The sequence below is a fragment of the Diadema setosum genome, chromosome 7, assembly GCF_964275005.1.
Source record: "Diadema setosum chromosome 7, eeDiaSeto1, whole genome shotgun sequence".
In the NCBI taxonomy this organism is placed as follows: Eukaryota; Metazoa; Echinodermata; class Echinoidea; order Diadematoida; family Diadematidae; genus Diadema; species Diadema setosum.
Window position 1 is genome coordinate 977472 of NC_092691.1, and position 65173 is coordinate 1042644.

At 37.1% G+C, this 65173-nt stretch overlaps 2 protein-coding genes across 2 annotated transcripts in view; both read left to right on the forward strand.

Moving 5' to 3' along the window:
• Positions 1-15585, forward strand: part of LOC140230541 (calcium-activated chloride channel regulator 1-like) — a 16388-nt gene extending 803 nt beyond the window's left edge. Inside the window, exons 2-13 of the mRNA XM_072310685.1 lie at positions 2006-2279; positions 4298-4581; positions 5960-6184; positions 7900-8130; positions 9705-9995; positions 11706-11933; positions 12382-12507; positions 13216-13360; positions 13872-14003; positions 14227-14442; positions 15235-15449; positions 15505-15585. Of these exons, the coding sequence (XP_072166786.1) occupies positions 2006-2279; positions 4298-4581; positions 5960-6184; positions 7900-8130; positions 9705-9995; positions 11706-11933; positions 12382-12507; positions 13216-13360; positions 13872-14003; positions 14227-14442; positions 15235-15449; positions 15505-15585 (2448 nt within the window). The remainder of the gene's footprint in view (positions 1-2005; positions 2280-4297; positions 4582-5959; positions 6185-7899; positions 8131-9704; positions 9996-11705; positions 11934-12381; positions 12508-13215; positions 13361-13871; positions 14004-14226; positions 14443-15234; positions 15450-15504) is intronic.
• A 9759-nt stretch (positions 15586-25344) lies between these two features.
• Positions 25345-38890, forward strand: LOC140230544 (calcium-activated chloride channel regulator 1-like). The gene is made up of 3 exons (XM_072310687.1): positions 25345-25512; positions 28609-28882; positions 38586-38890. The coding sequence occupies exons 1-3, from the start codon at positions 25345-25347 to the stop codon at positions 38888-38890; spliced, it is 747 nt and encodes a 248-aa protein (XP_072166788.1).
• Positions 38891-65173: the final 26283 nt, after the last annotated feature.

The window sequence follows — 65173 nt, forward strand, 5'->3', positions numbered from 1 at the left end:
GGGGGGGTTGAGAATATTACCCTTGGCATATACCATTGTATACGTCAGCAACATTTTAATGAAATGTATATACCTGTCACGAAAAATGTGATATCTTATAATAATCCATGTATTTTCAAAAAAAAAAAAAATCTTCTATAATGACGTCATAAACAACAATGAAAGCACCGAAATTTCAGAAATTCATAATTACTTTGAATCAAGTTTCCCCAAACTTTCACTGATGTTTTCTCCTAATACAGTTGTTTTCACTCAGTCCACATTTACCTTGAACTTAAAACATTCCATAAAACTGTCATTTAAGCCACTCTCAAATCTGATTCCGGCGTAGACAATTTAAATTTGGTGTGTAACAAGCATGACAAGGGGATCGAGATATAATTCAATGGCCATGTTTGATCGTCGCGTTGTATATTTGTGTATGTGATTATATTTCGATGCAATAAATTGTTACATAATTTGGGTAAGTGGCTGCAGGTACAATTTAACATGATTATGGCCTAGTTGAAAAAGATCCAAATCTGTTATTTCTACGTAATAAATTGTTCGTTCAGAAAATGAAGCACCAGTGTGTGAGCGGAATGAAGGTTTAAAACAATTCTTAGCGCCTTCTTTGGCAATATAAAGATTTTCTAGTGATGGTAATATGGATTGCTCCATGATTCCATCACCTTAATTCGGTAATATTCATATTGAGGGAAGTGTCATTAATGAAGATGAGGGCAAACAATATTTCAGTCTGTTAGCCTAGCCTACTCATTACACCTGTATTAAAGTAATCGTGCTATTATCATTGCTCGGGTATGGTACTTAATGCCATGAAAGTCTTACAAATTCAAACACTTAACGCATTTACATAAATAAACTTTAGCATATTATGTTGTGTCATTTCAATTTATAATGATTTTTTTTGCATGCATCTATTGTATAACATTTTAAACGTACGAAAAACATATAAATATGTTTAAAACATATATGCATAATTATTCAGCTCAGATCAATTTAGTTTATATTTTGACAAAAAAATAATATACACTTCTCTCGTTTTGATTAGATATGAATGATTGAAAAGATACATTGTGAAATGAACAAATTCTTAAAGCGAAGCAATTAAATAGCTTTAGGCCTATATAGATGTTCAATTCAATATTCAATACCATTCTGTTTTACTGTCCACTTTGGAAAGTTCTTATGTCTGCGTACATACACATTACATAAGTACAAATATAAAATGATTACATACACAATAATTATGACTGTAATGTACGAAAATGGACTGCTTCTATGAACGGCGACAAACGAGGTATGCCATCTCTTTAGAGTTCTTGATGCTTGAGCTTTATAGAGCAAGGGTAGCATAATTATCTTGATGAAGTGTCCGCTTCTTATCTCGTTCCCTTTCATGTTATCAAGGAAAAAGCAGTGAAAATGTTCACTCTTGAAGGAGTGGATAACAGAAAAGAGTGAGTTCAGAGTGAAATTGGAGTGGATTTTTTGAGCGAAAATATTCATTTCACTAATTTTTGGTTGACCTCAGGGATCACTAAAAAAAGCTTTGAGTGGTCCCAGAGGTTACTCCAAAATTATTAAAGATAAGCATTTTAATTCAAAATTCACTCCAAGTTTACTCTAAACTCACTACTTTCTGTTACTCACTCCTTCAAGAACGAATATTTTCAATCGTTTTAAAAAGTATTCTACAGTCTCATGATCCTATCTCCCAATACGGTTCCCCCATCCCTTCCCTGTGTTGCTGCTGTTGTTGTTGTTGTTGTTGTTGTTGTTATTGTTGTTTTTCGGGCCGTGGGGGAGGGGGGGGGGGGGCTCGGAGGACGAATTAGATGTTCTTTCTACGTTTGTGTATATATATACTAAAGACGAGAAATCGTTACCATGTTTAGAATGACTGCAAAAAATTCAACTTTGTGCCTGTTGAAGTAAGGAAGTTCCGTGCCGACAGATCCGTTCAATTCTTCTTCTTCTTCTTTTTTTTTTTTTTCATCAGGACACCTTCAAGACAGGCTCGGGGATTCTATTCAATGCGACCCACAACAGACTGTACTGGGGTGAGATTCAAATTCTCGTTCCCATCACATGGAGTGGAAAACCCAACGTCTACGAGACGGCCACCTACCAATCGTTTGGGAGCGCCAACATCAGGGTCGTAGATGGAGCTGCCATGGATCCTTCGGTAATAAACCACGCCGGGTGCGGGGAGCCAGGGCTGGATATGACGCTAACATCCGGATACCTCCTGCAGAACGTTGACACATGCAGGGGTAGGACATGCATTTCGACCATTTATGAATTCAACAGCCATTTATAATTGTTATCACCGCATAAATCTTGCAATTTATTTGTTAAAATTTTGTCAAGACATATAAATGAAAATTAGTACAGAACCAATAGTAACGTAATTAGAAATTGAAGCGATTTCCTACAGGTAGATGTTTTCATAAACGTTGAATTGTAAACATGATAAAGTGAAAATGAACCACAAAGGCTTGTAGTCGCCATCAATGACATCAATCAATAGAGGGCGTGAGTGAGTGTAGGTTAAGATGAGAGAACGAGAAGGAGAGAAAGCGAGTCCTCATCATGGCACATTTTTTTTTTTTTTTTTTTTTGTGATGTACCCTTTTTTTTTGTCGATCCTTCAGACATATTTTAGACTTCAATAATTAAACACTTTTTGGTTTGGGGCGTATGGAGAGGATGGATAGATTTTACTTCAATCTCTATAGATCAGATATATACTTCGGTGACCCGCACCTCGTCATTGTTAATGTTTGTGCATATTTGAATCACATTTCGTCACTGAAATTCTATGAAATCCCACTCACATACAGGAAAAATGCTGATAATTCCAATGGAATCACAAGTTCACTGATCGATATCGAAAATTTGCAGCTATCGTCGTCAAACGCGAACGATGCGGAATAGTTGCTCGCTAAAGCCCCTTTTACACTTTCACGGATTGCTGCACAGATGACCAAGGATCGTCATCCGTGGTGTTCCGGCATGTAAAATATCAATTTTCCTCTCAAAGCCGGTGTGAATACGATCCCAAGTGGGTGTCTACACGGACAAGTACGGAGGCTACACAGACAAGTACGGTGCCTACACGGACAAACAAGGAATGAACGCGGATCACAGCGGAAACGATACGGAGCTTACACGGATATCAAAGAAGAACACGGATGCAACTGGGTCCCTTCGCGGTCCTTACACGAATATCCCCAAAATGTTGACAGATGATTTTTGCTTTTGATTTTAATACTTTATCATTCTCATTCCTCCAGAGCTAAGTATACTGAGAGCACCAGAAAATATGCAGCAGCCTACACACTTCTCTGCTTGTGGACACCATAAAGTCAAACCTGTTTGTTGCAAACTGTCATGATTTTTGTGGAAAATCATGACATAAACAAAGCAAAACTAAATAAACAAAGCAAGGAGGTGTGTGTGGGTCACTTTAGCTTCTCAGACGACTACTATACGAACAGTATGAGGGGTTGATTGCTGTACTGATAGGGGAAGATCTGAGCAAATTTCATGGACTTTATGAGCTTGTATTGGCAAAACACCCTAATTTAGAGCCGATGCTAATACGGACGTCCCGATGTCTTCACGAATTGTCCCAGAATGAGTACGGAGGCAACACGGGGTAGCCGATGCCTACAAGGAAGGAATACGGAGGCAACACGGAGTAGACGGTGAAAACAAGGAAGAGTTCGTATTGATTTTCATCCGTGATGTCCGCGAAGAAAAATTAAGCAAGCTTAATTTTTTCCGCAGACATGCCGGAAGATCAAGGATAATGACGGAAAACTTCACGGAGTCAATACGGTTATGCCGGAAACAGTACGGGTAATCCAGGATCGACGATCCGTGGTCATCCGTGATGCGATCCGTGGAAGTGTAAAAGGGGCTTTAGGAAGGGGCCCGCAACTCGCCACCCGCGCTCCTATAGACAAAGCACGTAAAAGGCGTGTGCGGGTGACCGAGGTGTTCCAATAGACACATACGTAAAAGAGGCGTGCGGGTGACCGTGATGATACTTATAACAAGTATTCCTAATATAAATTTTAGATTTTCGCGAAAAACTGTTCCGTTTTCACTACAATTTGCTTGGTTTCAAGCGTACTGAACACATTCACGGGCATAAATTGTTTAGTGCGCTTGTAACAATTATAAGCGGGGTGACGGTATTCGGGCCCCTGACGAGGTGCGGGCACCTCACTATGCATCTTCTAGATCAATAAAGCGTCACTGATTTCTGCTTGTCTTGTCTAAGGAAAAGCGATGGTACGGGAATGGGGCCGCCTGAGATGGAGTCTTTTCCCCGAACACTTCACGGGATCAGGTTACGGGGAGGCAAACCAGTACCAGAGTTGGACCACACATCGCTATGAACCAACAAGGTGTTCGCGTGATATAACCGGCGACATGAGAGACGGGAACGACATACGGTGTCGGGAGGATCCTATTGGGGAAGTGGCCAAGGAATGTGTCTTCATTCCTGACAATGAGCAAACGACGAGCACTTCTCTTCTCTTTGGCTCGCACTGCGTAGACTCTGTGAGTTAACAAAATCAATACCACTTTGGTTATATCTACTATAGTCTTACATAGCACATAGAAACCTGCAGATGAGTACACCGCTGGTCGCATAGTAGGCGGTTCACCTAAAATTTTTGATGGTTCAATTTCAAAATTTTGCAGCTTAATACCTCCCTGAAAACTTATCATATTTAGGCAGATAATACTTGGGCCACTGGAATCAAAATAAACTGTATGATCGACTGGAGACATGTATAAAATAGTTGGTGGAACTGTCGCAACCTCTTAAAAACGACATAACATTTTGGTTATTTACCAGTAAAAATCAAATACACGGATATCCGAAGAATGTCAAAAACTTATTTCAAATTATTGTAATCATAATTCTCCAGATTGATTTGTTTGTTATAGAAAGTACGAATTCTATGCTTATGATACTGACATAATTCTATAATACTAAGGGTCGTAAAAAGCATGATAATGTCATTACACCACACATTCATGATAAGCAAAATGATTATAAAAATATGCTACATAGGGGTATATCTAGTTTTGTCATTGCAGAGGTAATATTTGACCAATTACAGCTGTGAAAGAGACTGAATTTTGCCAAGAAGTTTAGCGGCGATCTTGCAACCCTGGTCGCGTACCGTAATAGTCAATAAAACTGTCGACATTGGTCCAAAAACGGCATTACAATAACCTAAACAATCTGTAAAACAATGCGGAAAATCCTGTATAGATTAGATTTCATCAATTACAGAAATGCAAGCCGTTGATAAAAATGCGGAAGCGAACGGCCACGCCAACCCCCTTGATTGTCTTCAAACGGAGATAGCTTGCATGTATGCACGCGTACACGTAGCTACAGCAAAATGTTCCTAGATATATGCAATCTTGCAACGGCAATACAGACATACACTAGATACTGCAATGAGTTAGTACGGCTGATTTCAGAATAGCCTCGTTCACAATGATTTACATCTTAATAATGAACGAGAATCAAAGGTAATTTGCTGGCGTTACTTGCGTTTGACGTGAGTTTGCGTTTAATCGCAAGTCGAGTTTCTAACAACTGCTAATGTCGAGCCTTTATATATATATATATATATATATATATTTATGTATATGTATATAAATATACATATATATATATATATACATATGTATACCTTTAAAATGTTCATCATGTAATTTTGCACGTGTTGAACTTCGAATGTAATTATAAGAAGAAGAAGAAGGAGTTTCGTGCACGCCATTTGTAGTTCAAACATGGTTTTTATCCACAAATAAAATCTTGTAAAACTGCAAATGGTGTACTCGAGACTCATTCTTCTTCTTATAATTACACACATACATATTTGGAGAGCAATTCTCATGTCTTGTCGTACCACAGATCTACCAATTTTGCGACACATCAAACCACAATTATGAGGCAGATAATCTACAAAAACACCACTGTAGAAGGAGTGCCTGGGAAGTAATGAGAGGAACCAAAGACTTTACTAGTGAGGATAACTTTCCCGACCCAAACCAAGAGGACACTGAACCTTCGTTCACCATCCTTCAACAGCCTGTCCGACGAGTGGTACTTGTCCTAGACATCAGTGGCAGTATGTCAGTGAGTAGAACTTCCAAACGAAGAAAAATCTGGTCAGTTTAGGAGTTAGTGTGACAAGCAAGGGTGGAAATCAACAAGCACAACAGTTAAAATTTTGCTCAGAATTCGATGAAAAAGTAGGAAAGTTGTGAAATTGTAAAATTTGTTGATTTTGCAAAATAGCTCTGGAATAGGCGATATGAGTAAACAAATGAGTGAGCTGATGATTTCATCACCACACAGTTTTCCATTGATGGTGTACAGAGACTGACGATCATTTACTTCTTCTGCTAATGAAACAAAGATTAAAAGAGCAAAACATATGTGACCCTGCATCACAAAACCCACAAAAAGTCGACAGACATACATTTTTGAGAGTAGACTCTAAGTTTTAAAATGATGTAAAACTCAATTCAAATTAACCCAATCTGCTAAACTATCTAAATATGGAAATGAAAGCTCACACTCTGGAAAAGAGGCTCTCAAGTATACAGAGTTTATTCGCGCGCTTAATCTTACACAGCCGTGCTCTGTGCAAAGAATGAGACAAAAAGACTGGATGTAAAACTCCATGGCAGCAACGATGTATGGATTTTCCAATTATTGAAGCTGAAATTAGGCATGCTCTATTAACACATTCTATCCATAACTAACAACAACTTCAAAGCAGTGACATCATATTTTAGAGTTGAAAGTGAACAGTGTGTACAGGGTTTTTGATAAATGAAAAGACATACTTAATCACAATTTTCTACAAAAAGTGTTTTACAAAAAACAGCTGAAAACACAATTTTACATTAGTTGTATCATTTCAAACCTTAGAATAATAGTAGAAGAAAAATTGCTCTTTCAGAAAATATGAAAAACTCAAGACGGACTACGTTGGCCACTTTCACGTGTTTTGATTGCTCACGTAAAATCGGAATGTGCGACTTTTTGTTGATTTTGTGATGCATGGTCGCATAGTATTGTTCCTGGCTGGATAGCTTCAGGTAATGATAGCTCAGACATAATCAGGACTTGATACTCGGCTACGAATGCATTGAAAAAAAAAAGAAAATTGTGTTTGTGGTAACTAAATGCTAATTTTTAACGTTTGTGCTCATAATAGTTCACTCTTTCTTTTCAGACTAACGTTTAACTGGTCCGAATATCTTCTGGAATAGTCACTTACACACATTTGCACCAGAGGAATAGTTATTGATATTCTCTAGTCGAGAACTAAAGACATGATATAAAAAGTAGTTAAATGACTGGTTGTATAGTATTATTAGCTAAATAATTATGAAATGATGATTTTGATTGAAAATAAAAGATTGTGATTATAGATTATTTTGCATCATTTCCCATAAACATTGCCATCATGGTACTAAATGCAAATTAATGCAGTTATTGCTTTACTTCAATTGATACAAATAACTGCTTGCATAGAACTGGATTTAACCCTATGCTGTAATTTCGTAAAACTTCATTAATGCTCATATCAGATTGGCAAGAAAACTAGCAACTAACAGACAACAAACAAAGAACGTTTACTCCAGCAATACAAATTTTATGAATAATTTCGGGGAAAAACCCCAAGGCATATTTTCTTTCCAGCGTTGAATATATTTTGAATGTCTTGTCCCCAACCCTAACCCCGTCCTCGGATTGAAAAGGGGACTGCGACTAGTGAAATCAAACATGAATGCAATTTTATATATTTTTCTCTGATTTGGTATGTCGTCTACCGCAAGACATCAAACAGAATCGACAAGCTGATTCAGTCTGCAGCCATCTTTATTCGACACTACATCCCCGCTGGAAGCCACCTTAGCATCATCGTATTTCACACGTATGCCACAGTCAACGTTCATCTTACATTAGTTCAGAACGACGACAGCTCTCGAGACGACCTGCTCAATGCCCTGCCCACGGTGACTACAGGGGCTACATGCATCGGATGTGGCATAGAGGCCGCTCTGAACGTGAGCCTCTCTCCACCTATTGAATTCATATTTTTGTTGCAATTTGAGTTGAGGAAAATTAAACGTAACGACGAGAGAAACTGATGGACTTTCATTTCACGAAACGGGCAAAGACTTAATATGTATAGTAAATTCTTGGATTCTTGCATGGGTTGGGGATAGGCCTTGGATACCAGTGTTGGACTGCTGCCACTAAATCTTTAAATTCAAGTTTCAAGTTTCAAGTTTCAAGTTTATTTCATATTTCCACTTTCTCAGTGATGGGATTACAAAGTGATTGACAATAAAACAAAAGTACAAAACATACACAACCATATCTTGTGTTTGAGGAAAAAAAACAAACAAACAAACATTACACACAAATATAAATGGTCGTTTTCATCTGAGGCTATTACAAATAAATGTCAGAAATATGATGGGGCCTACATAAAAGCAATGATGCTTGTAAAAACTGTAGGTTCCCGAATTTATAGGCGTGAAATTATACCGAGAACGGACATGTTTATCTCGACCAACTTAAATTGTACCAGTGCAAAATCAGTATCAAAAACGAACTATCGAACCACATGAATACTTTAGTATCGCTTAAACGAGATTGTACATATTTCGCCGTGTTTACACACACATACACACACAAAAGTGCTATAACGGTATCGTCAAATAACTTGGAGCTGCAGACAAAGACAAAAGACTGGGGGTATTAAAAAAAAAAAAATGTTGCTAAGAGCCGGGTAGTATGTATCCACTAAGTAATAGCCGTTTTAGTTTGCGTTTGAAGGTGAATAAGGATAAGGAAGAAGTAATATCTTGAGGGAGGTCATTCCAGTATCTGGGACCAGTAAACATAATTGTTTTCTTTGCAAAAATAGTGCGAGTACGGGGAAGGTGATAAGCGTCACTCTGACGAGTGGGGTAGCAATGAAAAGAGCGATTTCTTTTGAACATGTGAATAAAAACGGATGGTAATTCATTAGTTGTTAGTTTATACATGAAAATTCCAAGATTATAATAAAATAGGTCTGGAATTTTCAGAATTCTGTTTAGATGAAAAAAAAAAACAGTTGGTATGAGCAAAATATCCGGCGTGGTTTATAATTCTTATTGCACGCTTTTGAATACGAAGAAGGGAATCTAATAGTAAATTGATTGCATTTCCCCACGCCAAAATTCCATAATTAAAGTGTGGAGATATTAAAGAAGAATATATACTCTGCAAAATATAAACAGGGAACAAATGTTTAAGCTTGTTTAAAATTCCAATATTTCTGGACAAAATTTTACTTACAAAATTGATATGAGTTTTCCAGGATAATTCTCGGTCAATCCAAAGCCCTAAAAACTTTGCGTTATTGACCTGCGTTAAACATATATCATTTATTTTGATCTCATGTGGGACAACATTCAAAGAATTACTGAATACCATATAATAAGTTTTTTCTATATTCAGGGATAATTTGTTGGCATAAATCCAGGATTAATATTAATATATATAACAACAATATTAATATATATAACAAGAATTCGTAATCATTATTATGTCCTTCATAAAGATTTCCTTTTTCTTTTTCACGCAGGTACTTGGGGATACTACAAATGGAAGCTATGTACTTCTGCTAAGTGATGGTGGAGAAAACCGATCCCCGTATATTACGGACACCATCCCCGCAATTAGTGCGTCAGGTGTTGTGATGGACACCATTGCCGTCACCGACGCGGCCGATGAACAGATGGAGGATCTTTCATCCATGACAGCTGGAAAACCTTATTTCTGTATTGATGGAGGTAGCAGTGCTTGTCTTACAGAAGCCTTCCTAGCAACGGTGTCTGAACGTCCAGAATTGAACTTCGTTCCCATTCCAATTCAGGTGAGTATAAGAAAGATGTGCTCCTATAGCTTTTCTTTGTTTTGTTTTGTTCATAGTGCAATTATCCTCTTCTCGAACAGTCGAATGGCACAATGTGCCTGGTTGATACCTTTAGTTGACTTAGTCTAGTCACCTTGACGAACCGCGAAGGGACTTCATCATGAGCTCGAACTAATGCTTTTTCATACACCGGAGCACTCGAATGGAACAGTCTACCAATAAACTTAAGGCATGCCCCATCTAAACATTCGTTCTCAGCCCAATTTTGGAGGGCACTCCACTGTGCCCAAGTATAGTTCTGTTTTTTTCTCCTGTTTTTTTTTTATTTTATTTTTTTTTAGTAGGAGAAATTCAAGAATATGATGATGTAATGCGTTACATAATATTTGTTAAATTTTGAGTTTAATATATATATATTTATAGTGTATAGTATGTTAAGATATATACAGATTTGATACTGCAAACTTGAATTTGATGTTGGTATTGTATAATTATCATGTGTCTATTTGTATGTATGTGTTTATGCAGGGCCTCCAAGAACAACAGTGTTTAACCCAGTGATGAAGTCACCCTGTGAAAATAAAACATATAAATAAATAAATAAGGCTTGTTTTTCGTGTGTGGGCATTTAGGTACATAGAGCAACTTACCAGCAGGTTAGTATCTAGCTGCTCTTTGCGATAAATGAATGAAGTGGGTTCTTTTGTGTGTGTAAGTCGTGAGTAACTCACACAAGGAATCTCCATTCCATGTCCTATCAGAAGGACAAAGTGTTTTGCCTCATATTATAGAGAAGACGATAAGATTACACACAACATTGCTACACTCGGCTACACTCGAGAATCGAACCCGAGTCCTTCGGATCTGGAGGCAGGCGCGCTAGGGACTGAGCCAAATCACCGCCCCATACTTTTAATGAAAAGATAGAAACATAGGCCCTACCATGTATTCTCACACATAAATACATGAAGCTTATTCCGACTTTATGAGGTGTACTTTGCTTTATGCTAACTTTGTTTTATGTCAAGTTCATAATATTGTTTCTTATACATTCTGTTGAAGAAAGAAAGTGAAAATAAAGTTTGAATTTGAAAGTTTGAAGATGTTGTCGACCTTGTTACGGCGCAATTTTTAAAATGACAAGTCGTTGACTAATTTCTTACTGTGACTAATTTGTTACAAGGTGACTAATTTGTTACTGTCTTTGAACATCATCTTGGTGTTAATAAATGAATGAATATACAGTTAGCTTTCTAAGGTTCCTTTTATGATCAAAATGTCACTTTGGGTGGACCACACAACATCCGTTATAAAGATTAAAGACTGACTTATCGGTAACGAATGACTGACAGCGTGAAAAGATGTAACCAACAAATTCCTAAATAATTAATTGATCAGATAATTGCATATTGGCAGTGACAGCATGTTTTCTTCGTGTATTTGAATATCATGGTATACAGCTGGATGTGGATCTGGATTTGGATCAATACACTGCCGGACCGGGTGGTATAGTGCAGCGGGGAGAGAGGGCGCGAACTAAATTGATCGTAACGAAGGTGGCTTTTTTTTTTCTATCTTGCTTCTGAAGCTCAGTTATCAGAGTTCGACGATTCCAATATTGTGTCCCCAACATATTATTGAACAACGTGTTTGGTATTATTTCTGTAGTCAGAAACGTGTACGACGGCAAATTTCACTGTTCCTTTCCAGTTGCGAATGGACGATGTAAAGATAGATGCATATGGACAGCAAGTTCGCTCTTTTTTCATCGGTGAAGGAGAGGGCAACGACACGGTGATAGCAGTAACTCGGTTCGTGTATTACGTCGTCGAAGTCATTGTCGAAGGACCAAACGGAGAATATTTCGATGAAAACTCGCTAGAATACGAATCAGACACCCAGAGAAGGATTCAATATATCACTATCCCCATTGCAGAAGTGAGTATGTCAATGGTATTTTATTTTTCGTTAGATTTACCCAACACTTCTAACAAGGACACCACAACTTCCGTAATACCAGAGTAATCAAAGGATCCAACACTATTCACATGAAACTCAATTTATCCCAGCTGATGAAAAAAAAAAATTCATTTCTTTTTTTCTGGTATACAGTCTCGCTCCTGGTTATGAACATTCCTTTTTCTTTTCTAATCTTTCGTTACTGTGATCACCTTTGTGCAATAAATTGTTTGCCATATCAAATAAGCCTGTGAGCTTGCAACAGCTCCTTCACGCACTGTCATTACTACTCCGATTGTATTTTGAGTTTTATGTGAAATTATCTTCGAATTATTGACATGAAAATCATATCACTTAAAGCGTTTCAAGGCATGCCAGTAATAATTACTAAAACGTCAACCAAATCTACTTTACTTCTGTTCAACAGGCAGGTAATTGGACAGTCACCCTCGTTAATACTCAGCACTACGACCAAACAGTGGGTTTGATGATCACAACCAAACAACGGAGCGGGACTGGGGTGGTGAGCGTTGACGTCATTCTAGGATCACGAGTAGGTTTATGCCCATTTCATGTTTTCATGTTCGCAGCCGGTGATTTGAAGAAGACTTATAGATCGTCACGGAAACAAGATGTGTTATAAAAATTACACAATTTGTGACTTCTCCAGTTTACGCCTTTTTCAAGAATAAAACAAATAAATCAGTAAATACATGTACATTCAATTTTGTTTATCTTGTCTTACGGAGGATTATCGCCAATCGAGGAACCTCTATTTCCTAAAAGCATACATCGCATAGATAACTGAAAATCTCCGTTTGTATGCCTCACAGTAAGACTCTATCATTAAGAATCCGAGCATAAACTCCCCCAACACTGTTTGTTTAAGAAGACTCGTGCTAACTAAAATTAAGACTTCTTTACGATTGTATCCAAGAAAGAGTACACGATGTCAGCACTCTGTGTATATCTTATATCAATGTTTGCATAATTTTATATTCATTGTCCCTCGCCATGCAGTCAAGGAAAAGCTCGCCTAGATGAGCTGGCAGTCAGCTGAAGGAAGTCCGAAATCATACGGATATACATTTCTTTTCTCATTTGCACAGAAACTATGATAAAGACACACGCACAAACAGACAACAAAATAAATCACTGCACAAACTGTGATGGTAGGTGATAAATCAAGAGACATGTTCATGATCTGTACATGTTTTTTCTTAATCATTTTGAAATGCCTAACTTCATGTTAATATTATAGAATATCAATCATGGCTCCACTCCCATGCTGGCGGTGTACGCTTTGGTGCAAAAAAATTACCAACCCGTTTTAGGGGCCAGCGCTGAAGCGATAGTCCAGAATGCTGGTAATACGTGGCATCTACCACTGTCTGATTCGGGAACAGGTAAGCTTTCATCACCGTCGTCAGCAATTCACTTGTTTAGAGTGTACGATACAATTGTAATTACATAACCACCTAAGAAATATGTACAGTTTACCATATTAACACTCTTCATCAGCATATCAGCTAAGCTGCGTGTGTAGCATGAAATATTTTGTACAACATGAAGAATAATATGACAACGCATATGATATCAGTATATGGCATAGCTCCTTGAGATGGCAATTCAACGTATGCCGGAAATTATGGAAAATTGACTTTGGCTACACATTTCATTGTGTTTTCATGTAATCTAACGTCGTCATAACAAATCTTGAAATCAAAACGCACATGCTCCTACCTAAAGGAAATGTTGACAAGGGTTCGAAGAATAAGCATTAAAATATCGATAAGTCGTATTATGTCTTCCTTCAAGTATGTTTTGACAGGATTAATGCTGCAGTCTGAGCTAAAAATTCTGACGTGAAATTCCGAGTTCACAGTGCTCTAGACTTGCTTCTCAATTTGTCTAAAGGTTTTGATAAGGTCAAAGACGACGGGGTGTACTCAGGAGTTTTTCTTGAATTCAACGGAGATGGTCGGTATAGCGTGGTGGTCACAGTTGAAGGTTTAACGACTGAGCCACGGATTGAAAACGGTCGGCGACGTGAGTAGAATCAAAATCCTACTTTCCGCTTACTTTATTGTCTTTTTTATGGCATGATTATGTTTGATTTGACAGCTTTACCTAAATGAATTGGTGTATACTTTGTTAGTTTTCTGATACTAGAAGTGTTAAATAAAATGGAGAAATTACCTATTGTACTCAACCACCCTCGCTTGTTATACTCATCTCAGTTTGGGCGATTGTTTGATAAAATGCACTTCAGGTCGCCGATCTGTTGGAACAACTGCAGCGCCCTCCCAGACGGGATTCATGCGATCTGCCTCGGGCGGAGCGTTCATTGTTCAGAACTACTCGGCCAATGCACCTGACATTTTGGCGCCATCTACCATCACGGACCTTAGGCATACAGCGTTATACAACATTAGTGCGGTGAGGCTGGTCTGGACAGCCGTTGGAGACGACCTGGATCACGGCCGAGGTATTATGTTAATTATTTAACACATTCCTGCCTCTCTTTCTATATTTACTACAATGAACATAAATTCACATTACAGAAAAGAATTCCAAAGTGGCTGTCATCCTGGCTGGAAAGCCTTAACCAACTGTCTTTTATGGTCGCGGTTTTTGTTCTTTTCTTATTGTTGTTGTTTTGAGGTGCCTGGAACGAAATGTAGCCGTCTTGTAGAAAAGAATTTGAAATAAGAAATACTAAAAGAAGGTATGAATATATTTACAGCGAATGTTCAACAAGATATAAGATAACCCAAGAAGGATAAGAATTTGATTTATTCTAATCAATCTTTCAAAACAAAAGGGATTAGTAGGCATTGAAACACACTTCCGTAATTATTGATTTTGTAGAATTATTAAGTGCAGCTCTCAAATTGATTCATTATTCATGATTTCATTTTTTTTTTCTTTATCAAATGCAATTGAAATAAATTTGAGACTTATGTGAAATTTAGCTGAAAGCATCCCTGGGTATTCTAGTCAAAGGCATTCATTGCAATATTGTGTCTTACACATTGCAAATACCGAAGAGGTATGGAAGATTTGCCTAAAAAAAAAAAAAAAAAATATATATATATATATATATATTCACTAATACGATATGACTATCGTGAATAGTCTCACGTCAATTGCCAAAGTAATTGATAATATAAAGTACATGAGTTGAATGTTTGACCATCGGAATTCCCTCGTTTACGAGCATTTAGAAAAAGCTGATGATACATTTGTTTGTTTGTTTGTTTGTTTTCCATTTGTCCAGCTTCATTGTATGAATTGAGATATTGTACTGACTTCACCACACTGAGGACCAACTTCACAGAGTGTACTCTGGTAGACAACGATCAGTTGGTCGAGGGCAACCTATCCGATATCGCAATCGCCGGCATGGAGGAGAGCGTCACAGTACAGCTCCCAGAAGGATCCCTGAATGTCTCTCATCACTTTTCCCTGCGAGCATCTGACGAGGCTGGCAACGTGGGTTCGACGTCCAACATAGTATCAACAACCGTTATCATTGCCGCTCTGGCAGACACTACCCAAGCTCCAACTTCCGGACAACCAACAGATATGTCGTCTGCCACAACAACAGATGACACAACGTCCTTATTGACTACCTCTGCTTACTTCTTCAGTTCTTCTGCCAGCAGAGCAGGGAGCACAGCATCGTCATCGGTTACCCCTACTGGCTCGCTAATATCTTCTGCTACGAGTGATGGTACGATACCCGCATTCGTTACCTCCATGGCCATCAGTAGTTCTTCAGCTACTAAAACTGATAGTAGTTCTTTCTCGTCGGTTGTCCCTACAACCTTCGGTAGTTCCTCTACTGGAACAGATAGTAGTACTTCCTCATCAGGTACCTCTACGGCCTTCAGTAGTTCCCCTGCAACCAGAACAGACGGAACTATGCCCCCATTGGTTACCTCTACGGCCATCAGTAGTTCTGCAGCTACTAGAACTGATAGTAGTTCTTTCTCATCGGTTATCCCTACAACCTTCAGTAGTTCCCTTGCTGGAACTGATGACAGTACCTCCACACTGGTTACCTCTACGGCCATCAGTAGTTCTGCAGCTACTAAAACTGATAGTAGTTCCTTCTCATCGGTTGTCCCTACAACCTTCAGTAGTTCCCCTACTGAAACAGATAGTAGTACTTCCTCATCGGGTACCTCTACGGCCGTCAGTAGTTCCACTGCAAGCAGAACAGATGGAACTATGCCCCCATTGGTTACCTCTACGGCCATCAGTAGTTCTGCAGCTACTAGAACTGATAGTAGTTCTTTCTCATCGGTTATCCCTACAACCTTCAGTAGTTCCCTTGCTGGAACCGATGACAGTACCTCCACATTGGTTACCTCTACGGCCATCAGTAGTTCTGCAGCTACTAAAACTGATAGTAGTTCCTTCTCATCGGTTGTCCCTACAACCTCCAGTAGTTCCCCTACTGAAACAGATAGTAGTACTTCCTCATCGGGTACCTCTACGGCCTTCAGTAGTTCCCCTGCAACCAGAACAGATGGAACTATGCCTCCATTGGTTACCTCTACGGCCATCATTAGTTCTCCTGCTACTAGAACAGATGGTAGTATGTCCTCATCCGTCGCAGTTATCACCACAACATTTAGTAGTTCCGCTACTGCCATGACTGAAACTGAGAGTAGTACATCTTCATCAGTTACTTCTGTGGCTGCAAGTGGTTCTGCTACTAGGACAGGTGGTAGTATGCCCTCATCGGTTACCCCCAACCAATTTTCCAATCTTTCTACCGAGCTGTCTGCAACTGAAAAGACCCCTTCACCCCCTGGTGTACCATTAACTACTGCAGAAGAAGGCATCAACGAGCCAACAGTCACCGAGGGAAGCTATCCTATGACAACGGACACACCCACTGAGGAACCATCTGGCCACAACCAAACCCTCATGATAGCCATATCGGTCGTCCTATCCATCACAGTCCTTGGTGGTGGCATCGGTCTCTTTCTTTACATCCATTCTTCTCCAGTGTTCGGGGGAAAGGTGCACCCTTCTGCACAGTGCGATACAGAGAAAAATGTGATGGGTACCAAGGAAGATGAGTGTTACGTAGAGGAGTACTCCGACCCCGTCTTTGATAAATCTTAAACCTATAGCAGGTGTATAGTACTTCTACTTTACAACAGAAATTTGAAAGCCATTAACTTTCAAAAGTATGAAAACTCACCGGCGACAACAATAAATCAAAGCAACAGTTTTTTTTTTTGTTTTAGTTTTTTTTTTTTTTTTTTTTTTTAAATCCAGATTGAGTCCAGCAGTGTTGATGTTGATCTCAAATGATAACATGGATAATAACACTGTGTTTTGCTGGGTAAATATCGCATAAATGTTTGCTTCAATCTAATACATCATACTTTCTTCCTATATAACTAGAAGTAAATACTATATTCAGAACAAGGATAAATCACCCGGAATGTCACGCCGTTTCGTTCTCACGGAAGTTTCATAGTCCAAGGTTGATGATCCAAATAAGGAAGGTCCAGGACTTGAGATCTGCTCTTAGAGATGAATCATGTAACAGACACTTAAAAAGAATTAATTTCGTCAGTTCTTTTCTACGCAATCAGTGGACAATTTTGAGGTGATGGCATCATCACCTCACTCCTTTGCATATCTATACTGACTGTTCGGGAACTACATCTATTCAGGTGGAATAGCCATGATTTTTTTTTTAATCATGGCATTTACAATGTACTCTGACAGTGAATAATTGCTGTTTATTCACGTCTATGAAGTATAATTGTTCAACCAGTAGCACTAAAAATATTTCTCGCAAAACTTAATGTTTGGTAAAACCTAGCAAACCTTAACAATTTCATAACTTCCCTCATTTTTAACCACGACGCGCAGTGGTCAAAAGTTGTACTCAAATTCTTACCGCAGCGGAGCCAATAATTTGAGTACGACTTTTGACCACGGCGCGCCGTGGCTAAAAGTTATTCTCTCTTCTTCTTTTTTTTTTTTTTTTTGTTCAGAATAACTTTAAGTAGTCCGGCAATGCCTTTTGAATTATATTGAGTGACATTTCATAAGGAATTACCACTTCATTTGAATTTTTTGATATATTGCAATCCATTATATGAAGAGCTTACAACCAAAAGGCGCTAAATCCATTGAAAAATGATGGATTTAGCGCCTTTTGGAAGAAACCTCTTCATATATATATATATATATATATATATATATACTTATATATATTTGTATATATATTTATATATATATATATATATATATATATATACTTGTATACATACGTTTGCTTCAGAAACGGATTTAATTTTACATCTTTTTCCGCACCCTGTCCGCTGACGAAGAGTGCGACTACCTGCTTGTACAATTGTGACTTGCGAGCTTCTCCGGCAGGAAGGAGTTTCCTGAATTTGCCGTTTTGGTTTTCCATATACTTGTATACATATGAAGAGTTTGTTTGCAAAAACCGATAAGTCCATATTTGCGAAATGGAGATATTTGCGATTAAAGGTCAAGAAAAATAAAGAGAATAATAAGAAAATTTTTGCTTCTTTTGACCATAACTTAAAAAATGTACCTTTATATGTAGTGACCAATATATCATTTAGAAGGTATTATTTTATACTTTATGACAAAGACCGTAACTCAAAATCTTCAAAAATGGACTTATCGGTTTTTGCAAACAAACTCTTCATACATATGCATATCTTCCTTCTTTTGTATACATTTATAATGCCACGGCTATGATACCTTTAACCTATGAAACAAAGTATATATTTCACTATTGCTTTCACCTTTTAATGAGACCTCTTCCCTTTCAGTTTCCAGAATGTATGTATATTTGGTTTATGTGTGTTATATGTGGAATGACAACATCAAAACTGAATAGTTTTATTTATTTTCGCCATTGAAATCTAGAGAACATACCATTTAAATTCATTTGTCAAGAACTATCATTTGATAGGGGAGAGAGAGAGAGAAAGCGGGAGAGAGAGAAATGTGGGGGATTTAATTATTTGTATTAAAATGTTGCATGAAAGTATGTAACAAGCATTCACTAAAGTAAGAGCTCTTGGTAAAATTTGAAGAAGGATATCATACATGTAAAAATACTACCACAGCTACTAGATTGACGGCCTTGCTTTGTCTTGACTGCCCTTTGTGAGTTCTAGGAAGAGCCAGATTTTATGTATTTACTTCCAACTCGAATATCTATTGTATATTTGGTAGATGGTCATTGTCTTGTAATTTTGTCAGTGTAGATTGTAAATCGTAGCTCACTTAGAGTTTTGTTTTCGTTTATTCTGTTTGTTTGCTTGTTTGTTTTGTTGTTTGTTTGCTTGTTTGGATTTTCCTTGTGTGCGTGTGCCTGTGTGTATAAAGGCGTGTGACTCGGGATGCATGGATCATCAAATTCTGCCTACGTTTTACCTGCTGTTAAACATGTTTCGATGTTACGCATCCTGCGGAATCCAAACTTCAAATGGATAATAAAATGCTATACAGTTCAATTAAAGTTATTTCTTCTTCTCCATGTGTTGCAGCTGGGTGCACGTGGGGAGTTACACACCCACTAGTCATTACAGTTCACGATTCATACAGCCTATAGCTTTTTGCTAATAAGGCAGCTCGCTATAATTTGAGGACACGCACACAGAGAGCAGTGGACATAGAATATAAACAATAAACAAAAAAAAAATTACCCCTAAAACAAATCTCTGTAATTTCTGAATCAGTAACCTCTGAGGAACTATAAATTTGAATACAGGGGCATTAAGTTGCATTTCTTTGCTACCTTTCATGTGATATTCAGTAGATATCAGTCGGTTACGCTTCAGGGACCACGTCCTAAAGGCAAAATGGTCACTTTTTTAAGTTCACATGCCCTATTTCGTAAATTTGATTTAATGATATCGGAACAAATTACAATTTTCCAGCATAAGAAAGCATGCAACTCACGATTGATGTGCCTCCTATATGACTTGTGGTCAAAATTTTACGATTGAGTGACCACGGGGTCAACATTGCCAAGATGGCAGTTTGAACATGTTTCCTGTGTTAAGATCATTCCAACAGATGGAATTTATGTTTTGGTGAACTAACAACAACTTTTGCGCACAATATTGGTTAATTTACGGTTTAACGAGCAGATATTATAAAACAAAGAGAAAATCATATTGAGATATGCAGTAAGCAGTGCTTTCAGTTTGTGCACTTGAATCAACTGAATGACATTTTTTCATTGTGTTTAAAACCGATGAGCAGGTATACAGTGATCCTGTGGCATTTCATTCAAGGTGTCACGCTTCGATGAGCACGTGGGGCATGAAAACTCTGTTTACCCTACAATGCCCTATAAAAAAGACTACATTCAATTCCAGCGTTGTGTGGATTTCAGAGTCATTCGTGGGAATTTAATAGTGTAATTTCATTTTAATAAAAAATTCGCTATGTTATGCTTTAGTGAGCACAACAAATCTGCCTATCAAAAAATGGGGTTTTGAAACTGCCACTTGATACGATTTTAATGGTAAATTCATGCTTCTTTGCGACAAGACCTCAATTCATGTATCCAATAACTCACTGTAGCAAAAACGCAAATTGTCAAAACCAAAATAAGTGCTAAATTTCAGCATGTACATTGTATTTCCACCATTGATAAGAATGCGTTCTTACAGTAAATGTCTAGGGAAGCAAATGTTTGATAGAACGTCAGTGCTTTCATGATAGAATGACCTTAGAAAATAAAAATCGAACAAATTTCAGTTAACTTTGAATTTCAATTTAAAAGGAATGTCAAGCAGTGCATGCATATAATTACAATTTTGCAATGATTTTCCATACTTCAGTCACTGATTTCTTTTTATTATTTTTTATTCCTTGTTAAACGCCCCCTTTTCATTCACAAATCAAAGTAATAATAATTCCACAAAAAGGAAAAGGATCTTGCTCTTGCATTATTGCAAGTGTCAATTTCGTGTGAAACAAATTATTTTTGATGAAATTTTAAAGAAACTGAATTCATAAGGTTTACGAAATTTCTTTTCTTTATGAAGAAGTATGTAGGACCTAATGTGAGAATACAGATATTACCCAACCTGCATTATATTGTCAGAATTATCACATGGAAAGTCTGCAACCATTCGGGCGTATTGTTTATAAAGAAGTAATCTGGTGATGTCATGTGTGTTGAATGTGTCGAATAGCCTTATCATATTTTCCAAGAACCTAACATGTCTTCTTTGGTCACACACAAAATATAAAAAGTTTGTACATTATATCAAATATTTGCTTCCTTACTGTCATACCATACTTCCAACAACGGAACAGAAGGGAAATTTGGCACCTCCTGACTGTTTAATCATGTTCATTTTTACTGTGAGTTAATGCATGACTTCAGGACGTCACCAAGAATGAAGAACTTAACGCCAAATCAGTATCTAATAGCAAGCTCCCAAGGAATTAATTTCCACAATTGCTCACCTGTGCTTACTGAAGGGCAACGCAGTGAGACTTTTATCCAAATAAGATCGGAATAGAAGAATGCTTCAATATGTAATCAAAGGTAGCTATTGAAGTTTAATCCATTGGCGTAAAAGGGGTTTTCCAGACTCACGTGCTTATTGAGGCTTAAAATTTCGAAAGAAATGCCATGGGTCATAGGCCATTTTCAGTGCACAGAATGAATTACTAGTACTAGAACAATATATATGCTTATTGTAGGCAAACATTCATTTGCTTTCCAAAACATGAATTTCGTCTTTTAAGATAAAATTCACCCTGAGAAACATGTCAAAACTGTAGTATGTTATGCTCAACCGTGAAATTTTTCCCACAAGTTTCATGGTACGATGGGAATCGCATAAATTGCATATTGCCTTCCTTCTTCTGCTGGTAAATTGACATTTGTACCCATATCATCAAATCGAAGCTAAGAAATTGAGCTTGTGAACTTCAAAACTTGACCATTTTGCTTTTAGAATATGCTCACTGAAGCGTGACCAACTGATATCTACTGAATATTATTTGAGAGGTAGCTGAGAAATACATTTACACGCCCCTGTATTTAGATTTCCTCAAAGGTTCCAGATTTTGAAATTACAGAGATTTGCTCTAGGGGCAACTTATTTTTTGTTTCGTGTTATCATTCCAGGACAGGCATGCTCATACAAAATCCTATGTCGTCGTACTTTAGTATAATATTGAAAGACGAATTTTTAGTGACAAATATTTTTTTTTTCTGATTGGTGATTTGAACTGCCTCTCATGTTTACAACCTGCACAATATTTTGCATACGTTTACATGGCTATTTTACACCAAACAGTGTTCACTCAAGTGTGAAAAATACCTATTAAAAAGACAAACTGTCAGTAATCTCTGGAAAAACCCACTCCAGCTATAAAAAGCATTATTTCTGCCTATAGTGTGGTAGTGTGAAGCTCGTGGGCCTGTTGATTAGTGTCTATATCCCGTCACTGTCTGTGGACTGGGATAAGACTTGTGGGTGTACAGGTGTATGACTCTGGGACTTTTTTTGTCATTGTCTAGATCTTGGGAATACCCCATGTGGCTTATGACGTAAAACAGATTATTATCTGAAGAATAGAATTTTGAATTGACGAAGAATCTATCAACCGATGGACAGAGCATTCAGCGTCGAGGGGTGCAGAAGAAGAAGAAGGAGAAGATGATGGTGATGATTTACAACATTTGTAGGCCTATAGCGCCTTATTATCTGTTGTAGAAAGATACATCTCGGACGGAAACTTGTGATATCTTGACTTGGAATTACAAGAACAAAGGACGTTTATGGGGTTAAATCCAATGACACCTTACAAAAACAAATGATTTTCAAATTCAAACATTCTCACGCTTTTCTAGCAGAAATATTAGTCAAAATGTTTATTCACACTTAAAGAGAGGGGATGATGCCGAAATACTGACACTTACATACGTGCTCAGCTCATTCGAACTAAATTGAACTATTTTTTTCCGGAAAATTCTCAGCAAACTTTAAAGTGGAATAATAGGAAACAAATAATAACTGTGGAATATTTTGGACGTCGGAATAGTTTTTAGCAGTTATGATTTACAGGGCGAGCAGCCACCCCTCCTACACCTACACCCCCCCCCCCCATAAAGCAGTATCACAGAAATTGTCCATTTCATGGACAATGAGTAAATGAAATGAAATGAAATGAAAATATGCAATATAAACACGTTGAAGATAATGCGTTTTCTTGGGGGGGGCGGAGTGGTTGCAGTTGTTTCATTGTATCATATACGATAACTTTTGTATTTTTTTATCTGCAATCCAAAGGGCGTGTGAGGATTATGATGTCATATTCATTCCTTCATATAGTATCCATGTGGTTGTGGAAATACAAACGAATTCTTCAGATCCATTTAAGTTTTTATGTAACATTCAATCGAAGCTTCTGTCGTTCTCTATGTTTGAATTTACTCTATTTCAGTTTAAGTAGACCGTCACGACGTTATGAGCAAAATGAGCTTGACAAAAAAAAAAATGCAAACAGGCTTTTGACGCATGTTATTTACATGAATGAAAGGTTATTTTGTTTAAAGGACGTAATACAGATACGTATCTTACTGAGTAAATTCATACTACTAGTATTTTGTAATGCGTCATACAAATATTCTATGCCTCACTTTGATCAGATATTGTCAAGACATCAAAAATTTCTATTAGCCAGATAAGAAACGGACCTCATTTTTTCCAGACATCACATCTTCAATTTTAAATTTCATTGTTTGTGCTATTTTTTAATACTAACAACCTATAACATGAATTTAGATCTCGACTCAGACAAACAGTAATTTCCTCACTATACTCATATGGGACAAATTACCTCCTAGTTCATATCACCATTAACTTTTTCGATTGCTCGTCTTGGATTTCTTTCTTACCTCCTTATTATCGATATTTCCTACAATACATTATATTCAGTTCAATCATCTCATTGTTTTTTTATGTTTATTCTTTTCAAGTTCATAGCACACACGATCAAAGTTGGAGGACTTTGTTCACACAGTCATAGATTGTTGTCAAGGATGTCGGGCATAACAAATGAGATAAATTCCCTCTGACTGCACTTACTTAAGTGACAAATGAGGAATGCGACGCTTTTACATATGTGTTGTTTGCAAAATATGCTGGCACATCAATAAGGACAAAATATATGACTGCATTTGTATGTGTGTATGTGTGTGGGTGTGTGTGTGTGTGTGTGTGTATTCGTGTACGTCCCTATCTTACATAAATCTGCAGTTAGCTTAGACATCTGAAATGAATTCGTGGAATAATTGGACTATTAACTTTTTCTCTAAATAAAAGTCTGTTCGCTCAAGTCATTATGCTGGGGATTTGATATAGAGAATTTGCACAATTCCCATTAATATTCTATTTCTGCATCGTTGGCCAGTGTAATACGTACTTTATAATCTCCGAATTCTTCAAGACTTATCTTATAACCATCTCCCCCTTTATTCCCCCCTCTCTCTCTCTCTCTCTCTGTCTGTGTATATTCTAACTATCTATACAATGCTGCATATATACATAATATACATTATATATACAATTTAACAATATTTTTGATATATTTTGCCTTCCAACTTCCTCATTACTTTCGAAATGTAGATTTGGAATATTTTTTATTATTTACCCAGTCTGTGATAATGCTTGGCATTAATCAGTAATACAGCTGGATAGTCTTAATGACGCATGTATATAATAAAATGAGGGTAAATTCAATTTTATACGAATAGAGAATAAAGGTTAAGGTATCATGGCAGTTAAAGAGCAACTGATGGATGGCAGAGGTGTAAGTTATCTAGGTATTATCATAAACTCAATACGTCTACACATGCACTTTATACGCACACATATGATACATTCATAATATCATATACATATTTCGAGTTATAGACAAACGGAATAGATATGCTCTTATGGTATAGAGAAATGTTAGATGAATACAAAGAGTGAAGTATTTGATAATTTTCTTTCTCTCTCTCTCTCTTACATCTTGCTCCGTTTTTTTTTTTTTTATGACCTCCATGCTTTTTCAACCACGTAATTCCAAGATCTGCATGAGCGGGGAATAATCAATGAACATTATTTTGCCTCCCCTCTTCCTCATTGCTTTCGCAATGGGCAATTTGGACTGAACTTTACCCTCTATTAAGTCAACTCCGTATAGTACCTGCTGGTGCTTTTAGCGTGTGGGAAGGACACATGCAAAACATAAATGATCGTTATTTCCATAACTATTCATTACAGTCCTACGCTTACAGTCCTTTGCTATGTGAATTCATCGCATGCTGATGAGTGAATTAAGGTGAAAGATGCCTTCGTGGCGCTTTGCTCTACTCTGTACTTTGATGGTTTCCTGGATGTTTGCCAGGGTCTCATCCAAGAACACCATTCATCTCGACAAAGGAAAGTACTCCAACATCCTGGTCGCCATTGATTCCGGTGTTACAGAAGACTACACGTTGATAGAACACATCAAGGTATGAATTTCTATTCATCTCACAGCCACACGCTGCGTGTAGATGACATTTGTATTGAATTGCTCATTTTTCTTGCCTTTCTCCCACGTTAAACTTAGTATAGCTTCCCTGATGCTTTTTAATCACCCCTATATCCCTCTACAATAAAGTTCTCTTAGCTTTATTTTGCAAAATGTAACTTGATGTGATTAAATAAGCCAATGGATGAAAATCATGAATCGTCAAAACCATACAAGACATATCAGTAAAACAAATTGGGACAAATAAAAAATGAATGAATCAATGAATGAATGAAAAGTGTGAACTTGGGCAAATAAGTATTTGTCGCATTATGCGTAAATTATGCAATATAAGCTATGCTGGAGATCATTAAATATTTTTGAAATCTAAGCACTTTGCACAAAAAAAAATTCATTATTTCCATTGCATGCATAACTGTAATTCACATCTTTAAAAAAATCAACATGTGATATGTATATATATATATATTTTTTTTTTTGCATGAAGAGTTGGGGTACTTAGATGCACTTTCAGTATTTAAACACATTAGAACCACCATTCAAAAGATTAAAATGATTATTCTGCAATAATCTTGCCAAACCAGGGTGTTTTCTCCTTAAAAAAAAAAAATACATTCTTTTCTGTCACCAAAGACTCGAAGGAAATTGGTATTCACACACACACACACAAAGTATTCCATACAGAAGAGTAAATTTGGCATAACGTTGTTCGTTCTGGTCGCTATTCAATATCTTTGAATATTTCTTGGGAATTTTGATTTAAGTACTGAGAACGACACTTTAAAGATACCCAATTGAGTGATGCTGTGCCTTGATTACAAGCTTGTCCTTTTTACATAAATTACTCGTTTTAATGAATCTGCGTGATCTTTAAATCACTTTTTTGTTCAATGAATTGAAAGTAATAAGATGATCAATGGTCACTAATGAAAGATACATAATATGATAATCGAAAGCATGAATATAATGTAAGTGTCCAAGTTCCAATTTGGCAGTTATCTTGGAGTCTCCCTGTTAATATAGATAATCATTTGTATTATCTTTTTTTATATTTCAATTTGTATACATGATATTCCGATACCGGACAATGTAAGTAAAATATTATTATTTGAAAGAGGAACGAATGTTTTTGTTGTTGCTGCTGTTGTTGTTATAGATACTTTATAATGAAAAAACGCTTTAGGATTTCCTTCTACAACATGACGCTAATGGTGACTATGAGCTTTCACCTGAATTAAATTCAGTCAAATACTGGGATGCGCTGTTTTAATCAAAAACGTATTAATCATATAAAAATTGTAGGAGTACACAACAAAGTCGAACATGGCATTCACAAAGTCATAACGCGACCCGTACACAGGTTGCAAACCCTCTAACCATATAACATGAACATCTAATCCTTTCAACATGAAGTAAAGAAGAGGGAAAGGGAAAGGAAATGAAAAATACCTTCCTCCACCAATCACTAATCTTACAAATTAAAGACCATCTCAGTTTCAGGGTCTCATAATTATAACATATGACAATTCTGCACTTTAGGATATGTTTTTTTGTAGGAGTATGGTTCAGAATTTTTGGATCCTCAGAAAAAGAGGAATGTAAAAATCATTTTATATGCTATTTACAGGAATCCACATCTAAATAAATTGTCAATCAAGTACTGAAACAGAGCAGGAAGAATCCTTTTGAGCAAGGGCGCCGGAAGCGTTGGTGGGGGCTCCCTGAAAGATAAAATTTAATCACCAATTAAGGACTAAATAGAGCAATCACCAAAGACACTTTTCTTGTTTTAAAAGACTTTCAATCTCGTAACTGAAGAAATGCAAAATTTTCGTCCCTAACGGGGCACTTACACGTTGTACATTAAATGTCTAGATGGTAAATCCTCCCGTCCTTCGACGAGTGTGCCCCCTGAAACATACCTTCAGTAAACCCTTTCATTCCTTTCTGTTCTTCTAAGCTTTTTAGGAATATAGAAATATTTTTCATTACTCGAACAACGCGATCACGTCTAAGCTCTAAGCTCTAATGAATACATTTCAGACTGAAACCAATAGCAAAGTGAAAGGGGCTTACCAACGCATGTTAGCCCTGACCAGTAACCCATGCACCTAATGCACCCACCCAGCGGCTCATTTGCACTATCAAACCTTAGAGTGAATGACCAATCCTAAGATGGTGAACGACTAACACTTTTTGGGCTCTATCTTGAAAATTTCCAACAGTTTCGGCTCATTGTTTATATTAATGAACTTTGTCAGGCATCTGAAGTACTTTCCTTTATTCACTTTGCTGACGATACCAATGCATTTTAGCACACAATGATATTCTTTTATTCAAAAAGTAAGTTTTGTTTTACAAAAAGTGGGTTAGAGCCAGTAAATTATCATTGAATGCCACAAAAAACCCGAAATATATGATTTGTAGTAATACTGTTGACACTTTGAGAGCAGCTATAGTTTTGGATTGTTTTCATTTAGAAACTGAAAAACTGAAAAGAAATATTGTATAAAAACGTGGCATTAAACCGTCTCAATTATTGGCATGATGTTTAAAACTTCAGAAACCTTCCCTGTTGCTACGTTCCCAGTCTCAAACCCCTCCCCCCTCGTTCTCATGTCAGCCCGCGGTAAAAGAAAATGAAACAACTCAAACCAACTCGCTCGAAGTACAACACAAAAAAAATCAAATTTAACATATATGCATAAATAATATGTGATTATATTATAACGCTTGTATTGCAGAGTCTGTGTTATAATAATATGTATATATACAACATTACAATTCTATAGGGGATGGGGATGGGGATTATTGAATTGGATAGGGTGTCCATTAGATTGAATGTATAGATTAACTAAAATTATTTCTACTGTGAGAATACATGCTATAAACCAATAACAGCATATTTATTTTTGTAGCTATAAACTTTATTTCATCTTTATTTGCATTTCAGACTTTGAGAGAATGTACAAAACAGAAAAGTTTTTTCATGGTTAATGTTAATCATACAGAAAATTTGATAGTGAAGAGGAAATGGTCATGAAAATATCGTGCTGTATCTATCTTATTTTATCAGGAAACATTTAAGAAAGGTTCAGAGATTCTCTTTGAAGCAACAAAAAGAAGGCTGTACTGGGGTGAGATCCAAATTCTCGTTCCCATCACATGGAAGCGAAAACCTGATGTCTACGAGATGGCCACCTTTCAGTCATTTGGGAGCGCTAACATCCGGGTCGTGGCGGGAGATGATACGGACCCATCGGTAACAAACCACGCCGAGTGCGGGGATCCAGGGCTGGATATGACGCTTACATCCGGGTACCTTCTTCAGCCCGTCGACACATGCAGGGGTAGGATATGATGCATTCTGACCAAAGCTTTCCATACACAAGAGTTTACCCTACATGGTTTAGCTGATATCGGCATAGCGTGCTCTCCTGTGTTGCTTGCTTGTCTACCAAAGCTTCATGCCGCCATAGTGTTACATATTATTATACTTGTGCATAGCAGAGGTGCTTAACCCTAAAAGGGCATGGGGACGGAATCCACCCCCCCCCCCCCCATCGACGTTTAATTCTGTATCGCGAGAAGGCCTCGTCGTGAGGATTCTTGACTTTGCTTGTTCAAGTCACGCGCAACTTTTGAGACCAAATTTGCAACATTCGCGCATACTTTTGCCACACCCATTTTTGTAACGGAATGTCGCCCCACGACGGGCACAATTTTGTGATTTTGTGTACATTTCCTATAAGAAGTAAGTGTTCTGTCATGAAAGTCATTAAAAATCTGATTATTTTCGCTATCGATCACTTTCGTTGATTAATTTTGTGCTAATTATAGTAGAAAAGTGGTCAGCCACAATTTCTAATGAAAAAACAAAGAAAAAAAAATGAAAAATAAAGAAATTCATAAGAAATTCTGAAAACAAAAAAATACATAAAAATTGAAATGAGTTTTGGAGGAAAAAAAAATATGTAAAATTGTTAAATGGGCCAAAAAGATTTACAGATCAACAATTAGACTCTCAATGCTTTCAATCAAGCTAAAATAATATGATCTTGAGCTTAATTTGCATAATCAATTGATTAAAATTGTGACCGTGCACCTCAAAACGAACATAAAGTCGCACACACTGATTTTGCGTGAGGACTGAAAATAAGTGAAATGGGTCAACCTAGCCGAACTTTTTTTATAACTTTTTTATATTTTCTAAAAGAGCGGGTCTTCTTTTACATTATGCTAAAATTTGGTATCATAAAACGGGCAGGAAAGGGTCTTTTTTAGCAGTTTATTTCGAACATTTTTGGTAGAATAGTGTGATAAGGTGTGTCTTTAGAATCCCTTTTTCATTTCTGGAAAACCTTATCCACACTCTTCACTTTCAACTCTAATAACTTTTGAAAGGAAAGTGCTACTGCTTTGAAAGTTGGCATTAATTATGGACAGAATGTGTTAATGAGGCATCCTTCATTTCTGTTTAATCTGATAATCCCTTCATTGTCGTTACTCTGGTGGTTTACTTCCTGTTTTTGTCCCATTCATCGCACAGCCAGCACGGTTTGGTAAAGATTAAGCGCTTGAATAGACATTGTACTTCAGAGCCTCTTTTCTCAGTTCACACTTTTCCTGAGTTTGTGCTTTCTTTCCAATATTTAGTTAGGAGAGTCCATTTGATTTGAGGTATACATCATTTTAAAGCTTAAAGTCTGCTCTTTCAGAATATGGTCTAAAAATTCATGTCTGCCGACTTTTTGTTTGTTTTGAGATGCAGGGTCACAATTAGAAACTGATTGTTTCAAAACAATCTTATGACGCACATGCGAAATTTTATCGCGATCGCACTACCGACGGCCGAGGGGGAGGGGGGGGGGCGGAATCCACCCCCCCCCCCACCGGTCTGAGCATAGCCAAAAAGCCCGGTCCTTTTAGGGTAGAACTCTGTATTTCTGACTGCGCCTTGCCTGAAAAAGAAATCCATCTCTATAACACTGTAGAAAGTTTGTGACAATGCGAATTTGCAGTGTTGATCTTTTGACAAATTAAAGGACAAGATCACCTTCATAGACATGTGGATTGAGTGAATGCAGCAATAGTTTTGGGTAGTAATTGCACTTCAAAGAAGCGGAGAAGACAAACATTAATGTCGTGGGTGATGAAGCATTTGTCTTGAGTGTTCGAGCTGGTCAAACCACCCCTAAAAACGTCTTGATAAATTATTTGTCATGCCTTTTTGGGTGCGCGACCAACTGATATTTTCAGTGTATGCTTGTTCGTCTTGTGAATCATAGCATATGATTACAGTTTTCATTGATTCTGTCATTCTAGAATGCATAATGTGGATTGCTCATACGACATTAGATAATCCTATATTGGAAAAAAGTATGTCACTGAATTCTTTGAACGCTTTGTCATCACAACATATTAAAATGTTAACTTTATCATTTCCCTTTAATATCATTCATATTTTCTCATGAACCATTTAAATTCTTTTGCGTTGCTTTTGATTCTCTGAAAACAATGGAACGTTACAAACGAATCAATCTATTCAACGGGATCATACTAGGAGATCGACACCCGACTCATACAGCTCACAATTGTGACACTGACAGGTCCATAATCATGTACCCCCCCCCCCCCCCATTCATACAAGTCCATGAGGTCAACACTACTCAGATAATTCCCGTGAGTCCGTCAGCAGGTAAATAAGGCTCAATGAGTTCGACACCAGGCGCAAAGGCACTCGATTTCGACATTAATTTCATGAGGCTTACTGTGCCGAGCTTGTGGGCCTTGTTGGCCTAGTGTCGACTCGTGGGCCCCATTTGCCTATTGTCGAGATCGCGGGTTCATTTTCCTATTGCCGAGCTTTGAGCTGCATGACTTTTGACGTGCACCCTATTCAACATATATTTTTTTTTATTTCATACTAAAAAATATTATAAACAAAATCATCGAGTACGTCGTAAGTGGAATATTTATCAATTTGGTGTTTTGTTTGATCGCATGATTCCCTTTGAAATGCCAGGGTTTATATAATTTTCTACAAAATTTCCTATTAATTTTAAATTGCATATTCTTATTGTAAAATGCATAAGCCTATTCATGAAAATATCATTACTGCATACGTGCGTTTGATTCAAGAAGTACAGAACTCAATCGTTCCTGAATGAAGTAAGATTTTAAACATGTAATATTTTCACCCGTTTCTTGTTACATAACCTGTGCATACATGTCTCTTTCTATTTCTTCTTTAATTCTAAGTCCTGTGAAATTATAAGAGTGGACGACATGACCAGATATAAAAGTATATACAATTAATAAAGTTATGTGGATCGATACAATTTGAATAAAATGATATTATCTTGCTGGAAAGAACGCAGTGTTCCACAGTCTGAACCACATTGAGAAATCTGTCCGTACTGTTAAATTACAATTTCAATTCAATTTATTCATTTCATAAAATCACATATAAAATTTTTACATAGATGTGTGAGTCAAAGGAGGAAATCACGCAAAAGCCTAGGGCTTGGAAATGGAGATTTCCTTTACAATATAGTTTAAAATCAAAGTTTTGAATGAAACATATATATTTCAAAACAGAACTTAGATTAGAGGCCGTTACAAAATCAACAATACATTATGATAGAGACAGGAAACAGGAAACAAAACAACAACTGAACTAATACAATATAATAATATACAATAAAAAAACAAATAAACAAACACACACACATGCAGGGTAATTGTCAAAGGTTTGTATGGGAATTGCACAATTATTCATCATTCATTCATAAACACTAATCAATACAGATTAAGAAGAAGCTGCTTATATTGAGTCATAAAAAGATTCAATTCGTTAACAGATTTCAGTTTCATGCTTAACAAATTCCACAATTTAGCCCCTTTGTACTTTATAGAGTTGGACTGACTGATTTTCAGACGATAAAATGGTAAAATATAACATTGTTTATTTCTAGTATTGAAAGAATGTTTCTTGGCATGAGAAGAAATATAATCATTGAATATATCTGGCAAGACGGAGCGAACATATTTATACATAAAAATACCATGTTTAAATGACATTCTGTCTCGAAAATGTAACGTTTGCAAGTCCTTAAATAATGGAGGGGTGTGGGCAAGATTGAGGGAATTTGTACAAAGGCGAATGGCTTTCTTTTGGAGGACCGTTAGCCGATCTAATTGTCGCTGACTAGTCCCTGACCAGACGAGGTTACAATAGTCTAAGTACGGCAAGATAAAGGCATTGTAAAGCATGAACAGTGTATTTTTCGGGATTAACGAACGAAGCTTGAACATCATACCAAGTGCAACACTTATCTTTCCATAAACATAGTTTATATGGTCATTCCAGGACAACTTTTCGTCAATATACACCCCTAAAAAGTTTATTGTGGCAACTTTTTCAATTTCATTATTATCAATTTTTATAGAAAAGCTTGGACAAAATTGTATCGATTTTCTGGAAGATTGGAAAATCATGTATTTCGTTTAACTAATATTCATTTGTAGTTTGTTTGCCTTGAACCAGTTGCATAAGGATTGCACTTCTTCATTAACAATTTGGTTAAGCATTTTCTGATCAGAATGTGAATATATGATATTGATATCATCAGCATACATTACAAAACGAAAAACTTTCTATGAATTTATAACATCATTGACATAGATCAAAAAGAGAAGAGGGCCAAGGATACTACCTTGGGGCACGCCATAAGATACGGGCATGAGGTCCGACTTAGCACCGTTAAAACTGGTGTATTGTGGTCGTCCACTCAAATAATCAGCAAACCAAGAATGAGGCACACCACGAATACCATAGTGTTGTAGCTTGTGCAAGAGTATGTTATGGTCCAGTGAATCAAACGCTTTGCTCAGGTCGATGTACATAGCCAAGGGAATTTTTTTCTTTTCAAGGGATAAAATGACTTGTTCCAAGGTGTGTAACAATACTGTTTCGGTCGAAAAGGAGGGCCGAAAACCAAATTGTTCTTTTATGAGAAGGTCATTTTCGGACAAATACTACAAACGTTTATATACTATGCGTTCAATTATTTTGGAGAAAGTTGGAAGAAGAGAAATTGGTCTATAATTTTCTATCAAAAATTTATTATTCTTCTTATAAACAGGAATTACCTTTGCAAGTTTGAGGGAGTCTTGGACCTTACCTGAGCATAGCGATTGATTTAATATATGAGCCAGGGGACAAGCAATATAATGGATAATTTGTTTTACAAATTTAGAACTAAAACCATCATGACCACATGAAATCTTACAATTCATGTCTTTCACAATTTCAGCTATTTCCGACTCATTGGTAGGACAGAAGAAAATGGAAACTGATGGTTTCGAGCTCAAATAATCTGTAAAATGCTTTGGACAACTTTGAATGTTTTCTGAGATTTAGACTCCTATATTCGCAAAATACTGGTTGAAAACATTTGCTATTTCTTTATGATTTTCAATTTTTTGACCACAAAGTTCAATAAAAGGTGGCAATTCAGATTTGCTACTTCTCCCCAAAATCTCATTTACAATTTTCCATGTTTTACAAAGATTTGTTCTATTTCTTTCAATCAAGTTTGCAAAATAAAGTCGTTTTGATTCGCGTAGAATCACATTCAATTTGTTTCTATATCGTTTATACACAACTTCATTCTTACGTGAGGGAACATGAATATGTTTGTAATATAACCTTTGCCTTCTATTGATTGACTTTAATATTCCTTTTGTTACCCACGGCTTTCTTATAGTATATTTTTTTGGTCTTCTTGAGTGATGCACGCTGGATAACATGTTTATCACAAATCTTGGTGAAAGTCTCAAGAAAATTATCATACGAGGAGTTAACATCACTCCCATTTTCAATAAATGACCAATTGACTGAGCATAATTCCCGAGAGAGCTCTTTCATATCAAAATTTCCATAAAGTGGCTTTTGATCGTGACTTTCGAGCCTGTACTGTTGTTGGTGCTGTTTGTCAAATTTTGTAAATTGAAAAATTGGTAAGTGGTCAGAAATATCAGAAAAAATGATTCCTGGAGTTGCTGGTTTATCAACAACGTTGGTAAATATGTTGTCAATACAAGTGTATGATCTCTCTGTTAACCGGGTAGGTTTAGTGATAAGTGGGTACAAACCATGCAAATACATTACGCTCATGAATTCACTTGTACATGAACTCACAGAGTATTTCAGTATGTCGAAGTTAAAGTCCCCAACAATGTAGCATAATTTTTTTTCCATGGCAATAGCTTAAATTATATATATATATCTTATCTTATATTAAATTAAATAAATTCGAGCATCTTAACAATGTGAACACAATGTGAGTCGTAAGTTAACAGCGTGAAGCAAAGAATAAGTACTTTGTGAACACCCTGTGAGAACCACTTCACAGCGTGAAATCATCTTCACCCTTTTCTATTGCTATTGATGGTGATAATTTTTCAAAATACATTCTCCGCTCTATGCTGAAACTACATATTTACAGTAATCCACTCGTTCTACTTATCAAAGAGCACCGAGAATACCTTGGATCACCAAATCTCTCCTTAAGTCTATCAATCATAAAAATAATAAATAAAATAATAACGTTATTGCAATATTCTTACAACTTCTCTGAGACTTGCTAAGAAGAATTATATCAGAAGGTAGTTTCATCCAGGTGCGGATCTAGCTTGTTATAAAGGGGGGGGGGTGGGGCGGTATGCGAGGGAGCGTAGCGACCGAGCCCGAGCGAGCGGAGCGAGAGAGGGTGGGAGGGTGTGGGAGGGGAGTGTCCCCCCTCCCACAGTAGGGAGAATTTTTGAAAATCTGTGTGTGAAAATGGCGTTTTCTTGCATCTAAAACACCACTATTGTTGGTATAGAGGTCATTGCCTAATTAAAAATTACAAGTTAAAAAAAAACGATAAGATAAAAAGAAAAATGGTCCCCGGATTTTTTTTTTTTTTTTTTTGGGGGGGGGGGGGGTTGCAAACCCCACCCCCACCCCCCCCCCCACCCCTAGATCCGCTTCTGTCATCTGTATAAGAATGACCCCAAGAACACGTGGAAGATTATTTATGAAGTTCTCCGAGTTTAAGAAAGATCGGAACAAGTGAGAGAAATGTTTCATCATGGTATTTTTACCCAAAATCCTGTACACGTAGCTTTTGCGTTTAATGATTTTTTTTTTATTTAGGACCCATTTTTGCTGGTTATATCCAAGCAACAGGTAAAGAACTTCATTATTTATAAACTAGTCCAAATCCTCAATCCTTGTTTTTTAATCCCATCCAAGAATATGACGTGAAGGTTAAAGTTCACAAATTAAAAACAAAAAAGAGTGCTGGACATAATGGCGTTACGAATTTTTGTACTGAAAAAATTATTTATCATATTTAATATGAATGCAACACTTTTTGGGACTCTCAATTTGGATTTAGAAAAAGCCACTCTACTACTCATGGTTTGCTTGCTTTTATCGACAAAGTTGCCCACGCTATGAACTATTCATCACATACAGTTGATATATAGTCCTGGATCTGTCCAAGGCTTTTGACACTATTTATCACCATATTTTGTTAAAATGACTCTCGCACTACGGGATACGTGGAAAGGCCTTGGACGGGTTCAGGAGCTATCTAACCAACAGTAAACAGTTTGTCAGTATTAACGGTTTTAGTTCTAGTTTGATGACACTTTCTTTCGGGGTCCCTCAAGGATCTCTTGTGAATTCAAGCAAACGAGTTGTATCTTGATATAAACAAAATAAATTCCTGTATATAATACTCAGAAATCCTGTCAATCATTTGCCAGGTGATATAAAGATGAATAATGATTGTTTAATTCAAGTTAAAAGGTCGTTGGTTTTTTTTTTTACGTTTAAATATTTACCATGATTTATCAAGGAAATATCACATAGATTATTTGTCTAAGATGCTTTCAAGAAATGCTGGACTTCTAGATAGTTGAAATGTTTCTTTCCTAGATAATAAATTATTTTGAAAAATGCACACTAAACGAATGAATTTTACTCTAACTGAATGACGGTATACTAATTGCCTTGGGGAACTGTACAAAATCACACAGTAAGAACATTTTCGTTCTATTTTCGACTATTCGTTCATTCAATCTAGCTGGTTTTTATTCTCATACAAATTACTTTCTTCGTTGAAAATCACTCCTTAAGGTTGCTGCAGTGTTTCTATGCAACTTTAAATAGGCACATTTATTTATCAGTTATCAACCAACAGCTTGCCCGTCATGTCTCAGTCATGCCCGTCATGTTTCAGAAGAAATAATGATGCGGTTCATGCATACCCCACACGACAAAGAGACTGGTTTCAACTTCCACATACTGGCACACTCTTTGGTCATAAAACAACTGTTTTCACCGGACCCAAATTCTGGAATGATCTTTCCGCAGATTTAACCAAATGTCATTCCTTGTTTATTTATATTATTTAACACTCAAATATTCAAAACTCAAATTAATGTTACTGAATGAGTAAAATTGGCCTGATTAGGATTATGTGCACCTTTTTTACATTATTCTCTTTCAGTGCATCAGTTTGACGTGTACATTTGCTTCACCTCTGGTTTCAGTGTTTATCGTGTTTATGCTCATATGAAATGACTGTGACTCATACTTTGAACTCGTTATGAAACTGATCGTAGAAAGGTCATGCTCGTATGCCAGTGTATTTTTATGTTCTCTTTTATATCAGCACTTATTACTCTTCCTTTTTTTCTCCTTTTTTCTTCTATTTTTTCACTTCTGCTCTTTGTTCCTTACTACTCTAGCTTTGAAAATAGTTTCTTTATTAGTACTTTGTTCCTGTCTCCATTGCAAAACGAATTTACATTGTTATTTTTTTTTTCATTGAACACATCACGGTTACAAGTTTTGATTTTGCTGGACCTTCGTATTCTACATGTTATAGGGAATTGTCTTTTAATGTAAATATCCCGACACACTCTTTCTTCTGCTCTTTGTTCCTTATACTATTCTAGCTTTGAAAATAGTTTCTTTATTAGTACTTTGTGTCCTGTCTCCATTGCAAAACGAATTTACATTGTTATTTTTTTTTTCATTGAACACATCACGGTTACAGGTTTTGATTTTACCGGACCTTCGTATTCTACATGTTATAGAGTAAATATCCCGACACACTCTTTCTTTTGTAATTACCAACCTTATATCATATTTAGAATTTAGCTCATTGCTCGTTTGCATTTTTGGTTTAATTTTTGTTTACTACACATACAGATGTGATGTGAAATATGAAAATAAACAGCTGAAACTGTTCACTATGTCTCAAGTGTAAGACCAGTGCAGTGACAGCAATTCAATTCAATCCAACTCGAGCGTCTTTACTTAGTACACACTGTGAACAGACTGTAAACACCCTGTTGGACACTCTTTCCAGTAGGGAAGCTTTCCAAAAGTAGTCGAAATGTTTAGTTATTCTCTCCGCATTTTTCAGGAAACAGTTCTCGGAATGGCCAATATGAACGCATATAGAAAAATGAGCATGTCATACCCTCCTAACTTACAATATTGTTTGTGTATAAGATTTTGAAATTCCCATTTTTTTCATTAAAATACAATTATGACGGAGGCTCAAATCATGATATATCCAACTGATCACTATGCTGAAGTTATTTCTACCATTGGATTTTCGTTTTGTTTTTTTTTTTTTTTTGCACACGATCGATGGAAATTGTGAGGGTATGACATGGTCAGCTCACATAGTTGCATATTCATATCCATTGTACAAGAATTGTCTTTCAGAAATAAGCAAAACTTCAAAATGTCATACCTTCCTAATTTTTCATCCGATTTCATTATTTTTTTCCCTCTGAACTTGTAAAATTTTAATCTTTGTTATGAGACTGATTTATTTTTTGACTGATTTCCCCCATAAAATGGAGTTTTCCTTTTGTCTCCAACCATACAGTTAGCGTCATATCAGCAAGAGAATAGACGAGACACTATCAGTTCAGGTAATCGCTCCTGCATCTCGATTATCCTTGTCTTTCTCGCAGGAAAAGCGATGGTACGGGAATGGGGCCGTTTGAGGTGGAGTCTCTTTCCCGAGCACTTCACCGGCTCAGGCGATGAGAACACCGAGAAAAACCAGTACCAGGATTCGACCACCAATCGCTATGAACCGACTAGGTGTACGCGTGATTTAACCGGCTCTATGGTAAAAGATGGGGGTGGCCCACGGTGTGGAGAAAATCCTAATACTGGGAAAGTGGACGAGGACTGTGTATTCATTCCTCGCAGTGGGCAAACGACTAGCGCTTCTCTACTCTTTGGATCGCACTGCGTAGACTCTGTGAGTTGATTATATTGACAGATAAAGTCAGTTTATCGAGTTCCAAGCCAGATACATTAGTAATTTTACTCAAAATACATTTTTAGTTCACCCTTTCAATAGTGAATTCTGAAATTCCCATAGAGGTTATACACAGACCACTAGGTGCCCGTATGGAACGGGTCAATAACATGTGTACGAGTTTGATGTTTGTATGTCTGTGATACTAGTAAACACTTCCAAAAATAATGAGGGGGAATTATAACCTATACAGATAGAAGACAGGAAGCGATTGTTAGCAGTTTCACCAATACAGGCACATTACAGGAATCATTGTGTTATAGAGCTGCAATCCCTAAATTGGAGAAATATTACTTTAATCCTATAACATACGTGTAATCGAGTAGGAAACAGTAATAAATAATATAACTACAATAACATAATTTCCATAAAGTTTTTAGGACCTCTCGATCAAGTAAAACAGTATCGGAAAGGAGAGCGTTAGCATTCCTCCTCGTACAGTACTCAGTTTCACTTCAAAGTTTTTATCTCCTTCAATATCATGGTTTTGTTATATATGTTCACGATTCACTTATAATAATTTGTATTGTACGTACTTCCCGCCTTCTTCACTAAGAGAAATATATCTACCTTCTAATGAAACAATTGTGCATGTGTTAGAATACTGTAAATAAATTCTTGAACATGTATGATAACTTTTCTATACCTGTCGTAGATCTACCAATTTTGCGATTCATCACAACACAATTATGAGGCAAATAATCTACACAACTATCACTGTCGAAGAAGAAGTGCCTGGGAAGTGATGAGAGGAACCGAAGACTTCACCAATGAGGATAACTTCGCGGACCCAAATTTGATGGACACTGAGCCTTCGTTCATCATTTTTCAACAACCTGTCCGACGAGTGGTTCTTGCCCTCGACTTCAGTAGCAGTATGGGGGTGAGTGGGACTAATTCCCCGAGCGTGCATTGACTTCATAGTTTTGAATACACATCCTGCTCGATCGTTATCGTTTTCGTACAGAAATAAGTCGTCATAAAAAATAAATTGAAGTGAGTCTTTCCCGTATAAGGAAGGCTGTAATCTTGGAGATTCGGAGTGCATCATTCTGGCATGTTTTGCTACAAAAAGAAACGAAAGAAACAAACAACAGAACAAAAGTCAAAAAGGATTTCAATTAATGAACCTTTCAATGCGATTGATGCCACGTCAAATGAGATTGAGGAAATAGGTGGGGAACAGTCTTCAAAGTGTCGGAAACAACACTGTGCATAAGATGTCAGAAAGGGGGATTGTGCTTGACGAATAAAGTTAATTTCGAAAGTATAGCGCCTGAGAGTAAAACATTTTTATTTTTATTTATATTTTTGGAGGGGGGATGTGTGCGAAGGTGTAATCCTATGACAAGCATTCATGAAATCATAACGCCAACTAAAATATCGAAATCCCGTCCATATACTTGCATGTACACTAGAAGTGACAGGGAGGTGTATCAGAGTGAATACCTTCATAAACTTCCTCTATCATTGGTGTCTTGTCTGTTCTAGGCATCATTCCGAGTCAACAAGGTCATCCAGTCTGCAGCCATCTTTATTCGCCATTACATCCCCGCTGGCAGCCACCTTGGTATCATCACATTTGCCGATTCTGCCACAGTCAACGCAAACCTTACCTTGGTCCAAGACGACGACAGCTCTCGAGAAGACCTGGTCAGCGCACTTCCCACGGCCCCTGATGGACCCTCCTGCATTGGATGTGGGATAGAGGCGGCCTTGAGCGTAAGCCCATTTCGATTCCATACTTCAGAAATTTAATCGAATCAAGAAGCCAAATCTTTCGCTTGTAAGAAGCTGACTGCAAACCACTGCTGAACAATGAAGGATATGACAAACTAAGTTACGGTAGGCTGAAACATTCTTGCATTATTATCAACAGTGGCTATACACAAAAGTCTGACGTATTCAAATAAACCTTCAAGTCGTATGACATGAGTACGTAGTCCTAAATAAGTATATCAATGTATGAATTTATGTATAGTGCCACACAGTGCCCAATATGTAAAATCATTATTATCATGATAACACATGCGTGTGAACGATCATTCTGTAGGTACTAGGAGACAATACATATGGTAGCTACATACTCGTGCTGAGTGATGGCGAAGAAAACCGGTCTCCGTCTATTAGAGACACCGTTCCAGCCGTCGTGACGGCTGGTGTTGTGATTGACACCATTGCCGTCACCAACGACGCCGATGAGCAGATGGAAAACCTGACATCGATCACGGGTGGGAAACCCTTCTTTTGTCCCGATGAAGGTAGCAGCGCTTGTCTCACTGAAGCCTTTCTCTCCACTGTTTCTGAACGCCCCGAACTCAACTTCGTCCCGAGTCACATTCAGGTCTGTATTCAGGTCTTTCTACAGTGAAGACTATAATTCCCCTGCTGAAATGTTATAACAACACGGATGACTACTAAATGTCCCTCAGAGCCATAAGCACACTCAGCGTATACACGACTGACTTGATTTAATTTTTCTTGCCAAGTTGGAACTCAATAGAATATTATGAAAAAAAAAAAACAATTCAGAATAACTAACAATACTCATCTTGTTAAAGAGTGAAGAAAAGTACTTTGATCGATTTAGGGAAATTGTCAGAATAGTATATCAAACTAACAAAATTTTGCCAAAAGACTTAATGAACGATTAAATGAAAGAACGAACGAATGAATGAAAGGATTAATTACGGAATGAACAATAGATTGATTGAATGAATGAATGAATGAATGAATGAAAAACTTTCATCAGTTATTGGTTGAATAATAACCTTATCTTCTCCTTTCCAGGTATGGATGGACGACGTAATGATCTCTACAGGTCAAACAGATAAAAAACAGTATTTCTTTATCGGTGAAGATGAGGGTAACGACACAGTGATAGCAGTAACTCGCTACTTCTATGACGACATCGCTGTCACTGTCAAAGCACCAAACGGAGAAATTTTCAACAGATACTCTCAATTCTACGTTTCAGACTTCCAAAGAAGAACTGCATCGATTAAAATCCCTGTTGCAGAGGTAATTCTTGATTCCATTCATGTTATTAGTTTTATTTCCCACAAATGAACTAGGGGTACCTACTGTGTTGTAAATTTAATTACAAAATACCAAAACATTTATGATTTCACCAATTGATCTGCAACAGTTAAAAAACAATTTGTATTTTATCGTTTCACCTGGAGAATGTTGTGACTAATCCAGTCATTGTGCAGAAGTAAACACAAGGGCATTATTCAGGGCTATAATGGCAAATAATAAAATCATTCTATTTTCTGTTTCGCCTCTCTAGTACAGAAGATCGTTACAGTATTCCCAGAATCTGAAAACCGAATGCTCTATAATGCTGTCGGTGATCTATAAGATAGTAAGATTTTTGTTTAAGGTGTTTGCACATTGAAATCTCGAGAATATCATTACCTGAAGGCCGAGACCTCTTTTTCTTTCTTTTTTGATGTCTTCATTTTACTCTGACAATTTGACAACTGATTAAAAACCAAGGTGGGAGTACATTTGTTTTCACATATAATATGAGCTGATAAGATTAGACTCGGTAGAGGTAAGATAAGATAAAAATATGATACGTGCGTGTCATAAATAAGTGCAACAACAAACAACAAAGGTCAATTTATTGATCATTTGTTCAAATGATATGGTATCAGTGATGCTAACCGGTAACAAAGAAAATATGACAATTTTCTTTTTGTTTTTGTTTTTCATCTGCACGAAGAAGAGAGAAGAACAAGCAAAAGGAAATAATATAAACATTAAAAGAAAGAAGAATAGAGAATCCAGCATGTGTCCTTTGTTTGGACTCTTCCTCAACAATCGGGAAAATCCCGTTTCTTGCAGTCGCTGCTTCATATCTTGTACAAACATACTGTGTAAACTGTTTTGCTACATTTCTTGGACTTTGATTCCATTTAACAGGCGGGTAATTGGACAGTTACCCTCGACAACCCTCATCATTACGATCAAACAGTGGGTTTAATGATCACAACCAAGCAACGGGACGAGGCCGGGGTGGTGAGCGTCGACGCTGTTCTCGGATCGCGGGTAAATAAGTCCCAGTTTCCTTGTAAACGTAGTAGTGATAAGGAGGAATGAAAAAAAAACAGAAAAATAAAAAAAAACCCTTACTGAAATTAACGATGAGTACCATGAATCCCTTTTAATCTTTTGTTGTATTGACTTATGAAATCATTGATTTCATGGTATAGATAAAATGGTTGTAATAGAAAAAATAAGTGACCATTGCAGACAATTTACCTTCAGGGATATTACAATATGATTGGGCAATGTGTATTCAAAATAAAAATTGGCTACACATAAAAACAAAATTCAGCCAATCAGGACTTGAGGAAAGAATGAAGTGACTTAGTGAAACATCATTAAGTTTATACGTTTATTGACTTTTTGCATATCTATGCTGGAAAAGGTGCAGCTAATAAACGGAATGAGGTTCATTTCGTGTCAAGGGAACTATCTTCCATTTTACCAGCGAGATACCCGTTTGTTTATATCTATTTATTTCTTTTTTTACAACGGAAATGATTGCACAAGGATAATTTTGTGACCGTATGGATATTGGTAAGACGGCGCTCATGATTATACCGTCATCATTGCCATATCGTGGATATTGCAGAAAGGCATTCTGTCAATCATCATCGTCGGTCCAAACATTGCAGAGGCCGCGGAACCGGGGGAGGGGGGCTTGGAGGGGGGAGGCTCCCACATATACTTTTGGCTCACAAAAAAAGGAAAATCGAGAAAAAATGGGAACAAATCACAACACCCATGAATGAAAATGTCCAAAGATTTCGATCTTAGATCCTTCTTGTCTAAGCGGCGGGGGGGGGGGGGGGCATTGTCCTCAACATTAACAAATAATGAATTAATCATAACACAAACTGTGATGGCCATTGATGACTATATGATGAGTTTGTTTGCAAAAACCGATAAGTCCTTTTTTGAAGATTTTGAAGTACGGTCTCTGTCATAAAGTAAAAAATAATACCTTTTAAACGATATATTGGTCACTACATTATAAAGGTATATTTTTGAAGTTATGGTCAAAAGAAGCCAAAATTTTCTTATTATTCTCTTTATTTTTCTTCACCTTTAATCGCAAATATCTCCATTTGACAAATATGGACTTATCGGTTTTTGCAAACAAACTCTTCATATATATTTTAAAAGAGGATTCATGATTCAATGTGCATGCCGTTGCACCTTTAAGATAAATGTCTTGTATTTTAAATTTTTGTTGCAGAGTGTCAACCACCATACTACTCCTAAGTTAGGAGTGTATGGTGTCGTGCAGAGAGACGGAGAACCGGTTCTAGGAGCTAGTGTTGAAGCAACCATCCAGAACTCGGCTGGCTCTACATACACAGTACAGCTGTTGGATTCTGGAACAGGTCAGAAGTCATTACCTCCCTGACATGAATCGTTCGTTGTAGTCTGTACATGTACCTGCCTATGTTTAATATTTTCACTTTTTATCAAGATTATGATTATATACACTTGACGGGACCAAGCAATATAGAGACCTAACATACTTTGCGAAAACTGTGATAAAACATGAGGATAATTGCAAACATTGACCAGAAAGCCCTTTGTGTGTGGTATGTTAATGTGACATAGTAGAAAATAAACACATGAGCAATTAGGGAGATATTCTAAAATGTAGAATAGAAGCAGAGCACGAGAATATCAGTTAAATAGCAAGATAGATCAGTGTCATTAATTTCTCTTTCGGATCTGTGAGAGGAAAGTCGAATGAGCTGGAAGCAGCGCAGAACAGGTGTGTGTGTGTGTGTGGGGGGGGGGGTGTACCTTTGACCCAACTACGACCAAACCTTGCTCCTCCCTCCCCCCCCCCCCCCCCTCACCGTTTTGCGGTCCCTTGTAAGGACTGATGGAGGGCTACATGTCCCACATAATGTTCGACGTGGAATCCAAGAGTCGTTGAATCAGTGTTTCTACAATCATGGCATTATCGTTTTTTTCTCTCTCCTCTCTCTCTCACTGTATCTGAAGGTTCTGATAAGGTAAAGGATGATGGGATATACTCGGGAGTCTTCCTCGAATTTGACAGTGACGGTCGTTACGGAGTGACAGTCAGAGTTCTGGGTATGACGACTGAAACAGAGAATGGGAGTAGCAGACGACGTAAGTTAAGCTTTAATTAATCTTACAACGTGAGGTGTTTGAAATGTGATATTTAATTATGTATAATATGTATGTATATTGATTATAATACGTATATATGTATATGTGTGTGTGTGTGTGTGTGTTATATGCATGGACTTACATGTACAAATTTTATGAATCATTTGCATTCAAACACATTCATTTCTTTTAAACAAAAGAAAAAAAATCAAGTTTGAATATGTTTGTAAGACGTTGGGAGAATTTTTCTCTAAAATTCGAAGATCGGCATGTTGCTTGGTCAATCGCACCCAGGTCGTCGTGCTGTTGGAACAACTGTAGCGCCCTCACAAACGGCATTCATGCGAACTGCATCGGGGGGAGCGTTTGTTGTCGAGAACTACTCACCCAACGCCCCTGATATCCTGGCGCCATCCACGATTACGGACCTTAGGCGCACAGAGTTATACGAACGCAGTGCGGTGAGGCTGGTCTGGACAGCAGTCGGCGACGATCTCGATCATGGTCAAGGTATTACGTCAGCCATCTGTCATACATGTATTTTCATCTAGGTTTGAGTGAACTTACTTATTTCAGCCAAAAGTCCCCCTATGAATATCAATATCCATTAATTGGGGTTGTGTAGGTTACGATATACATGACATTTAAAGATCTGAGAACCTGTTGAATACATTACTTAAATAAAGCTCTGGCTACAAATTACAATCAGCTTTCGATGGAACCATTAAACCCAACTTTATGGCCTAATTATGAAATGGCTATGACTGACTGACAATAACTTTAAAACTTAGACGACCGGAATGATTTTTCTTTTATGTGTTTTAGAAGCATGCCAATATAAGATGTTACATTTTTTTTTCCTTTGTTCAGCTTCATCGTATGAATTGAGGTATTGTACTGACTTCCCAACGCTGAGGACCAACTTCACAGAGTGTACTCTGGTAGACAACGATCAGCTGGTCGAGGGTAACCTATCCGACATCGCCATCGCCGGCGCCGAGGAGAGCGTCACAGTACAGCTCCCGGAAGGTTCCCTGAATGTCTCACATCACTTTTCCCTGCGTGCATCTGACGAAGCTGGCAACGTAGGTTCGACATCGAACATCGTATCTACATCCGTTATCATTGCCGCTCAGGTAAACACAACCCAAGGTCCGACTTCGGGACAACCAACAGATTTGACTACTGAAACCACTACAACTAGAAGAAATGATGTAACGCCCTCATCGGCAACCTCGGCTCCGTTTATCAGGACCTCCACAGTGCCGCCAACAACTACGGATGACGACATCAAAGAGCCAACAGTCACGGAAAGGGGTTATCCCGTGACAACAAACCAACCGACAACAGACCAACCGACCAAACCTTCTAAGGACATCCACATTATAATCTTATCGGTTGTCCTATCCTTAGTGGCACTTTTTGGTGTCATCGGTCTCCTCCTGTTCATGTATTCCTCTCATAATTGTGCGAATAGTGTGTGCCCTTCTGAAAATTGCAATGAGAAGAAAAATACCGATTGCAAGAAACAGAGTTGTGATCATGTTAATCCGGGCTTTGAAAAGGACATGAGTGTGGGATATCCATTTAGTCAGGAACCAACTAAGGTTTACTTGGAAGCAGAATATCCCACGAAAAAAATAAAGATGTAAAGATCCAGCTAGCAAATCTTTTCTGAGAGATATGCAGGTGAGGTTAAAATTAACACAGTATATAATGTCTTAGTATTTTTCACCAGTTATGAATGGGTGGAAAAATTACTTTAGGATATAAAAGACCTACTAAGCACTCCCCGAGTCTAACTGGGCAATGTTGTGTGTAATCATACTATTCCTTCTAGTAGGCATGGTAGGAGGCAAAACACTCTGTCCTTCGGATAGGACATAAAATGGAGGTCACTTATCACAAAGAGCAGGATGCATAATGAATAACCCGGTGAAGTGCAGCTCCATCCTCAACCCCAACTGGATCACATGGAAGACCAGTAATACAGCTGAATATGAGCTTGGTAGCCATCTCCTCAGATGGAAAATAAAACAAACAAACACATGGCAGAAAACAAATGGAAAAGAATGGTAACCGTTTCCTACTGGGATCGAACTATGATATTATGAGATGTCAGTAAAACACAAAAGCATAACGATCATGGATATTGCTTGAATGCTGAAACAGCACTTTTACTTTCGAATCTAAAATTTGTCCTGGAAGGCAAGCCGGGTAAACCAATTATTTAAGATGGATGATCTCTGAGTTGTGTCAATAATTTTAGAATATTATTTTTGTAGCGTTACGTTTTAAGCATTAATAAGCTTACAAATCTTTTTCTCTGTACGTTCTTTTACTACATTTTTTGTATGTACCCAGACAAAATTTATTTTATGCAGAATGTTACACTTTTTGATACTTTGACGATAACGTGGTCGAAGGCTAAGAGAATAATAGTCGAATTTTACGCCATTTTATCCAATACGGCGGTTACATGGTCCAAGTTTGATGATCCGGGTCAGAGACGTCCAGGATCTGAGCTCAGCCATGGCGTGCGTTTTATATAGGCCAGACTTTCAAACTTTCAATATCAGTGTATAGATTTATACCTGGTAAAGGTTTGGGCACTTGCTGCGGAAGTACTATACTTTGGTATGTCCCATAAAGAGGCAGCCTATTTTTAAGGATTCCGAGGGAGTGGGTGTACACGTGCATTATACATATCATAGAACCACGGTTTCTTCCCATGGACTAAATAGTAGACCAAATATTTTTTCCTCTTTTAACCATAACCTATGTAATAATCAAATTAAAGTTATATTGTACATTTCCAAAACTTGTACGGTTAGTTCTTCTTCTTTTTTCTCTTCTTCACATATTTTTTCTATGAAACCCTATTTCGTGTCGTTGTCTATTTAATCAGGCTTGAGTGTGCATGATTTTCTTGTGTCCATATGATTGTGAACTCATTGGTGTCAAAATAAATGGCGAATTTTAAAGGGATGGTTCAGTATTGGTGGAGATGGGAACCGGGCTTTAAACTTTTTGCGACATACCAAGAAAACACTTATGAAATAGTACAGAGCATACCATTTTAAGAGAAATCCAAAGTTTAGTTGATGGAAATCGGGTTTGGAATGACTGAAACATCCAAAAACAAAGTAAAACAAAAGCGATCGTAATAAAGAATGGGTTCCACACTTATTAAAATCGTTACGTTTTGGATATGTCAGCCATTTCAAAACCAATTTTCATCAAATTCCTCATGGAATTACATGCTCTTTGATATTCCATAAGACATTTCTCATTATCTCACAAAGAAAAAAATGTTTGAGAAACCTGAATTTATGTCTCCACCAAAACTATAGGATCCCTTTAAAAGTTACGTGAAAAAATTAGAGATTGAACTATTTCTGTGTATCTATTTTAAGAGTTAATCATCTGGAAGTATATATTATTTGATATTAAACAAGTGTATTTGACATTTTCGTGAAAGCACAGAAAAAAAAAAAGGATTTAGAAAAATGATAAGAATAATCACGCCACTGTTATGTCTGGATAAGATCCTTTCGCAGCAATGTACTGCCTGTTCAATGAATATTTCAGATGAATAAGATTCGTATCTTTTAAACACATAGGCCTAGCAGTCAGTTTTCATTGTTTTAATCGACTTGATTCGGGATATGGCCAAACAAAGAACAGCTTCTATGTAATAATACAACACACAGGCCATTTGTATTACTACTTTTCGCCGCTTTAGGATGCAGCATCTTTGCAAACGTTCACATTTTTCATCTTCTTCATGATAATTCCATTTTATTCCACTCAATTCAGTTATGATTTTTGTTCCTTTACCATAAATTAATATACAGTGTAAAGTATGCATTGGTCAATTCATATTCTTAAACAATTGGAGAGAAGTACACGGTGCACGTAATAAAAAAAAATGATACAAAACATACCTGTACGAACATCCATATTACAAAGAGGAGAAATCAATGCACCCTTTAGAAAGGTGACGAAAAGTAAACATAACAATCGAAAAGATGGATTTACTGAAAAGTAAAATCTTATAAGACGTGGATCACTCAAATGAAAATACATGATACCTATAGAATATATGTAAATTCAATCAAATCTATGTCCTGATGGAGCATTTGATGATAATGATAATGAAGTAATATAAACAGTGTTTGCTCTAATTTTTTTTTTGTAATTATGTGTGTGTATTTATATGTTTATATACATATATATACATTTACCAACTTGGGATAACGATGTTTTCATTGAGACATGTTGATTGGTAAAGTATGGTGACAAAAAAAGTAGCAATGAATAAATGGCGCATATGGGGTCACAGAAAAGATATAATTAAAAGAAAAGAAATGCACTTATGAACAAAAACCCCGCAACATTGTAGGAAGATAGAAACATGATGACATAACAACACAACGAAGAACAAGGAGAAATTAAAATGAGCAGAAAAGAAGTTAAGAGAGGTCTGTCAATACGCCACTCCTTCTTTTTTTTAATCAGTATCAACGAAGGAAACTACTTCAAGCTGTTATTATGTTATTCCGAAATCTGGGTCCTGTATAAACAAACGTCTATGTACGGCTCTCATTAAAGAGGAAATCCACCCAAAAGGTAAATAAACTCTAAAAATATAGGAGGGGAAAAATCCCTACAGAATTTTTCAAAAATGACAAAAATAAGAATAGATATATTAAGGAAAGATATAACATTTTGAAAAGTAACATTTTTATTTTTTTTTTCACTGAAAACTTTGTCACCAGTCCGTATGAATATTCAAATGAACGAGTTGATCATGTCATGCCATCATAATTTCCATGTGTGTTAGATAAAATGAAATTTTGAGGGGAAAAAACAGCTTGCAGAGGTAAAAGCATATTCCCATACAAATACATTTCAGTGTTAACATTACTTTTTACGTTTTAAGAGAGGCTTTATATTCATACAGCTGAAATATGAGATTTTATCATCAGATTTTGTATAAGAGTAAGAAATTGTATGACATCATTAACTTGTTGAAATATTCATAACGAAAGATTAAAAATTATTTAATGAAAAATGTTGAAATTTCAAATTGTCATACGTTTAATCATTTTTATACTATTATTCAGGGATTTTTGTCCTTTTTCTTATAGAATTGATAATATTCTGGATTGGATGTAATCTTAAAGGGAGATAAAAGCTGTTCGATCGTGGTTTGGATATTTGTGTACGTGACTATTTCGATAAAATGGATCGAGAAATATTTAGGGGAGATGATTAAAGTTGTAATAAAACATGAACTGGCCAAGTTGAAATTTACACACACACACACACACACACACACACACGCACACACACACAGACACACACAAAGTTTATGATTATTATTTGGAATTCAATTTTCACCAACCTACAGCATACTTGTTCGGGTATGGAGGTTAAGTGATATAATCCTGAGCTCCATCTTTTGCAAGAGACGAAGATTCTCTTGCAGTGTCTGATAGGATTCCATAATTTCACAACTTCCTCCCATTCTTATACCAATTCCATTATAAATGCCTTTGTAATCCTCTGAAGTTGATTGCTCTGCAATCACCTATGTAATTTTTGTGCCGATTGTTTACTCATCTCGATAACTTTATCTTTATAGGAAAAAAGTGTCATAGCCTCTGCCTGTTCCCTTCAAGTAATTCATCTTTATTTCACTGCTCCTGGTGCCTATGTAAACAAAACCATTTATGTATATACCTTTTTTATCAGTTCCCCCTTCCAACACATTTCACCATCAGGTAGTCTTCCTCCTTTATCGATAGAGGCCAATAAACCGAGCCTTAAGATACGTGATTTTTTTTCCTTGCCTTGCACAATGTTCCTTCCATCACTCTTTTAATGACTCTTTACTACCCTACGTGCCGTAAGATTCCTCCTATAAAAAGATCCAGAATACGTCATTACTCATTTCCTAATTGCTTTCTCAATATTTGATGTCGATCTTTTTTGACCTTTATTCTTTACTCGTTAACTCAGTATATTTGCTGTGTGTCGGGCTGACTTCTAAATCATTTTCTCGGAAAGTTTACAGGAAGAGGACAAATAAAACATTCACTGCAATATCAGTCATGTGTTCCTCTCAGAGTTTCCTTCTTGTAGAATTCACCACATTCTGATTAGAAAATTACTTAAAGCAAGATGGTTTCGTGGCGCATTGATTTGCTTTCCGTATTGCTGGCATTCTGTATCTATGGAAATGTCTCATGCGAAGACAAGAACCAGATTCTTCTTCAGAAAGGGAGGTACACCAACATTCTCGTCGCCATTGATTCGGGCGTTGAAGAAGATGGCACGTTGATAGATCACATCAAGGTATGAATTTCCATTCATTGCTTCGCCAAACCCTGCAATGTAGATCAAGGTTCAAGGGTGTGTCAAGGAGGTACTGGGCTCCCCTAGCATGCCTAGTACCCATCTAGTGCCAATACTTCCTTGGTTTCATCCTCTAACGGATGCTCTGATCGGTATATATTGTATACCAATAGGATATGAAATCTGACAAGAGTAATCACCAGAACTATCATCCATGATTTATGAAAGATTCAATACTGTAGGAAGCTTGTACGATGTGACTAAAAATTGCGATTAAAAAGTGTCAGGTTTACTGTGACATAGGTTCTACTAGCTCTAAGGAACGATGCATTGCTCCCACCCTCCAGCACACACACACACTATTCTGTTTTGCTCTTGTTTTCTGATTGGGTAGGCTTAAATGTAAATTAATATGGCCATGAACATATTATTATACCATAATTATAACCACTTCCTTTTTTTACCGACAAATTACTAAACATTCATAGGGAAGATGAATATGGATTTTTGATAATCCGAATGAGATATGTAAATTGTACAGCTAAATTCGCTGTATAGAGACATCTTTTGTTATATACTTGCTTTATTTTACCAGGAAACCTTTAAAACAGGCTCAGGGATTCTATTCAATGCTACCGACCACAGACTGTACTGGGGTGAGATCCAAATTCTCGTTCCCATCACATGGAGTCGAAAACCCGATGTCTACGAGACGGCCACCTACCAGTCGTTTGGGAGCGCCAACATCCGGGTCGTAGAAGGAGCTTCTAGGGACCCTTCGGTAACGAACCACATCGGGTGCGGAAAGCCAGGTCTGGATATGACACTTACATCAGGGTACCTTCTTCACAACGTCGACACATGCAGTGGTAGGACATACATTACGACCTTATAATAATTATGATTATTTTAACGATATATGCTTCCAACTCATCACGCAGTTTTTATTTTGTAATATAAACCACTTGGCAGTTACCTCAAATAATGACCTTTCTTTCTTCTCATTTGGTTATTGGCACTTCACTCGTTTTCAAAGCGGCATTATGCATAAGCTGGCCCGATGTAAAAAAAAAAATATATATATATATAAAGGATTTATGTTCAAATAAAGAATGAAATCGCTTTTGGCTCATAAGGATCAGGGCCCGTTGCAGAAAATTTGATATCAAACATGAGGAGAAAAGCAAACATAAGTATCTGAATACTGAATTTTGACTGGCTGATACCTGACTTACGTCTGATTTTCTGACTTATTCTTGATTTTATCTTTTTGTGCAACAAGGCCCAGGAACCCAGAATGCTCCGGCATTTGACACTTCGGCACGCATCCACTGCAATGTTTTGTATTACATGAATTAACAATCTTTCTATCAATATTGCCAGATTCCAGGATTCCTATCAGATGGGTGTACTAGCATTTACAAGCATTACATGTGTAATCATTACATGCTAATCTCATTAAATATACAAACCAACATGCCTTAATGAACAAATGACCTCTTTCAGCTCATACCCAAAGTGGAGCTGTGACTTGGCTAATTGTTCAGATGCATAGAACTAAACATGGATTGTAGCCCTAAATGACGTAGTGTGATAGACCTGGTTATTGTTTGTTTTTGGTTGTTTTGTTTTGTTTTTTTTTCCAGTGGTAATTACAAGCAAACGAGCAGAGGTTTGTTACGCCAGCTCCTAAAAGCATGTCCTATATTTCGGCTCACTTCGTAGCGATTGTTTGCACCAACAAAAGCAAGAAAAAAAAACCACCAACACAAACACACACACACACGAACAATAACATTAAAACAAAGGTTTAGCTATGGATGAGATGTAACCAGTTGAGCACTGCTATTTTCTTTTTGTCTTTCTCAATCCATACCTATATATACAGTATATACACTCAGCAAAATAAGTAAGTTCCCCCTAACATTTTTATATGTATCTCAAAAAGTATTTTTACAGATTTTCACAATTCAAACGGAAATGGATAGGGAATTTCATTACTCATAACATGAATGGCATATCATTGCCACCATTTTTGCTGTAAAAAACGCATTTTATGTCAAAATGCATTGGAAAAAAAGTTGCACTTCAGGCTATATGAAGCATAATTATTGTATACATTTCCTATGTAAGTTAGCAAATGGCATTTTTAAATTGTGTAACTCTCAGGAATTTCTTCAGGTACAATGTACTTCCCTATTAAACAGAATGTTATGCATACTTTTTAAACAATAACCTTTCCAATACGAAAATGTTGGTAGAAGCCATGTGATTTGTAATTCCAATTTGGGTTGATCACATTAATGTGGCTATGGCCATTTTGCATCAAGCGTTCAAGTTGTAGATCAGTTTGTTGAGGGAAATGGCATCGAACGTATGGAGTGGCCTGCAAGATCCCTTGACTGTAATCCAGTAGAGAATCTTTGGGATATCATTAAGCGAAAAGCCGGCAAGAAGGTGAAAGATGACACTTCACTGCAAGAATTTCAGCGCATCTTGCAGAGAGCATGGGCCAACATTGATCAGTGCCAAGTACAAACTTCAGTTAACAGTATGAGGAAGAGATGCCGGCTCATGGTCATTGAAGCGGATGGTGGACATATCAATTATCAAATACTTCACTGTATGCTCATGAAAAGAAAGAGATAGAGAAATATGCAATAAACCATGCTTAAATGTCCAGAATCATGAGTGATTGCTTGATTATTTGCGTAAAAGTCATTGCAAATCACTAAAGTGCAACTTTTGTTTCCATACATTTTGACATAAAATGCATTTTTTCACACCAATAATGATATCTGGTGGCAATGATTTGCCACCCATGTTATGAGTAATAAAATTCTTTATCCATTTTTTTTTCTGTTTGAATTATGAAAATTGGTGAAATACTTGTTGAGATATATCCAAAAATGTTAGGGAGGAACTTTTTTTTTTTTGCTGAGTGTATATATACATACATATATATATATATATATATATATATATATATATATATATATACATATATATATATATATATATATATATATATATATATATATATATATATAGTGCGAGAGATAGTTCCCTGGGTCCCAAACGTGCGCGGTGCCTCATTGTTTGTTGCATATATACTGAAAGAAATTAGACTGAGGCGGACGTTGCTCTCGATCTTGAGTCTCCCTTTTATTTGTCAAGCTTTCGGCCAGTCATCAGGCCTTCCTCAGGATCTACACACAGAATAGTTATTATATGAATAACCTGATGTGTCATATAATATGTAATACAATTTCATATATTACCGATCTTCTAAATCATTTCCTTTATATACACAAATCAATCATTCAATTCAATACAAAAATCCAATCTAACCTCATCTCATCATCAAAATAACGTCATATATCCAGAAAAATATATAAATAGATTCTTATATTATAATGCTGCCATATAATAATAATATTTTCTCATAATTCTTAGCATAATAATCACAAACAGAATCATATACATATATAATGTTCATATGTCTATTTGCTTTGCGTATATGTATACATACACATATACACACACACCCACATACATACGAACATTACATATTCACATACACACACACATACCCAAGCACACACACACAACACACATACACACACACATACATACACACACACACACACATACAACTCCGGTTGATATGATACTACCTAAATCAACATATCATATATATTTCTTATATTACCGAAATATACTAACCTTAACTACTGCCAAATATATAATAGTTCTTAAATCAGATGTATAAACAACAACATCATTCTATAAATTACGTGCGTGGGACGTGTGTCATTATTGACGTGATGACCGTTCCTTTAACGAAATTATCACTTCGTGGACGAATTGTTCATAGTTACAAAATGTTATCATTTCGTTACAAAATAATAATTTCATCGACGAAATGACTGATTTCGTAATGAAATATTCCATGCGACACTTGGCGCTCCATGGTTTTTGTCCGTGGTTTAAACCATGGTTTCATTTGTACCACCTTCGTGAATTAGGGCCATTACGTTCAACATTATACATACATCTTGTGATCATACAATATATCGGTACATACAAATGAAATCTCAATAATCGCGATATATTTAACCTGAAAATAATAGGGTGTTTTACCTGTATGTTGGGCTATATTATGTCCTGTCTGGTCATGGCCGAGTTTTCTGCTACGGGTGTTCTACTGAGAGTCTGACGTTAACGTGAGGGGGTCCGGGATACTTAGGGGCTATGTGGGGTTCATTGGGGGTCAGTGTTTTCAATTTCTTTATCCAGAAGGATTCTCTATGGAGGATAACTTGGCGGGATTTTGTACTGACTGTTTCGATGCCTGTGATCTCTACATTGTCAATTGAGTGGTCGGGCTGGTTAAAGTGTGTTGTGTAGGGGAGAGTTTTTCGCTTGTTGGGTGTATTGTAGTTCAGTATTTCCGATTTAGTGTTGCTGAATCTGGTGTACAAGGATGTTTCTGTCTTTCTCACGTATTGTTTGTTACATTTCGTACACGATATCAAATAAATAAGCCAGTCTGACTTGCATTGTATTTTGGATGTGATTAGGAATTCTTCCCCCGTGACATTGCTTTTGAACTCTTTTCCTTCTTTAACAAAGTTGTGAAGAATGCAGCGTTTGGCTTCGCATTTGGCAAAGCCGTTTGTGTGGTTCTCATTTAGCTGGTCATTTTTGGGGTCGCCAGAGTATGTTAGTAGGTCGCGGATGGTGCGGGGGCGTCGGTATGCAACCAACGGGGGATCCGAAAGTATCTGTGAGAGTGAAGCTGATTCATCTAGGGTTGTTATGCTAAGAATTATGAGAAAATAATGATGACTTATATGGCAGCATTATAATATAACAATCTATTTATATATTTTTCTGGGTATAAAATGACGTTATTTTGATGATGAGATGAGGTTAGATTGGATTTTTGTATTGAATTGAATTATTGATTTGTGTATATAAAGGAAATGATTTAGAAGATTGGTAACATATGAAATTGCATTACATATTATATGACACATCAGGTTATTCATATTATAATAACTATTCTGTGTGTAGATCCTGAGGAAGGCCTGATGACTGGCCGCCGAAAGCTTGACAAATAAAAGGGAGACTCAAGATCGAGAGCAACGTCCGCCTCAGTCTAATTTCTTTCAGTATATTATATATATATATATATATAGAGAGAGAGAGAGAGAGAGAGAGAGAGGGAGAGAGGAGAGAGAGAGGGAGAGAGAGAGGGGGAGAGAGAGGGAGGGAGAGAGAGAGAGATATGGGTTTCATTTCCTTGTAATCTCCATTCAAACAGTATTTAACAAAATCATGGACGGAATACGACCAGCAGATCAGTCCAGTGTTATTGATTTCATTCTCATAGGGAAAGCGATGGTACGGGAATGGGGCCGCCTGAGATGGAGTCTTTTTCCTGAGCACTTCACTGGCTCAGGTTATGGGGAAGCCAACCAGTACCAGGATCCGGATACAGGCTACTATGAGCCGACTAGGTGTTCACTTGCAATAACCGGCAACATGCAAGATGAGTATGGCCTTTCGTGCAAAGGTGGTACAAATGGAAAAATAATGGACGAGGAATGTGCATTCACTCCCCATCCCAGCGACCAAACGGCCAACGCTTCTCTGCTCTTTGGTTCTCATTGCGTGGATTCTGTGAGTTGAGCATAGCACTATAATCCCGATCTAGTATTAACCATGGTTATGGTCCATAATTATTACTTTAAAAATCATAAATCAGATAGTTAAACTAATTAAGTGGGGGGTTTTTTGTCAGTTTAGAGGCCTTATCATTTAGGTGTGGGTTCAAGTTCAAGTTCAAGTTCAAATTTATTCGGGTTTTTTTCACAATACACAAACATAAATCTCACTTTCTTGAGTGACAGAAACAATACATACAAATGTACAGAGAAAACAAGAGTAATAGAAAATAAACAGTAGCGAACAGGTAACGATAGTGAAATAGTTGTCAATATATGCACTGTGTGAAAAAAAAAAACCCGGAGGGACCCACTAAAAAGACAAAGCTTGTAGACTGTGGGCCCCTCCATGTATGTATGGGTATGTATGTATGTATGTATGTATGTATGTATGTATGTATGTATGGGGATGTGAAATCAAAATTTGAAAGAACTAAAACCCTCCCTTGAATTTAAGCATAGAATAACTGGAATCAGCATGCTTAAGAAAAAAAAAAGGGCAGATGACGAATTGTATATGAATCAGTATCACATCTTTTTTCAAAAGAACGAAACTACAACTACAGGGACTGTAGAGTACTGGTTGAGATGGGGATTCATGTTTTGAACATTCTTAAGTGAGATAATGAGCAACCTCTTATGAAATATGAAAGAGCATGTAATTTTAAGAAAGATTCAACGTTTATTTGATGAAAATTGGTTTTCAAATGGCTGAGATATCCAAAAAAAAAGTGATAATAATAAAAGGCGGCATGCCACAGCTTTATTAGGATCTCTTTGTTTCACCTTGTTTTTGGATATCTCAGCCATTTCAAAACCGATTTTCATCGAATAAACTTTTGATACCCCTTAGAATTGCATGCTCTTTGGCATCTCATAGAGTGGTTTCTGAATATCTCGCAAAACGTTAAAATCTAAATCCTCACCTCGACCAGAACTGTACACAGCTTTTAAAAGGTTTATCGCTATTTCCTTTCTTTTCTACCATTCGACACCTGTCTCCTTTCTTGGACAGGCTGATATGCAATTACCTTGTGTTTAGATCTAATGAGGAGGGATTTATAGTTATTGCACATGTCGATTTCAAATACACTCAAGTGATATAAACTGACATAGCCGCACTTGTCTCATGTCCATCCCGTTCAAGTAATAGTGACCTGAAATCCCTGCCTGAAAATATGATTGACATGGCCGCCGCTGAACGTACATGTACGTGCTGTATTGGAAAGCAGCATTACAGATAATGTCGGCATGGCTGAAGAAGCTTTTGTAGTTCTTATAATATGCGGGTAGTGGATGTACTTCTAGGGTGTTGCCATGGCTGCTGTCGAAATGAGAAGATCTCTAAATCTGTATTTGAGCGTTGTAGCTGTGGGCCTGGCGGTATAAGATTGTCTATCTCTAGTACACGTTGCTTTCTAATCTCCGTTGATCAACACAAACTTGCCGAAGTTACGCTAGAAAAATAACAAAAATCTTACAGAGGTAAATCTATGAAAATCTGTCCCCACATCAGCATAATATACTGATATAGTATGACATATAAAGGGTTGTAGATTGTTGTGATTTAATAGTTCGTTGTAAATATGGTTCTTGGACACGTGATAATGTAAGCATAATGGTATAACTTTGTTAAGTATGAAGCTTCATGCACATGGAATCGACAAAACAGTTTTTTTTTTTTCACCTTTGACAGATCTACCAATTCTGTGACGAATCACAACATAATTATTGGGCAGCTAATCTACAGAACTATCATTGTAGAGGAAGGAGTGCCTGGGAAGTACTGAGAGGAACCGAAGACTTCACCAATGAGGATAACTTTCTAGACCCAAGCCAAGTAGACACTGAACCTTCTTTCACCATCCTTCAACAACCTGTCCGACGAGTGGTTCTTGTCCTAGACATCAGTGGTAGTATGGGAGTAAGTCAAGTAATTGCTTTTTTTTTTAATAGGTACATGAGTTTACAGACATTTAAGGGAATGTACAGTACTGGTTTAGGTGAGGATTCAGCTTGTAACGTTTTGCAAGATATTAGAAACCACTCTATGAAATGTTAAAGAACACACAATTCTAAAGTTAATCAAAAGGTCATTTGGTTAAGATCGATTTCGAAATTACTGAGATATCTAAAAACAATGTAAAACAAAGAGACCCTAACAACAAATGAATAAAGTCGTGGCGTGTCAATTTTATTGGGATCGCTTTTTTTGATATCTCGGCCAATTCAAGACAAATTTTCATTAAAGAAAGATTGAATCCTTCTTGAAAGTACATGCTCTTTCATGTTTCATAAGAGGTTTCTCATTATCTCACCTAACTTGACGTTAGGTCTCGACAAAACTATGATCCCTTTAACGATACGTGTTATATTGCTGCTTTTCTTAAAGCTGTAAAGAATGGTAATATTAAGAGGTGGTAGAATATTGACATGCCTCGAGAAATACCAACACACACACACACACACACACACACACACACACTATCCACAGTACCGAATTGAAACTCATGTTGGAACTTGACCTCCAAATTCCTGTTTGAAGAATAATCCTTTGCCAACAAAGAGACACTCAGCAGATTTACTCATGCAGGTTAATGTCGACATAATAATGATGTCGACATTGGACATCGGGTTTGGAAAAAAAAAAACGAAACAAAGTGGTCCGAATGGATGATATCTGAGGCAAATGAAAGAGAGTTAAAATATATAACATTGTAGTTTGGAATAACTCACCAACAATGCATTCACACACACACACACACACACACACACACACACACACACACACACACACTCACAATCATTTTACGCCGCATCAGTACTCTTTCACACAATATCGAAAACCCCTTCTAAAAATGAGAAGGAATCTTCAGTCATGTAATAGTGTATGAGTTTCTTTCTTTATTCGTTATGTCGTCTATTCAAGGGAGACAGAATCAACAAGCTCATTCAGTCTTCGGCCATCTTTATTCGTTATTACATCCCCGCTGGAAGCCACCTAAGCATCGTGACATTTCAGTCGTATGCTAGTATCAACGCACACCTCACGTTAGTTCAAGAGGACGACAGCTCTCGAAATAACCTGGTCAACGCGCTGCCCACGGGTGCTACGGGGGGTACATGCATTGGCTGCGGTATAGAGACGGCCCTGAACGTGAGTCTGATATTGAATCCATACTCCTGTGGCAAGTCAGCAGCGGTAATTTAAATCATCCTAGTCCAGAGAAAATGTAACAGAACTTCTTTCGAGTGACCGACTTCGCCCTGCTGTTGGTCGATTCGACTCGTAAATTTTATGAAATAAATAGACTAGGTGAAGTCAGCAAATGGCCTTTCGAGTATGAAAGTTATTACATGGTTAAGGTTTAAAGATATGGATTAAAATACTGACACTGTTAAATTTATGAAACACAACGGATTGATACATATAAAAATTAATGTGTACATTATGTCCTTGTTAATCGCTTCGGAACATTGTCGCATCTCTCTTTAAAACGCAGGTGTTAGGAGATACTGCAAATGGTAGCTACATATTTCTGTTGAGTGATGGTGGAGAAAATGTGTCTCCATTAATCAGAGACACCATCCCCGCCATCATGGCGTCCGGTGTTGTGATTGACACCATTGCCGTCGCTAACGCGGCCGATAAGCAGATGGAAAACCTAACATCAATCACCGTGGGTGGAAAGCCTTACTTCTGTGTTGATGGAGGTAGCAGCGCTTGTCTCACTAAAGCCTTCCTAGCAACGGTATCCGAACGCTCTGAACTCAACACCGTTCCGATTCCTCTTGAGGTACGTAATATTAAAATCTTCTTACGCACTTACCAAATGGGTTAATGAACATTACTGATATTACGAGACACGTACGTACTGCTAAGAGTCTGTTAGAATCATCAACACATTCAGTAAACATTACTGACTGACAGGGCCGGCGCAGTGTTTTCAAAAGTGTGGGGCCCACTTCCGGGTTTCATGAGCTAACAAGCAAAAAAAAAAAAAAAAAAATAAAAGGCTCATCTCTTCTCCCCGTCCACTTCCGAGTTTCTTCAGCTGACAAGCAAAAAAAAAAAAAAAAGTCTTCAGAGAAAAAAAAAAAGAACCTTTACGCCGCCATACTTCAAGATCCCAATCTATTTCTATTTTAGTGCCACTTACGTACTTCCGGGTTAAAAAAAGTGTGGGGGCCCAAAGTTATGACACCTCATGTATTCCTTTGTATGGTGCACAAAAAGTGTGGGGGCTCGAGCCCCCACGGCCCCCATGGCTGCGCCGGCCATGTGACAGATAATTATATACTTTTCTTACACCGATACTTTTCTACGTACTATTAGTGTCCATAACTCTATTCATAAACTGTATGGAACTACGCTGGTCATTAATCTTATTACTGGGTGTCAAATAATAAAGACAATCGTTTGAAATCTTTTGCAAGTCATCTGTGTCGAATGGGCTGCGCCGGTTATTCGTATTAAAGATGAAAATGTGTAAAATTATGTGTGTAAAGACTGAGACGTTGTTTTTTTTTTGGGGGGGGTGGGGGGCTATTTTGTATGGAACAATGAATACAATGAAAAGCATTGGGTCACTGGGATCTACAGGATTCTGACAGGTCTCGCATGATGTAGGCCTACACTGCTTTTTAAGTATACCTGTTTCAGTTTGTCTTCTACATAGTTTGATAGTTTCAGCCAGTGCTTTCATCCTTAAGGCACAGGATACGTGTCATTGGGAAAAGGGACGAACAGGGTTATTTTCCGTACTCATTTCCACTATTCCAGATACTCATGGAAGACGTGATCGTGTCCGCCAATGGACACGAAATCCGTCCTTTCCCTATCAGTGACGGAGAGGGCAATGACACAGTGATAGCAATGACTCGGCTTGTCAGTGGGAACGTCAAAGTCATTGTCGAAGGACCAAACGGAGAATACTACGACGAAAACTCTCAAGGATACGAATCAGACTCCCTGAGAAGGATTGTATCTATCAGAATCCCCATTGCTGAAGTAAGTACAAATGTATGTTAGGGACTTCCATTTTCTCACCAATTAAGACACCATTTTTATTTGCTCACCAATAAAGACACCCAACCAACAAAATCTTATTTGTTTTTCTTTTGGATCATTTTTTCCCCAAATAAGTATGGAAATAATGCAATCATTGACTAACAATCTACAAAAAGATCATTAACGTTTTACCCATAGCATGCATAGTAAGAAATCTAAGCTGCCACCTTTGGGTTCAATTAATGAAATTCTTGCGTCGAGTTGTTTTTGTTGCAAGTGACTAGCAAACTGCCCTACCTCGACAAGAATATACACCGAATTAATCAGTGTTTTGATGAAAGCCATGATAAAAATTTATAGACATACATACTCTGGCATGATTCGAACCTACGGCCTCCTGATCACCGGACAGGCGTATATATCCACTAGACCACCGATCTTCCGCCCGACAGCCATTGCGGGTTCTAATAGTATCCAGCGGTTAATGCGTGTTTATTAAATTGATGATTTTTCATCATGGCTACTATAAAAACGCTGATTAATTTGATGCATACCTACGTAGATGTAGGCCAATCTGATAATAGATTACGATAAAAACAACTCGACGCGAGAATTCCATTACACGTACTTGAATGAACATGCACTACCGCTGCATGTGCGTGTTAATTATGGAGATTAGAACCAGCGCATGCTGTCGAGTGGAGATTCGGTGGTCCATGGGATAAGACGTCGGTCCGGTGAAAAGGAGGTAGTAGGTGTGAATCTTCATCAAGTATGTATCATTGCTACTATTAAAATGCTAATTTATTTGGTGCATATTTATACCAATATAGGACAATTTGTCACTCAGTTCCAACCTGTGGGTGGCCAACATACTGGTTGTCAATGCTAAGGTAGATAGTTATCATTTTTCCCTTTCTTCTCACTTCAGAGTTTATTCGATCTGATGTCATATAACTCTTAAGTGCAACTAAAGCAACCTGAAGAAAAACTTTGATAACTGTCTGAAAATGAAAAGATAGATAGAGAAAGAGAGAGATAGAGAGAAGGGGGAAGGTGGGGCGAGATAGAGACTGAACATGAGATTGGGAGTTTTCTGTTTACTCACTTTAAAAGTCTCTTTCAAAACAAAAAAAAAAATCGGGAAAATCCCATCGCTTTGAAACATTGCTTCACGGCACGTACTCACATATAGTGTAAACTCTACCCGAGTGCTACTTGGATTTTAATTCTATTCAACAGGCGGGTAATTGGACAGTCACCCTCGTTAATACTTATCATAACGGCCAAACAGTGGGTTTAATGATCACAACCAAACAACGGAGCGAGGCAGGCATTGCAGGGGTGGTGAGCGTCGACGTCATTCTCGGATCTCGGGTAGGATTGGCGCCAATTACCTTATCATGTTTTATCATGTTTACTGCAAAAGGAAATCATTCTTTGTTTTAAAGAGGGCAGTATAGCCCAAATAATGCTTGAAATTCTACATGGAGGAAGTCCTCGTGAATAATGGTATCATTGTGTCGACACTTCTTCAGCGTCATAAATATTTACACCTTTGTGATATCTTAAGACGACATTTTGTCGATCAGATATACTTCTTCTGCTAGCACCAACCGACAAACATTCCAATAAGCAATCAAAAAAAAAAAAAAAAGATGAGTGAAAACTTACATACTTCATAACTGCCAGCAATATCTATAAGACACGTTCTTGCGAGTTCTTCAAGTTTCAAGACTATTATACATCTTTAAAAAACACAGCAACAACAAAAATACAACAGTAACATAACATATTACATGATATTTCACGGTAGAAGCTTAACAAAAATACAATTCCAAATATTAATCATAACATAGCTCAAATTAGGTCCGATGACATCACGTTGTCTGACACTAGAAAGCGTACAGATGTGGGTGATTAGCAAAAGCCCTGACCTATCAAGGCAAAATCCCTATTTTAGATTTCACTAGTTGCAGTAATTGCTATATACAGACATAAACAAATCTTAACAAACTAAAAAGCTACAACAATAAAAAACAATACATAAACAGAACAACAAGCAATCGATAAAACTAACATAAAACCTTATTGTATATTGCATACCATTCTTTGATAAAAAACTTATACTCCCTTTTGCAATTGCTTTAACAAGTTAAGGTCGAATACTGTTTAAACTTTTTTTTCTGCCATGCTATTCCAAATAACGGGACCTTTGTAAGAAATTACTGTTCTTGAGAATTTTTTTCATTAAAAAGAATACACATGTCAAAAGAATATAAAGTGTCATACATGCTCGTAATTAGAAATAAGACAGGCATCAAAGAATTATGTAATATCTCTATTGTGAAAGAATACATAAATGAAGCAATTTGAAATTTGTATATTCTATGAAAGTTTGAATTTAATGCACTTTGAAAACAATTTTTAGTATGTGCCGAGTAATGTGACTTGATTATTCTACGTCTTTCAGTTTATAAAAGTTTCTACAACGAATAAACTGCACAATTACTCTGTACAATTGTTATGATAAATGTGATGAAATCATGCTATTTTACAAATTCATTAAAATTTTCAGTAATGTTTTTGTTTCGGATCATTCATGTAATGTTCCTATTGTTCTTGATCATATACATGTACCAATTATAATTATCGATTTGCCACTGCTGTCCGTCTCTTTATTTTCAGTAACATCTATTTCTTTGTTATTTTAGAATGTAGACCACAGTACCAGCCCAATGATGGGTGTGTATGGTATTGTCCAGCAGAACTACCAACCCGTCCAAGGCGCACGTGTCGTAGCAACCATACAGAGCTCGATAGGCACTACAAGCCTAGTGGAGATGTTTGACTCAGGAACAGGTCGGGCATCATTACTTTTGTTGACATATCATGTGTTTCACATACGCAATGATTATGCTATAGGGATAACAAACTGGAAAAACCCAAGCA

What these genes read in the sequence shown, in the direction of transcription:
- LOC140230544 (XM_072310687.1), top strand. Translation starts at nt 25,345, where the DNA reads ATGCCTTCGTGGCGCTTTGCTCTACTCTGTACTTTGATGGTTTCCTGG. An exon ending in CGTTGATAGAACACATCAAG is followed by an intron (nt 25,513 to 28,608) that starts GTATGAATTTCT and finishes TTATTTTATCAG; the next exon opens with GAAACATTTAAGAAAGGTTC. An exon ending in GCCCGTCGACACATGCAGGG is followed by an intron (nt 28,883 to 38,585) that starts GTAGGATATGAT and finishes TCTTTCTCGCAG; the next exon opens with GAAAAGCGATGGTACGGGAA.